Source organism: Hyla sarda, chromosome 3 (assembly GCF_029499605.1).
Source record: "Hyla sarda isolate aHylSar1 chromosome 3, aHylSar1.hap1, whole genome shotgun sequence".
In the NCBI taxonomy this organism is placed as follows: domain Eukaryota; kingdom Metazoa; phylum Chordata; class Amphibia; order Anura; family Hylidae; genus Hyla; species Hyla sarda.
In genome coordinates, this window is record NC_079191.1 from 250459576 (window position 1) to 250531664 (window position 72089).

At 43.6% G+C, this 72089-nt stretch overlaps 1 long non-coding RNA gene across 1 annotated transcript; it reads left to right on the forward strand.

The window, feature by feature from the left end:
- Positions 1-25775: 25775 nt before the first annotated feature.
- On the forward strand, positions 25776-45839 carry LOC130362264 (uncharacterized). Its single transcript, XR_008891334.1, has 4 exons — positions 25776-25856; positions 40490-40681; positions 40767-40871; positions 45807-45839. It is a non-coding gene; the product is annotated as an uncharacterized LOC130362264 (long non-coding RNA).
- Positions 45840-72089: the final 26250 nt, after the last annotated feature.

Here is a 72089-nt window from a genome sequence, read left to right on the forward strand (position 1 = left end):
ACATCAGACCGATAAGGCTCACTGTACCCATTGTTATGTTCCTTGAGGAGTATAGTTTCCAAAATTGTAAGCCATGTGGGTTTTTGTTTGCTGTTCTGGCACCATAGGGGCTTCCTAAATGAGACATTGTAGTGCGCCTGCAGTGCACTTGACATCCACACATGAGGTATTTCCATACTCAGAAGATATGGGGTTACAAATTTTGGGGGGCATTTTCTCCTGTTACCCCTTGTAAAAATTTTAAATTTGGGGGAAAACTAGCATTTTAGTGAAAAAAAAAATCCTTTACACATTCAACTTTAACAAAAAGTCATCAAACACCTGTGGGGTGTTAAGGCTCACTTTACCTCTTGTTAAGTTCCATGAGAGGTGTAGTTTCCAAAATAGTATGCCTTTTTTTTTTTTTTTTTGCTATTCTGGCACCATAGGGTCTTCCTAAATGTGACATGCCCCCCCCCCCCCCCCAATAACCATTTCAGCAAAATTTGCTTTCCAAAAGGCAAATATGACTCCTTCTCTTCTGAGCATTGTAGTGTGCCCGCAGTGCACTTGATGTCCACACATGGGGTATTTCTATACTCAGAAGAGATGGGGGTTACAAATTTCGGGGGTCATTTTCTCCTATTGCCCCTTGTAAAAACAAAAAATTTGGGGAAAACCAGCATTTTTGTGAAAAAAAAAATGTAATTTACACATTCAACTTTAACGAAAAGTCGTCAAACACGTGTGGGGTGTTAAGGCTCACTGTACCCCTTGTTACATTTCTTGAGGGGTGTAGTTTCCAAAAGAGTGTACCATTTATTTTTTTATTTTTGGCGGTTCTGGCACCATAGGGGCTTCCTAAATGTGACATGCCCCATAGAAAAACTCACTCTCCAAAATCCCATTGTCGCTCCCTTCTGAGCCCTCTAGTGCACCCACAGAGCACTTTACGTTCACATATGAGGTGTTTCCTTGCTCGAGAGAAATTGGGTTAAAAATTTTAGGGAGATTTCTCTCCTTTTACCCCTTGTAAAAATTCAAAAACTGTTTCTACAAGAACATGCGAGTGTAAAAAATGAAGATTTTGAATTTTCTCCTTCATTTTGCTGCTATTCCTGTGAAACCGCTAAAGGGATAACACACTTTCTGAATGTCATTTTGAATACTTTGAGGGGTGCAGTGTTTATAATGGGTCATTTATGGGGTATTTCTAATATGAAGGCCCTTCAAATCCACTTCAAACCTGAACTGGTCCCTGAAAAATTCAGATTTTGAAAGTTTTGTGAAAAATTTAAAAATTGCTGCTGAACTTTGAAGCCCTCTGATGTCTTCCAAAAGTAAAAACATGTCAACTTTATGATGAAAATATAAAGAAGACATACTGTATATGTGAATCAATTTATAATTTATTTGGGGAGTCCATTTTCCTTATAAGCAAAGAGTTTCAAAGTAAAAAAAAAACGCAACATTTTAACATTTTTCATCAAATTCTGGAATTTTTCACCAAGAAATGATGCAAGTATCGATGGAAATTAACCATTACCATAAAGTAGAATATGTCACAAAAAAGCTGTCTCTGATTCAGAATGAAAAGTAAAAGGATCCCAGAGTTATTAATGCTTAAAGTGACAGTGGTTAGATGTGCAAAAAATGCCTGGTCCTTAAGGTGAAAATGGGCTGGGTCCTTAACCCCTTAACGACCAAGGACGTACAGGTACGTCCTTGGTCCTGCTCCCGTGATATAACGCGGGGTTACACGGTAACCCCGCATCATATCACGGCGGGCCCGGCATCATAGTGAAGCCGGGACCCGCCGCTAATAGCGCGCAGCGCCGATCGTGGCGCCGCGCGCTATTAACCCTTTAACCGCGCGCTCAGAGCTGAGCCACGCGGCTAAAAGTGAAAGTAAAAAGTGCCAGTTAACTCAGTGGGCTGTTCGGGATAGCCGCGGTGAAATTGCGGCATCCCGAACAGCTTACAGGACAGCGGGAGGGTCCCTACCTGCCTCCTCGCTGTCCGATCGCCGAATGACTGCTCAGTGCCTGAGATCCAGGCATGTCAGTCAAGCGGCAGAATCATCGATCACTGGTTTCCTATGAGAAACCAGTGATCAATGTAAAAGATCAGTGTGTGCAGTGTTATAGGTCCCTATGGGAGCTATAACACTGCAAAAAAAAAGTGAAAAAAAAAAGTGAATGAATATTATTTAACCATTCCCCCATTAAAAGTTTGAATCACCCCCCTTTTCCCATAAAAAAAACACAGTGTAAATAAAAATAAAATAAACATATATGGTATCACCGTGTGCGGAAATGTCCAAATTATAAAAATATATTGTTAATTAAACCGCTTGGTCAATGGCGTACGCGCAAAAACATTCCAGAGTCCAAAATAGTGCATTTTTGGTCACTTTTTATATCATTTAAAATTGAATAAAAAGCGATCAATAAGTCCTATCAATGCAAAAATGGTACCGTTAAAAACTTCAGATCACGGCGCAAAAAATTAGCCCTCATATTGCCCCATACACGGAAAAATAAAAAAGTTATAGGGGTCAGAAGATGACAATTTTAAACGTATTAATTTTCCTGCATGTAGTTATGATTTTTTTCCAGAAGTACAACAAAATCAAACCTATATAAGTAGGGTATCATTTTAATCGTATGGACCTACAGAATAATAATAAGGTATTATTTTTACCGAAAAATGTACTACGTAGAAACGGAAGCCCCCAAAATTTACAAAATTGCATGTTTTCTTTCAATTTTGTCGCACAATGATTTTTTTTTCCGTTTCACCGTAGATTTTTGGGCAAAATGACTGACGTCATTATAACGTAGAATTGGTGGCGCAAAAATAAGCAATCATATGGATTTTTAGGTGCAAAATTGAAAGAGTTATGATTTTTTAAAGGCAAGGAGCAAAAAACGAATATGCAAAAATGGAAAAACCCCCTGTCCTTAAGGGGTTAAATGGTCACTGTCACCAACTTTATTTTTTGATATGTTGTAGTACTTATGTACTACAACATATCTATAATATACTTTCATTATTTTTCTTTTCATTAAAAAGGTTTAATTTACATTTAAAAACCGGCCACTGAAAAAGGACTGATTTTGGAGTGGCAATCAGTCCTTTTTCAGTTAGGCTGCACTCGCTCCCTGCCTGTCAATCAGACAGGCGGGATTGAGCGCATTGGCTCCCCGGCCACTGGCTGGGAGGCCACTCCTCCCGCACATCGCCGCCGCCGCCTCGTTGCCGCCGCTGTCCATGCACACCCGCTGCCGGACTCTGCAGTAACTGCAAGTGTAATGAGGGAACGGGGTATGCGGGGCACGGGGGGGGGGAGAGGGTTGGGGGGAGGATTGAATGGGCTAGCAAAAAAATAAATGGGATGGTGGGAGCTACCCTTTAAGGGGTTAAAGAAGTTACAGGTCTGTAAGAGCCAGATACCTTGCTTGTTTGTAGGTGACCAAATACTTATTTTCCACCATAATTAGCAAATACATTTTTTTTAAATCAGACAATGTGATTTTATGGATTTTTTTTTCTCATTATGTCTCTCATAGTTGAGGTATACTTATGTGAAAAATACAGGCCTCTCTCATCTTTTTAAGTGGGAGAACTTGCACAATTGGTGGCTGACCAAATACTTTTTTGCCCCACTGTAGAAGGTCCAGTAATCCAGTTCCGTTCTTAGTATGCCATTTTAAAGTTTCTAAGTATTGAGCTCACTTTATTCTTATTCATACAATGCTCCACAATCACCATAGGGAAGCTGAAATGTATTCACAGATGAATTCAGGGAGGGTAAAAACAAAGGATAGTTTCTTTCCTCCAAGTCATATACTGTCACTTCAGCATGTACTGTAAAATCCTCCATTCATTATAGTGGCCAATATTCTATTTCCATCACTCTGCTATTTGCAGAAGAAAACTGTGTGCTCATTGTGTATGCTTGTAAAAAGGGAAATATTCTGAATGAAAAATATATCTTCTATTCATACAATTACTTTCAATGAAATGATATAATTGTTACAACTGGTCTTTCTATTCATTTATCCACATTTATCGTATCTGTCTTTTGCTTTATGGATCTATCTCATATCTAATTTTTGTCTATCTATCTATCTCATATCTATCTATCTAGCAACAGAAGAATGCAGCAGCACGCTGCCAGCACAAGGATATAGGTGAAACATGAACATGCAGATAAAACATGGAGATCTATACAGCTATGGTGTAATAGATGCACATGTGAAACTATGAAATAGTGAGGCACTTAGCTCGCAAATTTGTCTCCGCCGGCGGTCAAATAGCTTGGACTGTCCCACCGCGATAAGGTGACCTCATTGGGACGGACCCTACACTGTGAATATGCCTCTGTGTGAACAGTTCAGTAAGCATGGCAGGGTCTGGAACATCCAAGACACCTTACATACACACCTGATAGAGGTGGGTGGGGTGCAAGGCCAACATGGAGGTAGCCACTCCCCCGTATGTGCACTACAGACAAAGAATAAGTCAGCCAGCACTTTAGTTGATACCAAACTATTATATGGACCTGGCCTGCAGGTGCACGCTACTAGGCTAGATATACAGCAACAAAAGTATGCAGCAGCACACTGCCAGCACAAGGATATAGGTGAAACATGAACATGCAGATAAAACATGGAGAGCTATACAGCTATGGTGTAATAGATGTAAATGTGAAACTATGAAATAGTGAGGCACTTAGCTCGCAAATTTGTCTCTGCCGGCGGTCAAATAGCTTGGACCATCCCACTGCGATAAGGTGACCTCATTGGGACGGACCCTACACTGTGAATATGCCTCTGTGTGAACAGTTCAGTAAGCATGGCAGGGTCTGGAACATCCAAGACACCTTATATACACACCTGATAGAGATGGATGGGGTGCAAGGCCAACATGGAGGTAGCCACTCCCCCGTATCTATCTATCTATCTATTTATCTATTTATCCCTTATCTATCTATCCATCTATCTAGCAAAGCAAAACAGCAGCACACCGACTTAGATGAAAGCGTGTCAGGCTTTATTCATCAGATGCCACGACGTTTCAACCGTCTCTCACGGTCTTTGTCAAGCTTGACAAAGACCGTGAGAGACGGTTGAAACGTCGTGGCATCTGATGAATAAAGCCTGACACGCTTTCATCTAAGTCGGTGTGCTGCTGTTTTGCTTTGCTACCAGTTTGTGGGGGCTCTTGACCTGGGCCCGACCAGCTTGCACCTGCGGACATCCCGGGAGTGCGGTCCTTTTTGTTGAACTATCCATCTATCTATCTATCCCATATCTATCTATCTCATATCTATCTATCTATCTATTTCTCATATCTATCTATCTATCTATCTATCTCATATCTATCTATCTATCTCATATCTATCTCTCATATCTATCTCATATCTATCTATCTAGCATCTATCTATCTCATATATATCTATCCCATATTTATCTATCTATCTATCTATCTATCTATTTATCCCATATCTATCATTCTATCTATCTATCTATCTATCTATCTATCTATCTAAAAAGGGACAAAGAAGCAACACTCCAGCCAAAGTAAATGGGATGAAAGATGGGTGCATGCAGGCAAAGGGGTCCTGGTGTAGGCTCCCAGGTAGATACAACAAAGAGAAAAATCACCGCCACACTCACAGGTTGATGTGAAAATTAAAATCTGGCAGTGTTTTGGCTGCGCAATTACAGCCTTTTTCAAGCAACTACCCAGTGGATATGCATAGTTATATATATATATATATATATATATATATATATATATATATATATATATACACACACACACAAGTGGAAATGCAAATACAATTAATTAGTAAACAAATATATCACAGAAATGACAGAACTTGGTGGGTTTATATACATACAGTATAAGTGGACATCATACTCACATAACCAAGTAAAGTGATGAACATATCAGAAATTGTTGGTGACACAAATCATAAAAATGTGCATAATAAGTGGGTGACAAGGGGATTTACAGGAGGCGGAGCTAGGGAGCGAGGGGAGATGCACGAGGACACCGGCCAGCGCCATTAGGGAAAGCCTGTCTCACTGCAGTGCGCACACGCGCATGAGACCTACGGGACACCTTGGGTTTTCACATCAACCTGTGAGTGCAGCTGTGATTTTTCTCTTTGTTGTATATATCTATATATCTATCTATCTACTTATCTATCTATCGTTCTTCATATAATATTTATGTTTCACAAGAGAAAATACACAAGTCTTATAACACAAACACACTTTATAAAGTCAAATAACATCTTTAAAAAAAATTTAACATTTTACATTTTCTTTGCCACTAACCTGCCATGTTACTGATAAAAGAAAATGAATGTCCACATGAAAGGCATGCAGCCTTTTCATTATACAGGCTCTTCGTGATGGGAGGTTATTTTTAAATGGACTTTTCCAGTACTGTGCAGAATTGATTTCACTGAATGGATTACAGAAGTTAAGATGTTGGCAGTACTACATGTTTTTGCCTTTACTGATTTGAAGACACAGCAGGAGGGATGAATACCCTTTGCATTTAATTTTCTCATTTATTGTAAAATGTCTTGGTAAATAAGTTGAACAAGTGTTTGCCTAATGCTTTCCTGAGTGTGCTTTAAATTTACTACAATAAGTCTGTATTTTAATAGTAAAGTGACATTCAGTAAAATGTTTAATTTTCTTTCTTAAAGGGGTACTCCGCCCCTGGCATCTTATACCCTATCCAAAGGATAGGGAATAAGATGTTAGATCGCCGCGGTCCCGCTGCTGGGGACCCCAGGGATCACGGCTGCGGCACCCTGCCATCATTACTGCGCAGAGCGAGTGCGCTCTGTGCATAATGACGGACGATACAGGGGCCGGAGCAGCGTGACATCATGGCTCCGCCCCTCATGACATCATTGCCCGTCCCCTTAATGCAAGTCTATGGCAGGGGGCGTGACGACTGCCACGCCCCCTTCCCATAGACTTGTATTGACGGGGGCGGGCCGTGACATCACGAGGGGCGGGGCCGTGATGTAACGATGCTCTGGCCCCTGTATTGCCCGTCATTACGTGCAGAGCGATCTCGCTCTGCGCAGTAATGATAGCGGGGTGCTGCAGCAGCGATCCCCGGGGTCCCCAGCAGCAGGACCCCGGTGATCTGACATCTTATTCCCTATCCAAAGATTTTATGCTGCAGATTTCAGTGTAAATAAAAATGATAAAACACAGCTTTAAATCTGCAGCTTTAAATACTTTGCATCAAATCTTGTGCATCAAATATTCACAGGTTACTGTACGTGTGAGAACACCCTTATGGTTTGTTTTAAAAAATTAATTAATTAATTAATAAAAACACATCCCAGAAGCACACGCACATTGAAAGAGATTATTCTTTGTAATATACTTTTGGAATTCGGCTCTGGTTTTCCACCACCAGCATCTGTCACTCCCCAGAGCTCTGCTTTTCAATTCTGTTGCAATTATATGTTATTCCTAATGAACAACAAGTAACAGAGACAAGAAATTGGTGTCAATAATGGTAACAATTCATCCATGGTAGCGTAAAATCCTGCAGCAGAGACTGACCGCCACAGTCATGTGACATCATTTTGGATGAGCTGATCATGTTGAATCTATACACTTGAGAGGTTGAAAATAACTAGAAACTAGAAAAATATCATTAAGGTTGTATTACAGATCTTATGTTCCATGAAGAATGTTGTAGGAGATTTCTTATGATGCTTGGATATAGGGTGTCTCTCTGTTCTTGCTCTTAGGTGGGGTCCCAAGTGTAACACCCCATGAGTGTGGACTCACTGTGCCACAACAGCTAGCCATGCAGTCAGAATGGGGCAAACTGGCACTAAAGATAGCGCTATACACAGCAAAACTGATTGTGGTGTCCAAGGGATGAGGTAACATGCAAGTCCAGTGTACAGGCAGGGATCAGCCAACAGGATTAGCAGATAGACAGGCTAGGCAGACAGACTTCAGGTCAGGCAACAGAGACCTATCAATGTAGGATACACAACCTTGCTGAGGAATCAGGCAACAGATGACATTTATCTAGGGAGTGCTAGGCAGGGATAGGAGGAGAATCTATTAGGGAGTGCGGGCTGGCTCTATTAAACACAGCTTGCAGCAGTGCTTGCATGTGGCCCCTAGTGGACAGAATCAGCAGCAACAGACACTCAAGAGCAGAAAGACCAGGAAATACAGCAGACACATGGCACAGAGAATGTCGCCCAATGCTGGTAAGAACCAGGACACATGGTACGCTGGTAGTTGCCAAGCAGCAGCATTGGAAACCCTACTTTGATGTTCATATTCTGAAATTGGGTGTATGGGTAGTGGTTGTCATAAAATAACCCTTTACTTCTACATTACAGCTAGAATATTATGAATACTATGTGTATGCCATCAGTAAAGCTTATTAAACAATAAACAAAAACAAATACATACTATAGATTAATGGGGTCTTGGTCCTTGGATTAATTAAATCCTAAAAATAGTTGTATTGTGCTTACATGTACAACCCATGTTTGTGTTATCAAGTACAGCTGCTTTTAAAAAACCAAACCCTTTGTAGGTTTTTTGAGGTTCTATGAAATTTGCCTTTTTATTAGTTTGTGTCAGTGAAAGGCAAGTGATATTGTAAGCGCTAGTGGCTTGCAGAGATAAATATAAATGCATTTTCTGGACTTCACTGTGCATTAGAACTACATAAATAACCAGTTATAAATAAACACATTGTGCTATACTGTTTGCCTAATATTAAGGACAATTAAGGTTAATCAACTACAATTGGTCCAAATAAAATGTTATTTTTTTATAGCCTATGAAAGCAATAAAATATACCCAGAAAATGCAGTTTAGCTACAATTGTGATATTACAATAATAAATGCAATAAAATTGTCTAAACACAAAGGCAAACAGACATAAGCTTAACCAAAATATATCACTAGCCCTTAAAGACGTCTATAAAATGATACCAAAAATAATAATAATAAACACCAACCACTCATATAAAGGTAATACACCATGAAAAGAGCTGTGACATATCATTTTACAACTAAAGTTATATATTTTTTACGATGGTAGTCGTAATTATGGCAAACTTTGCTTAATCTTGGCAACATATTGTATATTCTTTGTTGGGCACTTGCCAAGAAATGTTGGCATAGCTGGTTTATTAAGAACACCACTCTGTCCCCAGATAGATCAATCAGCATTCTGGGTAGGTACATGTGTTCTGTATATAATAATTGTAAAAATAAGTATCCTTTACAATATGAGTGGCTTGTTTTTTGTTTGACTTCCATGGAAAATTGATAATAAGTCGAGGATAAACAGAACCGTAGCAATCTGTGTCAGGCTGTTGTTGCCAAGACAAATAAGATCATGGGATGCATCAAAAGTCACATGAATGCCTCTACATAGTTTGACCACTTTACAAATCACTAGTTAAACTGCAAAGCAATAAATTGTGCAATGCTGGCTGCCAGTGTACAGTGCAGAGCTGGAATCGGTCCAACAGCCAGAGGATGCTGTCACATGGTTACAATGATAGTACGGTTGAGAATGTCCATTAGAGATGTTGTGAATTGTTCGCAGGCGAACAGTTCCCGGCGAACTTAGCATGTTCGCGTTCGCATCGCCGGGCGAACATATGTGAAGTTCGATTCGCCCCCTATAATTTAACATTGCGGTAAACTTTGACCCTGTGAGTCAGAGTCAGCAGACACATTACAGCCAATCAGCATCAGTCCCTCCCTTTCAGACCCTCCTACCTCTTGCACGGACGCCATTTTAACCTCATTTGGCATGCTGCACGCTTAGAAAGTGGAGGGACAGAGAAGCTGCTCATGCTGTATAGGGAAAGCGATAGCTAGGTTGCTGCTAGGTGGTGTATTCAGGGTCCAGTTTACTTCTAAAGCACTAGTGTAACATCTGCTTTAAGGACAGCACCCAAAAAAGCCCTTTTTAGGGCTCAAATATCAGTCCGTGTGTCTTGCAACAGCAGGAGGCACCCTGGTTGGGAGGGAACCGCTCGTTAAAAGGGGTACTCCAGTGTAAAACTTAATTTCCTTCAAGCAACTAACTACAGTATTAAAAGGGCTATAAGTTCAGTCCGTGTGTCTTGCAACAGCTGGAGGCACCCTGGTTAGGAGGGAACCGCTGGTTAAAAGGGTTACTCCGGTGTAAAACTTCATTTCCTTCAAGCAACTAACTACAGTATAAAAAGGGCTATAAGTTCAGTCCGTGTGTCTTGCAACTGCTGGAGGCACCCTGGTTGGGGACCTCTGCTTAAAAGGGGAACTCCGCTGGCAACCTTTTTTGCTCATTGTCACACTAGTGCAAATCACATTTGGTGTGACAGTTGTTATAAAAATAAAAAAAAATACCTTTTTTGGCTGTGAAATAAAACCAGTGCTGCCTAAAGGGGGGCTTTAACTATGTGCTGCCTAATATGGGGGGGGGGGAATCTATGTGCTGCCTAAAGGGGGGATCTAAATATGTGCTGCCTAAAGGGGGCTCTATGTGCTGCCTAAAGGGAGGCTCTAACTATGTGCTGCCTAATATGGGGGAATCTATGTGCTGCCTAAAGGGGGGCTCTATGTGCTGCCTAAAGGGGGGCTCTAACTATGTGCTGCCTAATATGGGGGAATCTATGTGCTGCCTAAAGGGGGGCTCTATGTGCTGCCTAATATGGGGGAATCTATGTGCTGCCTAAAGGGGGGATCTAAATATGTGCTGCCTAAAGGGGGCTCTATGTGCTGAGTAAAGGGAGGCTCTAACTATATGCTGCCTAATGTGGGGGAATCTATGTGCTGCCTAAAGGGGGCTCTAACTATGTGCTGCCTAAAGGGGGGCTCTAACTATGTGCTGCCTAACATGGGGGAATCTATGTGCTGCTTAAAGGGAGGCTCTACCTATATGCTGCCTAAAGGGGGGCTCTAACTATGTGCTGCCTAATATGGGGGAATCTATGTGCTGCCTAAACGGGGGCTCTATGTGCTGCCTAAAGGGGGGCTCTAACTATGTGCTGCCTAACATGGGGGAAGCCATGTGCTGCCTAAAGGGGGGCTCTATGTGCTGCCTAACGAGGGGGCTCTAACTATGTGCTGCCTAATATGGGGGAATCTATGTGCTGCCTAAAGGAGGGATCTAAATATGTGCTGCCTAAAGGGGGCTCTATGTGCTGCCTAATATGGGGGAATCTATGTGCTGCCTAAACGGGGGCTCTATGTGCTGCCTAAAGGGGGGCTCTAACTATGTGCTGCCTAACATGGGGGAAACCATGTGCTGCCTAAAGGGGGGCTCTATGTGCTGCCTAAAGGGGGGCTCTAACTATGTGCTGCCTAACATGGGGGAAGCCATGTGCTGCCTAAAGGGGGGCTCTATGTGCTGCCTAACGAGGGGGCTCTAACTATGTGCTGCCTAATATGGGGGAATCTATGTGCTGCCTAAAGGAGGGATCTAAATATGTGCTGCCTAAAGGGGGCTCTATGTGCTGCCTAATATGGGGGAATCTATGTGCTGCCTAAACGGGGGCTCTATATGCTGCCTAAAGGGGGGCTCTAACTATGTGCTGCCTAACATGGGGGAAACCATGTGCTGCCTAAAGGGGGGCTCTATGTGCTGCCTAAAGGGGGGCTCTAACTATGTGCTGCCTAACATGGGGGAAGCCATGTGCTGCCTAAAGGGGGGCTCTATGTGCTGCCTAACGAGGGGGCTCTAACTATGTGCTGCCTAATATGGGGGAATCTATGTGCTGCCTAAAGGAGGGATCTAAATATATGCTGCCTAAAGGGGGCTCTATGTGCTGCCTAAAGGGAGGCTCTAACTATGTGCTGCCTCATATGGGGGAATCTATGTGCTGCCTAAAGGGGGCTCTATGTGCTGCCTAAAGGGGGGGCTCTAACTATGTGCTGCCTAACATGGGGGAATCTATGTGCTGCCTAAAGGGGGGGCTCTATGTGCTGCCTAAAGGGGGGCTCTATGTGCTGCCTAACAAGGGGGCTCTAACTATGTGCTGCCTAATATGGGGGAATCTATGTGCTGCCTAATATGGGGGGCTCTATGTGCTGCCTAATGGGGGGCTCTAACTATGTGCTGCCTAATATGGGGGAATCTATGTGCTGCCTAAAGGGGGGCTCTATGTGCTGCTTAAAAGGGGGCTCTAACTATGTGCTGCCTAACATGGGGGAATCTATGTGCTTCCTAAAGGGGGGCTCTATGTGCTGCCTAAAGGGGCCTCTAACTATGTGCTGCCTAATATGGGGGAATCTATGTGCTGCCTAAAGGGGGGCTCTAACTATGTGCTGCCTAACATGGGGGAATCTATGTGCTGCCTAAAGGGGGATCTAACTATGTGATGCCTAAAGGGGGGATCTAACTATGTGCGCCCAAAGGGGGCTCTATGTGCTGCCTAAAGGGAGGCTCTACCTATGGGCTGCCTAAAGGGGGCTCTAACTATGTGCTGCCTAATATGGGGGAATCTATGTGCTGCCTAAAGGGGGGATCTAACTATGTGATGCCTAAAGGGGGGATCTATGTGCTGCTTAAAGGGGGCTAAAGCATGTTATTCCAAAGAATTTAGGAATAATAGGGGATTTATGCCCTTTATGGATTAAAACCAGACTCTGCATCAACTATGTAATTTTCCATGGGAGTTTTGCCATGGATCCCCCTCCAGCACGCCACAGTCCAGGTATTAGTCCCCTTGAAAAAAAATTTAAATCACTATTGTGGCCAGAAAGAGTCCCTGTGGCTTTGAAAATTTGCCTGCCCATTGAAGTCAATGGCGGTTCGCAGGTTCGCTAACATTTGCGGAAGTTCGCCGTTTGCGAACCGAAAATTTTATGTTCGCGACATCACTAATATCCATCATGTTCAACCAAGGGAAGACATAAAATGTGGAGAAAGGGAAAGGGTATTTGTAACCTTAGGAAATAATTCTATACTTCCACTACAGGGACACTCCAGTAAATTAACCCTTTGCTAAATCTGCTCGGAGGAGAGGGGAACAGAAATAAAAAAAAAAAACTCTTAAAGGGGTACTCCGGTGAAAAACATTTTTCTTTTAAATCAACTGGTGGCAGAAAGTTAAACATATTTGTAAATTACTTCTATAAAAAAATCTTAATCCTTCCAGTACTTATTAGCTGCTGAATGCTACAGAGGAAATTCCTTTATTTTTGGAACACTGATGACATCATGAGCCCAATGCTCTCTGCTGACATCTCTATCCATTTTAGAAACCATGCATAGCAGATGTATGCTAAGGGCAGCATGGTGGCTCAGTGGTTAGCACTGCTGCCTTGCAGTGCTGGGGACTTGGTTCAAATCCCACTAAGGACAACAATAAATAAAGTGTTACTATTATTATAATAATGTCAGCAGAGAGAACTGTGCTCGTGATGTCATCAGAGAGCATTCCAAAAAGAAAAGAATTTCCTTTTTAGTTTTCAGCAGCTAATAAATACAGGAAGGATTAAGATTTTTTTATAGAAGTAATTTACAAATATGTTTAACTTTCTGCCACCAGTTGATTTAAAAGAAAAAAAGGTTTTCACCGGAGTACCCCTTTAACTCCTTCACTCCCCCATTGCCTCTGAAATCACAGAACTTGGTTACTGGTGTCTGGCACTTCCGGGTTTGAGTTATGTGATGTCACACAGCTGGTCATCCAATCAGCTGAGGCGGGACATGCTGATGGAATAATTGGCCATGGGATGTCACATTACCCAAACCCGGAAGAGCCGAACACCTTTATCTGAGTACCCCTTTAATGTAATTGTCACGATTCGGCTTACAGGTAGTGGATCCTCTGTGTCAGCGAGGGATTGGCGTGGACCGTGCTGGTGGACCGGTTCTAAGAGGCTACTGGTGTTCACCAGAGCCCGCCGCAAAGCGGGATGGTCTTGCTGCGGCAGTAGCAACCAGGTCGTATCCACTAGCAACGGCTCAACCTCGCTGACTGCTGAGAAGGCATGGGACAGAAGGACTAGGCAGAGGCAAGGTCAGACGTAGCAGAAGGTCGGGGCAGGCGGCAAGGTTCGTAGTCAAGATGGATAGCAGGAGTTCAGGTAACACAGGCTTTGGACAACACTAAACGCTTTCACTGGCACAAGGCAACAAGATCCGGCAAGGGAGTGCAGGGGCAGTGAGCAGATATAGTCTGGGAGCAGGTGGAAGCCAATTAAGCTAATTGGACCAGGCACCAATCATTGGTGCACTGGCCCTTTAAGTCTCAGAGAGCTGGCGCGCGCGCGCCCTATAGAGCGGAGCCGCGCGCGCCAGCACATGACAGCAGGGGACCGGGACGGGTAAGTGACCTGGGATGCGATTCGCGAGCGGGCGCGTCCCGCTGTGCGAATCGCATCCCCGACGGCCATGACAGTGCAGCGCTCCCGGTCAGCGGGACTGACCGGGGCGCTGCAGGGAGAGAGACGCCGTGAGCGCTCCGGGGAGGAGCGGGGACCCGGAGCGCTAGGCGTAACAGTACCCACCCCCCTTAGGTCTCCCCCTTTTTTTGTCCGACAACTGCTTTACCTGGGACGAGGACACCGGGAGTGAATGGAGGGTTTCCTCAAAGGCAGGCAGTACAGCAGGAGTGGGAATGGGGAGGGAGGGCAGAGGGTGAAGCTTGGCACGGGGCAGGGTGACACAAGGACGGGGGCCATGAGGAGGCACTGAGGCTTGCCTGACGGGACTGGGAGGGGGGGAGAGGCATCTCTTGTGGAAGGCAGAGTCCCAGTTCTTGATCTCCCCGGTGGTCCAGTCAAGGGTGGGAGAATGAAGCTGGAGCCATGGCAGACCGAGGAGGACCTCAGAGGTGCAGTTGGGGAGGAAGAAAAATTCAATCCTTTCGTGGTGGGGTCCAATGCACATCAAGAGGGGTTCTGTGCGGTAACGCACGGTGCAATCCAATCTGACTCCGTTGACCGCGGAAATGTAGAGCGGCTTGACGAGACGGGTCACCGGGATGCGGAATTTATTCACAAAAGAATCCAGAATAAAATTCCCAGAGGCACCAGAGTCCAAGCAGGCCACGGCTGAGAGGGAGGAGTTGGCTGAAGAAGAAATCCGCACGGGCACCGTGAGACGTGAAGAAGCAGACTTTGAACCAAGAGACGCCACACCCACGTGAGCTGGGTGCGTGCGTGCGTTTCCCAGACGTGGAGGACGAATAGGGCAATCCACCAAGAAATGCTCGGTACTGGCACAGTACAGACAAAGATTTTCTTCCCTACGTCGATTCCTCTCTTCCTGGGTCAGGCGAGACCGATCCACTTGCATGGCCTCCTCGGCGGGAGGCCCAGGCGTAGATTGCAGCGGATACTGTGGGAGAGGTGCCCAGAGATCTAAGTCTTTTTCCTGGCGGAGCTCTTGATGTCTCTCAGAAAAACGCATGTCAATGCGGGTGGCCAAATGGATAAGTTCTTGCAGGTTGGCAGGAATCTCTCGTGCGGCCAGCACATCCTTGATGCGACTGGATAGGCCTTTTTTAAAGGTCGCGCAGAGAGCCTCGTTATTCCATGATAATTCGGAAGCAAGAGTACGAAATTGGATGGCGTACTCGCCCACTGAAGAATTACCCTGGACCAGGTTCAGCAGGGCAGTCTCGGCAGAAGAAGCTCGGGCTGGCTCCTCGAAGACACTACGGACCTCAGCGAAGAAGGACTGGACTGTGGCTGTGGCAGGATCATTGCGGTCCCAGAGCGGTGTGGCCCAAGACAAGGCCTTTCCTGAAAGAAGGCTCACTACGAACGCCACCTTAGACCGTTCTGTAGGAAACAAGTCCGACAACATCTCCATATGCAGGGAACACTGAGACAAAAATCCACGGCAGAGTCTAGAGTCCCCATCAAATTTGTCCGGCAGGGACAAGCGGAGGCTAGGAGCGGCCATTCGCTGCGGAGGAGGTGCAGGAGCTGGCGGAGGAGATGGTTGTTGCTGTAGCAGAGGCAGAAGTTGCTGTAACGTGGCGGTCAACTGCGACAGCTGCTGTCCTTGTTGGGCAATTTGCTGCGATTGCTGAGCGACCACCGTGGTAAGGTCAGCGAGACTTGGCAGCGGCACCTCAGTGGGATCCATGGCCGGATCTACTGTCACGATTCGGCTTACAGGTAGTGGATCCTCTGTGTCAGCGAGGGATTGGCGTGGACCGTGCTGGTGGACCAGTTCCAAGAGGCTACTGGTGTTCACCAGAGCCCGCCGCAAAGCGGGATGGTCTTGCTGCGGCAGTAGCAACCAGGTCGTATCCACTAGCAACGGTTCAACCTCGCTGACTGCTGAGAAGGCGTGGGACAGAAGGACTAGGCAGAGGCAAGGTCAGACGTAGCAGAAGGTCGGGGCAGGCGGCAAGGTTCGTAGTCAAGATGGATAGCAGGAGTTCAGGTAACACAGGCTTTGGACAACACTAAACGCTTTCACTGGCACAAGGCAACAAGATCCGGCAAGGGAGTGCAGGGGCAGTGAGCAGATATAGTCTGGGAGCAGGTGGAAGCCAATTAAGCTAATTGGACCAGGCACCAATCATTGGTGCACTGGCCCTTTAAGTCTCAGAGAGCTGGCGCGCGCGCGCCCTAGAGAGCGGAGCCGCGCGCGCCAGCACATGACAGCAGGGGACCGGGACGGGTAAGTGACCTGGGATGCGATTCGCGAGCGGGCGCGTCCCGCTGTGCGAATCGCATCCCCGACGGCCATGACAGTGCAGCGCTCCCGGTCAGCGGGACTGACCGGGGCGCTGCAGGGAGAGAGACGCCGTGAGCGCTCCGGGGAGGAGCGGGGACCCGGAGCGCTAGGCGTAACAGTAATGTGTCCTAAAAGAGTGTCTATCATAAAACCAGTGAACTTCCCTCTACTATTTCAAAGGGGATAGCTACAGTTTACTGGATTTATGGAAATCATACATTAGGAATCAAGAAACAATCTAAAATTTAATGAGGACTTTGCTTGGTCATTTATTTATTGCTTGGGCATTTATTCAAAGCTACCCTTTTCACCCACTCCATCCCTTTTGATAACTTGACCTTCCCTTCTTCTGTCTGATTTTTTTTTTTTTTTTTGTTAAATGTTGGTGGCGTATTCTTTTACTCTGTATAGACATTCTTTCTGTTACTTGGACATTTTCTACAGGTTACACAGAAACATTCAGTAACGTCCTTTGTAAGATGCTCTGTTATAATGAATTCCTAATAAAGATAGATTTAAAAAGGGGTCAATGGACTTGTGAAATTATGTCGTAGTCATCTCATCTATCCAGTGTCTCTTTACAATGAAAAGGTTCATTTTTGAGTGCTGTACTGTTTCTGTCCTGTTTGAGCTTTTTGTTTTGAACATTTTGCTTAGGTTGGGCAAATATTTCTGTAAAATGGAATACAGTGTAATTAATATTTTTGTTACCATAATAAAAAGACATGCAAGCTATAAAAACGGTAGTGTTGCTCCCGAATATTCGCAATACGAATTTTATTCACGAATATCGCATATTCGCGAATTTGCGAATATTCGTGAATATAGCGCTATATATTTGTAATTACGAATATTCGTTTTTTTTTTTTTTTTTCACAGTACACATCACAGTGATCATCCCTCTCTGCTTCCAGCTTGTGTGGTGTAAAGAAGGCTCTAATACTACTGTGTGAGACTGGCGTACGAATTTTCGCATATGCAAATTTTCGTATATGCTTATTTTCGCATATGCAAATTTTCGTTGGTGCAAATTTTTGCATATGCAAATTTTCGCATATGCAAAAATAAAACGCAAATATTACGAATATGCAAATTTAGCAAATATATGACGAATATTCGTCCATATATTTGCGAAATATCGCAAATTCGAATATGGCCTATGCCGCTCAACACTAAATAACGGTGGAAATATCTATTCTTGTTATGAGTCCAATTAAGGGTATGTTCCCACTGGAGAAATTCTGCGAGGAATTTGCTATTGAAATAAAGCTTTATGTGACTTTGCTAACAGATTCAGCTGAAAGAATAACCACGTTTATACTTTTAGGGTAGGGTCACATGTAACATCCAAAGCATTCTTTATGCTGTGGATCGGCCGGTGACCTGACCCATATTGTGCCTCCTGCTGCTGCCAAAAACAAACCTGCCCCCCCCCCCCCCTCGCCCCGCTCCCTGGCCTGCTCGCAGCGGCAATCCACCGCTCCGAGCAGCCACACTGGGGGCCTTATGAGCAGTGTAATCAGACATTGTGGCTATATCGCGATGTCTGAGTGCATTCGGTGACTTGCAGGCCCCCAGTGTGGCTGCTTGGACTGGCAGATTGCCGCGGTGAGCAGACCAGGGGGCTGGGGCGTCGGGGGGCCGGGTTTGTTTTCGACAGCAGCAGGAGGCACAGTATGGGTCGGGTCACCGGCTGATCCATAGAGTAAAATATGCTGTGGATCCGTAACAACCCTTACTGGGCTCGTTTTCACTGGAGAAATTCTGTTAGCAGAAATTCTGCAGCGGGAACTTAGAAGCAACCTCCCATTGAAAGCAATGAAAGTCTGCTGCATGCAGAATCCACAAGGGAATTCAGTAGTGTTAATGTACCCTAACTGACAACAAAAGTGTATCAGACACAACAAGGCTGTTTTGGTATACAAGGGCCCTCAGAGGTGACGGAACCTAGGTGAACACCTACAGTTACAGTACATAGCCATTCACTTGAAGAGCTAATATATAATACCACATTTCTCTAGATTGATCACTGCAAGGAAAATGGAAGACCAGCCACCATTTGGATAACAAGGTATTGCTGAGGATTTCTTACTTTAGGCCACTGTGATCAGCAGTCACAAGACCAGTTGCTTAAGATGGGTTGTCTTATGGGACACTCCTTATCAACTCATTTGAGTTAGCCATGGTCATAGTTGTGTGAGGACTGTTTATTTTGCCATGTGGCCACATGATTACTTGGCACTGAGTTAGGGTATTATACATAATGGGATTGCAAATACAGTTTATAATAAATTTGCAGATTATATAATATGTATTCTATATTTTCTAAGACAACAAGGGAAAGAAACAGTTGAATCTTTCTTTAAAGAAGCTGGGAGGCTGAGAATGGCAATGGTGCTGGAAATTTAGGACATGGTCAGGATTCCAGATTTATTTACATACACATTAATTTGCAATTTTCTCTGGCAGAGTTGAAGTGCAGACTTTTTGACCATCAGCCAATGAGCACATGTTTAGTTCCTCTGGCATTCTTAAGGCATATGGCATAAAAAATGCCCACCATCTGCTTCCATGAATTATGCCTTAGAACGTATTCACTATACAGATGCAGCAAGTATAATTTTCTTTTTCCTCACTTAGGGTTGTTAGAATTTTTGCATGGGTCATACATGATAATAATTTTTCATTGCAATACCATGCCTAGCCACAAGGTTTGCTGTCAAACAAGCCTATGATAATGATCAATACAAAACATAAAGCACTTTTGTTCTGGCACACATAATTTAGCACTCGGAAGCAGTGGCTCTCTTTTTTTGTTCTATTTTTTAGTTTCCTTATTTCACTGTAACCTGGCAGTGTTGACATATTTGAATTGTTACAAGGATATCCCCCAAAACTGAGTGTATTGCTGAACCAAAAAAGTCGTATTTGATAAATGGAAATTCTCTTTTTTATTTTACATTATTTCTGTGTTGTAATGTTATTTGTTTGCAAAATCCAATAAAAACTAATAAAAAAAATGTAATACCTCACTTACAACAATATTCATAATAATGGCCCTGTAAACCCAACCTTTCTGTCAGGTTTTTGCCAGAATCTGGCACATTGTGCCAAAAATTCTGTCTGTGTTTTAACAAAAACCTGAACAACTGTCCATTTTACTAAGAAAACTTGAAAAAGGGGGCGTGTCCCCGACATTTTCAAAAAATCCCAATATATTTACTAAGGTTTCCACAGAAAATGTGGTGGATTTGAGCAGAGGAAAACCTTACAGATCAGAGCATGTGTAAAAAAAAAAAAAGCTAATCGTAGGGAAAAGTGCAGAATGTAGGGAAACATTAGTAAATACCATGGAAAAATATCTACTGGAAAAAAAAAACCTGACAAAGAAAACTACATTCCACTCTTAGTAAATCAAGACCAATGTATACAAACATACTTAACCCCTTAAGGACTCAGCCCATTTGGGCCTTAAGGACTCAGACAATTTTATTTTTCTGTTTTAGTTTTTTACTCCTTGCCTTCAAAAAATCATAACTCTTTTATATTTTCATCCACAGACTAGTATGAGGGCTTGTTTTTTGCATGACCATGTATCCGTTGTAATGCCATCACTCACTTTGCCATAAAATCTATGGCACAACAAAAAAAATACTATTTGTGTGGGGAAATGAAAAAGAAAACCCCAATTTTGGAAATGTTGTAAGGTTTTGTTTTCACGCCGTACAATTTACGGTAAAATTGACATGTGTTTTTTATTCTTTGGGTCAATACGATTAAAATGATACCCATGATAACATACTTATCTATTACTATTGCACTTAAAAAAATCGCAAACTTTTTAACCAAATTAGTATGTTTAAAATCCCCCTATTTTGAAGACCCATAAATTTTTCATTTTTCCGTAAGCGGTATGAGGGCTAATTTTTTGAGCCATGTCTGTACTTTTTATTGATACCATATTTGCTTATATAAAACTTTTCATACATTTTTATACATTTTTTTTAAATAAAATGTTTAACAAAAGCAGCTATTTTGGATTTTTTTTTCTTTACGTTCACACCATTCACCGTACATTATCATTAACATTTTATTTTAATAGTTCAGATATTTACGCAACTGGCGATACCAAATATGTATATAAAATATTTTTTTACACTTTTTGGGGGTGAAATAGGGAAAATGGGACAATTTACTTTTTATTGGGAGAGAGGGTTTTTCAACTTTTTTTCAACTTTTTTTTTACTTTTTCACTTTTATTTTTACACTTTAATAGTCCCCATAGGGGACTATTTATAGCAATCATTCGATTTCTAATACTGTTCAGTGCTATGCATTGGACATAGCACTGGACATCTCACCTAAACCTGAGACTATTAGGTGCAGTTTATTCTAGGGAAAGATGTTGTGTACGTTAACAGATATCTTTTAGGGGGGAATTGATAAGGATGACAATCATGTTTCTGAGGACTGATCAATATATTAATACTGATATGCCATTGCTGATGCTGGAAAAAATATATTTTTTACCTACCCCTTAGCCCATATACCCAGCTTGCTATCTGCTCGTGACTAAGATGGAGGCCTTGGGATGAGGCCAGCAGGACTGAGATAAGGAGTAAAAAGACAAAATATCTGACAGACAGAGAACTCTGGAATTTCCCTGTAGAGGAACTTCTGCCAAGAAATTAATGGATGCTAGAAATGCTAATATATACGGACACAATAATCAAACAACCAATCAAAATGTTACATGATGATTTTGACGTAATAACTAAACCTCCTCTTTTATCCAAATGTTAAAACTAAATGTACTTCCTGGATTAAACATAACTCACTCTAGAAACTCTCATGAGAGCTCCTCGGGAACAGTTCTGAGTTTTCTTACTGAAAAAAAGTTTATACCAACTTCTTATCTGGTGTATATTTCTTGTGTCGACAATCAGCAGTATACAGCAGTGGTCGATCACATTTGAAAGCCTTGAAATCCTTGAAAGTAGTGGACCCGCTGGACCTATGTGGCAGATGACACGGACCGTACCAGGGAGTGGAGTCTAAGGTGCTGCTTGTTTTCACCACAGCCGGCCGCAAAGCGAGATGGACTTGCTGTGGTTGGCGGCACCCAGGTCACTACCCCTGGCACAGCTCGACCATACAGGAGGCTGAGGAAATTTGAGGCACAGGTCGGAAACGGCAACTCGTGGTCAGGATAGCAGAAGGTCAGGGCAGGCAGCACAGTAGCGTAGTCAGGAACGTAGCTGGTGTTTAGTAGGCAGGCAGCAAAGAAGCAAGGTCAGGTCACAGAACAAAGGGTACGATACATGTCAATGCAATACTCAGAAACACTTTCTCTAAGGCACTAGGGCAACAAAGATCCGGCAGGGAAGTGTGGGAAGTGGAGGAACGTATAACTGAGCCACAGGTGTTCACTTAATTATCGGGCATACTGGCACTTTAAATTGTCAAGCTTCGGGGTGCGCATGCCCTAGGGGACACGCGTGCCGGAGCAGAGAGGCAAAGGAGGAGGCAGGAGAAGCACTAGGTAAGTGAAGGGCTGGGACTCGTATGCGGGCACGTGCCACAATGCGAATCCCAGCCCTGTTGGCATCAGAAGGTGACAGGGCAATGCGTTCACGGCCAACGTGTGCGGCCGGAGTGCTGAGCATAACAATATTTATCAATCAGCCTGAAACCCTAATTGTCTGGTTTTTCCCATAGAAACCAATTACCGCTCAACTTTCACTTTATAAAAGCTGAACTGAGATTGGTTGTTATGAGAAAAAACAGACAATCTGGGCATTTATATGCAACTGGTCATTGATCAATGTAGATTTGGAATAGTACTTGCTTCCTTGTTAGCTTGTGAGGAGGTTTTGCTTGTTGTTGAATCAGTGTGGAAACATGTTCCCAAAATTGTTATGGAGTTAGGCAAGCTCCAAATATGTGTTTCTCTCTTCACATCCCCTACAAGATCATGATGATGAGTTTGGGTATATACAGTATTAAGTAATTTTACTGAAGTGTAACACCACTGTTATTTTTATTTATTTATTTTTGTGGTGAGCTTCTTAGTAGTTTGACTAGAAAGCTGTTTCAAGAGCTGACCACTTCTTGTGATCTGAGATGGATTTTTCAAGATTCAACCCCCTTCTCAGTTTTTTTTTAAATCTACATAAAGCACTAAAAAAATGTGTCATACAAAATGGCGACTTTGGTTATTTTTTTCACTCCATGTTTTTCTCCATGTTGGTTGTACGTAATTAAATCCTTTAGCATTAAAAATAAAACTATAAGTGCAAAGAGCGCACAATGATGATAGATCTTTCTAGTAATAAAATGTAAAATGGCACTTTGGAAAAATATTAATAATTAGAATGGTAAACAACATTTATTCAAGGGGTTGTCCAACCATTGTTGTACTATCCACTACCCGCTGTACTCCGCTATCTTGCATAGCTGCCATATAGAATGAATGAAGTCATGTCTTAGAACCCCTTTGAGCAGATAGTAATCCCCCTTCCCTGTAGATAGGTAATACTTTGGAATAACAATCTCTTGAATGTGATTGTTGTTACCGAGCAGTGGTGTGTTTTGCAGTAGGTATTATAACAGACAAAATATAAATCCATTACCAGTCTTTTGGTGAGGGTACATTTAAACCAGAAAAGTGAATAAGAGTTTTATTGCATGTTCAAAATAAGGGCCCAGTTTTGCTTAGGGCTAGCCCTTTTTAATATGTTTACTAGCCCTACATGTTAGTTATCATGAAACGTATGGATCAGTTATGTACCACTGAAACAGAGTTAGTCTAAAGTGAAGATGGAAACAAGCAAGTTAAAATCTCACCAAACTCCAGCTCAATAGTAATGTGCTTTAATTCCACTCCACAATATTAAAGGAATCCCATTTTATATTGACCACTTAGTTCCATTCTTGGCAAAGGAGTGCCAGCTCTTCAGGTATTGTAGCTACAGGCTTTGTCACACTCTTAGTAATAACGAGCTTTACCAAGAAACCCCACTAGTATTGAATGTTCTTTTTTTGCAAATTGTTTTACTGGCACTAAATTCTCTTCTTCAGATAAGTGTAGCAACAAATAAATCCCAGAGGTCTGTTTTTAAATCGGTCTAGTAATGATCGATGGTTGCATCCCACCTCCATAACCTTGTATGTAATATTTTAAAAAAATGGAAGTACTTTTCTGGAAATTGAAAAGGGCAAAACTTTATTCAATGGAAGTCATTGGAAGAGGCTTGTAGTAGAGCCCTGTTTAGAGACCATTTCATCATGCCCTTGTGCCATTTCATAATTTCCTTGTGCCACTTCATCAGCCCCCTGTGGCATTTCAGAGTTTTTTTGGGACTGTCTAGGGTTTTGCAGAACCTGCTGTGACCATTTGCTCCCACCCGCAACAACCTTATTATCGTCCGAGCCTGCAATTTTTTTTATTGGATACCGCGGGACCTGTGGGATTCCAATCCCCATGCAGGGTTTTAGCGTATAGTATTATGCAGATTGGATACAACAAACATTATTGCATCTGAAGTCATCTTCTGTATCCACAATTTTCCTTTAAATGTAGCAATTTCTTGTTACACAGCGTTAGCCACAGGCTCCGTGTGTGCGCGATAGTAATTTGATAAAAGGTTTGGTAAAAGTTGGAGGTCTTTCCCTTGACTTAAAGGATAGGGGATAAGATGCCTGATCGCGGGAGTCCCGCCGCTGGGGAGCCCCGTGATCTTGCACGCCGCACTCTCGATCATGGGGCCAGAGCGTTGTGACGTCAAGGCTCCGCCCCGTGTGGCATCACGCTCTGCCCCCTCAATGCAAGCCTATAGGCTTGCATTGAGGGGGCGGAGCATGAAGTCACACGGTGCGGAGCCTTGACGTCACAATGCTCTGGCCCCGTGATCGACAGTAATCAGACCCGGAGCGAACACACTCCGGGGACTGATTATAAATGGGGTGCGGCGTGCAAGATCTCGGGGCTCCCCAGCGGCGGAGCCTTGACATCACAACGCTCCGGCCCCATGATCGACAGTAATCAGACCCGGAGCGAACACGCTTTGGGGACTGATTATAAATGCGGTGCGGCGTGAAAGAAGATGGGGGTCCCCAGTGGCGGGACCCCTACGATCAGGCATCTTATCCCCTATCCTATGGATAGGGGATAAGATGTCTAAGCGCCGGAGTACCCCTTTAAAGACTTTCTGCACTTCATCCCAATCCACTTCCTGTGACTGTACAGTGCCATGTATAATTGAATCTTTGCTTGTGGTCTGTGAAATAGGATGTGTTATTGATAACCAAATGCAGAACCGTAACATGAAATGGGCACTGTCAGATATAAAAATGTTTTATATGTTTTACATTTTGGCAAAACAATAATGTTTTATAATACACTTCTTTAAAAATAATTCACATATTATTAAAGAAAACTGCGATTGAAAATCACTCCAATAGGGGTCCCACAGCAGCATCAGTTTGTCCAACGGTCATGGACAAGAGATGGCTGATTAATGGACAAGGTTGCAGGAGGAACACAGCTTGCAGCTAGAGATGAGCGAAATTCGTTTCGGGTCAAATTTAATCGTGGTGAACCTACATACAGCCTCTATAGGGGTATAGAACATTTTGCTCTGTTCTATCACACATATAGAGTGTTCTGGGGTAGTGAAATAATACTGTTATTCAGTATGACATGCAGATTACAGGCATCGCTATTAGAATCACTGCTGCAGAGCGGCACAATGACAGGGCCAGGAGGTGGTATCAGTATGAGGAGACCATACTGTGCAGGGGTCGGCAACCCCTGGAAAGTATGCCACTCATGGCACGCAGGGTGCATTTGAGTGGCATGCGAGCGAGTGGCGACCTGCAGGTAGTCCCGAGACACTGTCACTTTAAGCGGCTGCTAAAATATCTGGCCAGGGACAAAAGATGTATCCCTCCCTCTCCCATCACGGTTATTGCTGTGCTGCGTTAGGAACAACTTAAGAGAGAGAGTCTTCTCTCTTTTCCTCCCTTGTCACATTTCAGCTGCGGTGCTCCGCTGTCTGTCAGCAGCATGGAGGGGGAAGGAGGATCGCTCTGTACCAGCCGCAGTGAGGTGTCTGAAGGAGGTCAGGAGTCACTGCTTCAGACCAGTAAGTCATCTATATGATTCTGTGGAATACACTTAGCTCAGCTCCTTGCTCTGACAGCAGCTTTCATTCACAGTGCTTCATTCACAGTGTCTTATCTAAGGAACACCCATAACAGTGTGTGATTTGCATATCCCACAAAGGTGTTTAATCTTAAAATCCCCCATAAATGCGTCATCCAGAGTTCCCCCCATAAGTGTCATCCACAGATTCCCCTATAAACAGTGAATCATCTACAGATCCCAACAACAGTCATTTACAGATTATGCATGGCAGTAATTCTGGGGTCTGATTCTGGGGTTTATATTATGCAGAATGGTGATACTGGGGTCAGAATTATGCAGGGTGGTGATACTGGAGTCTGTATTAAGCAGGATGGTGATACTGGGGTCTGATTCTGAGGTCTGTATTATGGTGGGGTCTGATTCTGGGGTCTGTATTATGTAGAGCAGTGATATTGGGGTGTGATTCTGGGGTTTGTTTTATGGTTGGGTCTGATTCTGGGGTCTGAATTAAAATGCTTAATTTTTTTTAATTTTTTTGGGCATAGCACTACCAAAATCTGATATAGTGGCTAAATGACCAAGCATGGAGGTGTTGGCAGCATGAGGAGACCATATAGTTGCTGAATGGCACAGCCTGGAGCTCGCAGCAGCATGAGTAGACACTAGGCCTTCATAATCCCTAAGATTAAAAGATGAATTTTGAAATTTAAATTGATAAAATAAATTGATAAAATAAAGATTTATGGAAGCTAGTGTTACCATAAAAATTTTTAGGCCCAGGCCCAGCAGCACCAGTAAACCATATATTGGTTGAATGACACAGCCTGGGGGTGGCTGAATCATGAGGAGACCCTATAGTGGCTGAACGTCACATCTTAGAGGTGGCTGAAGCATGAGGAGACTATATAGTGGAAGAATGGCACAGCCTGGAGTTGGCTGAAGCAGGAGGAGACCATCGAAATGTAAGATTTTTAAATTGAAATGGAGGATTTTGAAATTTTAATTTTAACTCCCGAGTTTTAGTGTCCCGGGCCCCGGCGTTTGGGTACAAAGGACCAAATCTAACATGGAGTCACAGGTCACATGGCAGCACAATGACAGAGCCTAGAGGTGGCATCAGTATGAGGAGACCATATAGGGGCTGAATGACTGCCTGGAGATTATGGCAGCATGGGTAAACCATATAGTGTCTGAATGGCACAGCTTGGATATGGCTGAAGCATGAGGAGACCATATAGTGGCTGAATGGCACAGCCTGGAGTTTGTGGCAGCATGAACAGACCATATAGTGGCTGAATTGTACAGCCTGGAGTTGGCTGATGCATGATGATACCATATAGTGGCTGAATGAGACATCCTAGAGGTGGCAGCAGCAGAATCAGGAGTCCTGAAAGTGACCCTAATGCAGAGGAATTTCTGAAACTGGGGACCAGCACCTTAATTATGTTTTGCAGTATCCAAGGCAGCACAATGAGAGATCCTGGAGGTGGTAGCATCAGCATGAGGAGACCATAGAGCAGCACAATTAGAGAGCCTGGAGGTGGCAGCATCAACATGAGGAAACCATATGGCGGCACAATGACAGTGCCTGGAGGTGGTAGTGCCAGCATGAGGAGACCATATGGTGGCACAATGACAGAACATGGGGGGCGGAGCCTGGCCGCAGACTCGGATGGACATGTGAGACTGCTGCTCCCGTCCTAACGCGCTCTTAGCACCCGTCATTCCCACTTTATCAGCTTGAATATGGGCAAAATTGGTAGGGGAACCTATCAGGAGCCGGGAGAACCCCCGGGTCCGGGGAAAAGTCAAGTGGACATGGCGAAATATCTTAAAAAGAAGGGAGCTGCATCTCCCGCCAGGCATCCCAAGATGGCGCCGGCTGCCTCCCTTCAGTTGCTGTATGGAGACGCGGAGGGCTCGGAGGGGGAAGACGACTGCGAAGACCCGGCTGTGATATCACCTCAGTTCTTCAAGTCTTTCCTAAAGAAGGCTTTAGCAGACGCCTTGAAGCCAGTACTTACCGACCTCACGGAAATAAAAACAGAAGTTCACTCCATCGGACACAGGACGGAGGTCTTGGAGACGGTGTGTGCAGGCATAGCAGCCCACTCTGAAGTCATGGTGCAACGGCAGCACAGGTTAGTGGAGCATGTTAATACTGCGCTGACCCTTATAGAAGATCAGGAGAATAGAAGCCGCAGAAAAAATATCAGATTTAAGTGGATCCCTGAAGCCTGGGGACCTGACTCCCTGCGAGACGCGGCTGCAGAAATCTTCTCCTCCTTGCTTTGGCCTGAGAGAGCTGCGAAAATCACCGTCGAGCGCATACATAGGGCGCTGCGCCCTAAACCCTGTCCGATGGAACCACCTAGAGACGTTGTCTGTGGACTATTGTCATATATAGATACCGCTGCGGTGCTACAGGCAGCTAGAGATCACAGACCGCTTAAACTAGGTGAAGACAAAATCCTACTGTATCAAGATATCTCCCCCACAACATTGGCAAAAAGGAGACTGTTGAGGCCATTGCTGGAAAAGCTGAGGGAGCATAAATTATGCTTGGTTATTCCCCTTTGGACTCTCCATCAATCTGCACGGCAAGAGACTTACCGCCGCACACCGGAGGACCTTGATGCGATTTGGTCGACCTAAGACATGGAACCAATAGAGATCGTCAGCTGGCTTCCAGTTGCGGATCTCCCACTGCTACCGAATCTTCCCAGGCAGGAGGAATGGAAGCAAGTGGTTCGTCGCAAGCCCAATAAAGACAAGAAGACACCGGTGAAAGGACAGCCACCTCAAAGATAACTTCTTGCCTGAAGCTGTAATCACGGGACTCTCTTGGACTCGTTGTGATGACGAGGGTACCTGTAATCTCCTTGAGGATAGGATGGCCTTTTCTTCTGTTGCAGTGGAGGGGCTGTGAGAAAGATGAAACCACACTTGATGGAAGCGAGGCGGTCGGCTGACCGCAGAGACTTGGCTGCTGGCCTGGGGAGATCTGATGTCTGATCGGGACTTTGCTGAGGGGAAACGCATCATGATAATGTTTTGGGACATGGAGGTTGACAGCTCTGGGGGAGGGATAATCTCAACCCAGCATACTTTCTGGATCGGTCTTATGTTGTGGTAGTTACATCACTGGAATGCTTTAGTCCTTAATGGGCTTGTCTTTTGCTACAAGACTGTCATGATACCATTTCACTGTAATGCATAATTGTTTTTCTCCCCTTCAATTCACGGCCCCTATGCATGTTGTTTTATCTCATTTTTTTTACAGGCTTGGCTGACTTAGCCCACTCCTTCTCTCCTTCTTCTCTCCACTCTCCCCCTCCCCTCCCCACCCCACTCTACTCCCACCAACTTCACTCTCCCCCTCCTAGGCTCCCTCTATACCGACTTTATTTTCTATACCAATTCTGCTCCCTTTTCTTTTTTTTTTTCTCTACCTTCCTGCCCTTATATCTCTTGCTCTATAGTATGTCTGGCCTCTCCTATGTGATCTCTCTCCCTGCCCTTGCCTCTCATAGTATCCCCTTCTCCTACTCATCCCCCCCTCCTTTTCGACCCCTACACCTACTTCCCTCCTCCCCCCTCCCCCTTCTCCACTATAGCCACCTAAACCCTATTGGTGGGCCTGTCCATTCCCTCACTACGTCCCGAGTCTCGGATGCCCCATTGGCGGCCTTAGTCTCCTGCTTCCATCTCCACGAAGGCCATACTCCTGATTAGGGCCAGTTCTGTCCTAGTGTGCCTCGTCTCAATGATTGTTCTTTACTGTTTAATGCTAGTTAAATTTACCGATGTATTTGCTTATCCCCACCAGTCCTATTAAGAGGGTGTATAGAGTGTGTTCCGTGGGCTGGGATATCAGTTGTTTGCTGACTGAATCTCCTCCCTCGAAATCCTCGCTGTTTTCAACTTATCTTTTACCCCTATTTGAGGACACACAAGATTACTGGTTTGTAACCCCAGTTGTAATCTTCTCCCTTCCCCTAGTGTTCCCCTTCCTACACTTGCTCTCCTTCCTACCTTTTCCACAACCCACCTTCCCTACCCTTCCCACACAAAACCTCCCTACTAGTCTGAATTGTGGGTTAATAATATGTCAGATGTCAACATTGTTTCTTTCAATGTAAGAGGTTTCAACTCACCGAATAAGAGGCGACTAGTTCTTGACGTTCTTAGACCATACAAGGCGTCCATACTTCTCTTGCAGGAGACACACTTTAGAGAAGATAAATTACCCAGACTCCCCAGTAACCAGTATGATAGATGGTTTCATTCATGTAGTAGCGACTCAGCTTCCAAAGGGGTTTCTATTGCACTCCACCGTTCCCTTAACCTGCAGGTTTTGCATGTACTTAGGGAAGTTGAGGGTCGATACATTTTCATGAAAGTCAGATCCCAATCACATACCTTCACTTTAGCTAACTTGTATGCACCAAACCGACAGCAAGTCTCCTGGATGCTGTCCACACTAGACAGGTTGTCTTTATATGCAGAGGGTCCCATCATCTTAGGTGGGGACTTCAATGTCACACTGAATCCTCTGGTGGACTCATTCACGGGCAGGACTCACATCTCTCAGCGGGCAATTACGAAACTGTACTCTAAACTACATGATTTGTCTCTCCTAGACGCGTGGAGATATCTCCATCCCACGGTGAAGGACTATACGTACTATTCCACCGTTCACAAATCGTACCAAAGGTTAGATTATCTTTTTGTACAGGCTCCTCTACTTACTAACCTCACTGCTGCTGGCATTACTTCTATAACAGTCTCTGATCATGCCCCTATCCACCTCTCCCTTTCTCTTGCTCCTCCCTCACCCTCCCCCCTCAGATGGCGATGAAAGGAAACCTTACTGGAGGACCAAAGGGTTAAATCTGATATAGAATCTAACCTAAAATTGTATTTTGACATTAATTCCACCTCAGGGCTGCCCACGCCTATGGTATGGGAGGCTCACAAATCCTATATCAGAGGTATATTCATAGCATGGGGGTCGAAGTTGAAAAAAGAACGTCAGCTTTAAGTAAACAATTTACTATCAGAGATAGCTAGATTGGAGAAGATCCATAAACGTACGCTAGCAATTGGTGCTCAGGCGGAGCTCCTTGCTTGCAGAGAGAAGCTTCTGTCCTATCTGCAGGAGAGGTCCTCTAGAGCGTACATGCACTACAGGCACAAGGCGTATGCCCAAGGGGACAAGGGTGGAAAGCTTATGTCTACTTTATTAAAGAAAGCGAGAGCGAGGTCTCACATTCATGCAATAAAGGATTCACAGGGAGAGACACATAGACTATCCAATAACATTGCCCGCTCCTTTCATAAGTTCTATCATGACCTATATAATTTGAGAGAGGGCGATACGGAGGTGCACTCCAGAGAGAGGAAGAAACTTACTGAGTCCTTCCTGAGTTACCTCGATCTCCCAACGCTCACGGATGAGATGAAGGGTGATCTTTTAAGACCTATCTCTGAGGAGGAGGTTGGCAAGGTGATATCTTCATTTCCTCCCGGGAGGAGCCCGGTCCAGACGGTCTTCCTCTCTCTTATTATAAGTCATTTAAGAACATTCTATTGTCTAGACTCACCGAATTTTGTACTGCAGTGTTTGGGGGAGACTCACTACCGAAACAGACTCAGGAAGCACATATAACTGTTCTGCCAAAGGAGGGGAATGACCCTTTATCTTGCAGTAGTTATCGTCCGATCTCTCTTCTAAATTTGGATCTGAAGATCTGGGCGAAGCTGCTATCCACACGGTTAAAGACCCTTCTTCCCCACCTTATTGGGCATGAACAAGCAGACTTCATTCCAGGGAGGGAGGGACGGATGAATACGTGGAGGCTGCTCACCGGGATACATGCGGCATCCTCACGGGGCTCCCCTCTGGCTCTTCTCGGCATAGATGCCAAGAAGGCCTTTGACAGAGTTATCTGGGAGTACATGAGAGCAGTACTGATGAAGTTCAGCATCCCGGATAGTTTTGTCAATGCGATCTTCTCCCTATACTCTCAACCCACTGCCTCCATTCTAGTCAATGAAGTGATATCCCCCTCTTTCACCATTAGTAATGGGACCAGGCAAGGATGTCCATTATCCCCTACCCTGTTTGTCATGGTGATGGACTGCAGAGGGTGCGTCAGATGAAGGAAGTGAGAGGTCTTGCAGTTTCTGGAAGGAAGCTCAAATTCTTGGCCTTTGCAGATGATCTGCTATTCCTCCTGGGTGACCCTCTCGGCAGCCTCCCACACCTGTCAAACCTCTTCCACCAATTTGGGGAGCTCTCCAACTTCAAGGTTAATGTGCTGAAATCGGAACTACTTAATATTTCGCTTTCTAAGTCCGTAGAGTCCGAGGTATCCTTGGTGGCGCCGTTCCCGTGGGCCACTCGCTTCCTGAAATATTTAGGGGTATGCATACCTAACTCAATTGCTGATATTTACGATCTCAACTATAAACCCCTACTGAAAATGATCTCTGACCTGCTGAAGGAATATGTCATGCCAGTGATTTCTTGGTTAGGAAGGAAAAATGTCCTTACTTGCTACATTCTACCTAAGCTCATGTACACCCTGCGCATGTTACCTATCTCACTCCCCCAAGCCTTTTTCAAGCATATCAGAGTTCTCTTCTCCAGATATGTCTGGAGGGGAAAGAGGCCAAGGATAGCCCATCACATTCTCACGAGACCCTCAAAAGAGGGGGGGATAGGATTGCCTGACATAAAAAAGCTCTATAAAGCGATTCAGCTTCAGAGGTGGCTAGACCTGGTATCCCCATCAAGCGAATTAAAGACACTTCTACATAGGGATGATGGCACTTTAGACCTGGAGCTTCTAAACGCACTTTGGTTCCCCAGTAAAGCTGAGTGTGCGTCCCCAGATACGGTGTGCATCCCCTGCGTCGTTGCTATGCGCTGCACGGCGCTGCGCATGACGTCAGTGCGCCGGGCCGTGCATAGCAACAACGCAGGGGACGCACGCCGGAGGCCTGAAGCAGCACGGACCCAACCCCGGCAAAAGGTAATTATGCCACCGGGGATGGGGGGAGGCAACGGGGCAGCGGCATCGGCAATGGGTGCCGCTGCCCCTTCTCTCCCCCCTGCTGTCGGCACCGCTTTTCTCCCCCTGGCTATCGGAGCCGGCAATGGGGCGCCGGCACCGATAGTCAGGGGGACAGAACGGGAAGCGGCGCCGATAGCCAGGGGGAGAGAAGGGCTGGCAGCAGGGCTCTAGACCCCAGGAAAGGCAGGGGGAGAGAACGGGCAGCGGCACCGATAGCCAGCGGGAGAGAAACGGCGGCAGCAGGGCTCTAGACCCCAGGAAAGGCAGGGGGTGTGAAGCGGGCAGCGACGGCCTCTCTCCCCCTGCCTTTCCTGGGGGTGTATCGGGGTATACACGCGCACACACGCACCCTCATTTTACCATGGATATTTGGGTAAAAAACTTTTTTTACCCAAATTTCCTTGGTAAAATGAGAGTGCGTGTTATAGGCCGGTGCGTGGTATACCCTGATAAATACGGCATTTTAAAATAATAGTGATTACTTTTGCCTGGACTTTCACAGTATCTAGGCCCTTGAAAGATTAACAGGTACAAAATAGTACACTACTTAGATGTAGGTATGTGGTATGCACTTATGAGGGCAGAAAGATGCGCTACAGTACGCAAAAAAAAATTGCCCACAACACCAGCAGTGCAGTCACTGTGTACTAAACCCAATATTGCAAAAAACTCTCTCTCAAATACTATTAGGAATGAACTGCTGGGTATGGATTATACCGTCTACAGACTAGTATAACCAGCAAACCTGTTGTTGTGGAACAAAAACACAGATTTGCCCTAAAAATATTTCTCCTCCTCTGAAAACATTTCTGCAGCTGAGGCAACACACAGCTCTCTGCCCCTCTCTGTAATACAATGCTGTTCACAGTGACTGAGGGGTTAATCGCTGCAGTAAGAATTAATTTCTGTGCAAAAATGCTGTGCTCTGTGTCCAACAGAAGGCTGAGGTGACAAGGAGGTGACACGTTTCTGCAAAAAAGCTTTTCTGTGTCATACACACACAGCAATGTCCGTCCTATCTCTCTGCAGTGTAATGAATGAAATGACGAGACGGAAAATGGCTGCCGAATATATAGGGCTGTGACATCACTGGGGTGACTGGCTGCTCATAGGCTGCATCCTGCATGTGATTCAGGGTCATCCCGCCTACCTGCCTTCCCGCCTTCCCAGCATTCCCTGCCCCATGTACTGATATGTGGATCCGCCATTTTAGATGCCCTGGAGCCTGGACTGCAGTAAAGGGAGTCTAATGAAGCGATTTGCCCGATAGAATCGCAGCGATATTCACATTGGTTGCAAATCAAATTTCGTAACAAATTCATAACAAATTCGGGTTCCTCAGCTTCGATTCACTCATCTCTACTTGCAGCAACACTGCCATAACAGAGTTTTACCAAACATGTGCCTCTAGCTGTTGCAAAATTACACATCCAAGCATGCTTGGACAGCAAAAGGATGTCTGGGCATATGCTGGGAGTTGTAGTTTTCAAAAAGCTGTATGCTGAAAGGTAAAGGCAACACCGCTGTAAAAATGAGTCATCCAAACACTGTACCAATTCACCTATTCCAAAACTACAAGTCCCAGCATTAGAGGACTGCCAAAAAATGACACACATGAAAATGTATGCATAAAAATATACTGTACTTTTAGTACTAAACCTTTGCACTAATTTAGGAAGATCTAAGTTATACACTCACCATATTGTCTTTGGTGGTAGAGTACAGGCAATCTCCAATAAACCTCCCTCCTCTCTGTTTAACAAGTACAGCATAAAACCAGAGAGGAAAGAGTTACACAGCAGGGCTTCCAGCAGTGGGTCAGCAAAATGAGGGAGAAAGAGGAGTCATGCACAGTGCAGGCAAGAGAGGGACACACCCCCTCCACAAGAAAGTATGGAAAAAAACAGTGAGCTGGCTTAATATGCAATTTTTTTGTTAAATATGAAGTCAGAGTGTTAGGTACTGAGTAACAAATGTAACAGTAACAGGTTTTTTTGTTTTTTTTTTGTGGAATCTGACAGATACGCTTTAAGCTTCTAAAACTAGGGCCCCACCTACCAAATACTGTTAGGTTAGATGGTCAGTATTATAATAGAAACATTTGCTACTTCTTCTGTATATTGGATCCACTTGTTTTTGTACTATTGACCAGAACACAAAAATAAGTTTCAATTACTGACCAAAATACTGCATGTGAACCTAGTTTTTGAATAATAGTGCCTAATGCAGCAAAAAGACTAATACATATTCTCAAGCACCAGGGCTGGATGGGAAAGGTATCTCTGTAACCATTAGACTTATTTCCTCTACTGAATGTATCAGTCAAACCACAACCTTTTAGTTAATGCAATAATTTCTTTGTGTACATAAATATTTATATTTTTATTTAAAATGTTGAAATGCAAGCAATGCTGAAAAGTAATTTGTAAGAGTTGTGTAGGAGAGAAAAGGTACCATAGGAAAGTATCTTGTTTCTTTTATTTTAGCTTACAAAGTACTTAAGTCACCAAATAATTTTTCTAAACTACCTCCGGCTATGTTCCCTAACTACTCCTAACACTCTTCCCACCCTTAAAAAAAATTCAGAGATTTAAAAAGCTCTGTATCATACTTTTATTCTTGTTCACATAGTGCAATCTATAGCAGAAGTAAGTGGGCATTTCCAAGCAAGCATGACATGTCACTGAAGCCTGCTGGGGGACCACTTCCGCCCTCACATGGTTGCAGTGCTGAGATGAATAGAAGACCTTAGGCTCTGTGCATCTTTCAGTGAGGCTCTATGCATGTTTCAATGAGGCTCTTTGCAGCTTTTAGTGAAGCGCTGTGTAGCTGTCAATCAAGCTCAGTCAAGATAAGTACTTCCTGAGTTTGGTCTCCTGCCAGGCCGGCAGGAAACCAAACTCACTGTATTAATTGTGACAGGGAAGAGAACAGAGCCACTTAGTGGCCATTTTTTCTATTACATTTTAAACATATTTATGTTGATAATTTTAAAAGCAAGTGAATAAGAAAGTGTCTGCTAATTACACAAAGAATACTATATTAAAAGTTTTATCTTGTCACAGGTACTCTTTAACAAAAAGCAATATAGATGGCTCCCTGGCACATCAGTTAATGAAAAGAAAGGTACAAAAGGTATTTTAAGCAAGCAACTATAGTAGTCTTATTTCAGTCTGTAAAACAGATACTTTCACATTGTCACAGACAGCGCTGCAGTCAGACTTACCGCTGCGGTTCACCTCCCATGATGCGAATGCATGCGACCACCGGGTCTCCCCTCACCTCCTGCCTGTTCTTTAAACTGTAAAGGGCCAGCGCACCGTTGATTGGTGCTAGTCTCACTTGACCCTATTTAACCCTGCACTTCCTATAATCCTTGCCAGATATTTGTGCCTTGTTTGCATTTACCTGTGTCTTGCCTCGCCGTGTATCTGACCCCTTGTTATGTATTCTGACCTTGCTCCTGTGCTGCCTGACTTCTGACCTTCTTGCCACGTGACCTGACCTTGCTTCATTGCTGCCAACCCTGACCTTGTGCTTGTCCTTACTACGTCTGTGCCTCTACCTTCCTGTGCCACGTTATACCTCGGCTGCCTGAGGGAACGAGTCGTACCAGGGGTTGCTAAAAATATAAAAGAGAGCACTCCATAACGTAAAACGGACTGGGTAAGTATTGGTAGAAGGATTCTTTTTAAAACCTCTTACCCCAGATGGTTGTGTGAGCTCACACACAACAATGGACAGCGCGTAAGGATTGTTAGAGCCCAGTCTGCAGCCTCCCAACCAAGTAGATAGCGACAAATGGACTTCAAAGGTGCGGTGGGTCTTTTGCGGTGCTGACTCGGAATAGGCACATCAGGTGAGTATAAAAGGTTTATTAAAATGCAACGTGTTTCACCGCACATGGGCGGCTTCATCAGGCCGTAGCGACCTGGGTGCTGCCTGCCGCAGCAAGTCCTTCCCGCTTTGTGGCTGGCTCTGGTGAAAACCAGTGGCACCTTAGAGTCCACTCCCTGGTACGGCCCACACCATCATCCTCACAGGTCAGTGGATCCACTTTACCACAGCCATGACACACATATTGCTCAGCTCTCTAGACATATGCTGTAATCAACTGTACGGTCCTGAAATATAAAATACTCTGAAAAATCTCTGTTGTCTCCATGGTTACATTACTAAAATGCTTGATATTAAGGTGTCTTAAAATACCTGTAAAAAGTACAGTGTGTCACAGAGAGAAATTAACTACAATTGTTTCAGAATGCATTCACATTCACATTTCCATCATTAAAATGTCTTCTTCAATGGTAGAAAATCACACATTGAGGCCTACATGACATATACTTAATTTTACTATATAAATCAAAAGCTACTAAGTGATTACAATGCATTTGGAAAGTCTTCAGACCTTTCTTTCTTTTTCATGTTATTTTGCTAATTATTTTGCAAATTTATTAAAAAGAAAAGAAAACATTTTTCATGCATATACATTGGAGCAAAAAAGTATTTAGTCAGCCACCAATTGTGCAAGTTCTCCCACTTAAATAGATGAGAGAGGCCTGTAATTGTCATCATAGGTATACCTCAACTATGAGAGACATAATGAGAAAAAAAATCCATAAAATCACATTGTCTGATTTTTAAAGAATTTATTTGCAAATTATGGTGAAAAATAAGTATTTGGTCAATAACAAAAGTTCATCTCAATACTTTGTTATATACCAGTTGTTGGCAATAACATTGGTCAAATGTGAGGTCAAATGTTTTCTCTAAGTCTTCACCAGGGTTTCACACACTGTTGGGGGTATTTTGTCCCATTCCTCCATGCAGATCTCCTCTAGAGCTGTGATGTTTTGGGGCTGTCGCTGGGCAACAGAGACTTTCAACTCCCTCTAAAGGTTTTCTATGCAGTTGAGATCTGGAGACTGGCTAGGCTACTCCAGGACCCTGAAATGCTTCTTATGAAGCTACTTCTTCGTTGCCCTGGCGGTGTGATTGGGATCATTGACCCAGCCACGTTTCATATTCAGTGCCCTTGTTGATGGAAGGAGTTTTTCACTCAAAATCTCACGATACAAGGCCCCATTCATTCATTCTTTCCTTTACATGGATCAATCGTTCTGGTCCCTTTGCTGAAAAAAATGTCCCAAAGCATGATGTTTCCACCCTCATGCTTCACATTAGTTATGGTGTTCTTTGGATGCATTATTTTTCCTCCAAACATGACAATTTGAGTTTTTACCAAAAAGTTCTACTTTGGTTTCATCCGACCATATGACATTCTCCCAATACTCTTCTGGATCATCCAAATGCTCTCTAGCAAACTTGTGCCAGGACATGTACTGGCCTAAGCAGGGGGGACACGCCTGGTACTGCATGATTTGAGTCCCTGGCAGCTGTTACTGATGGTAGCCTTTGTTACTTTGGTCCCAGCTCTCTGCAGGTCATACACTAGGTCCCCCAGTGTGGTTCTGGGATTTTTGCTCACCGTTCTTGTGATCATTTTGACACCACGGGGTGAGATCTTGTGTGGAGCCCCAGATCGAGTGAGATTATCAGTGGTCTTGTATGTCTTCCATTTTCTAATAATTGCTCCCACAGTTGATTTGTTCACAACAAGCTGCTTGCCTATTGCAGATTCAGTCTTCCCAACCTGGTGCAGGTCTACAGTTTTGTTTCTGGTGTCCTTCGACAGCTCTTTGGTCTTGGCAATAGTGGAGTTTGGAGTGTGACTGTTTGAGGCTGTGGACAGGTGTCTTTTATATTGATAACAAGTTCAAACATGTGCCATTAATACAGGTAACAAGTGGAGGACAGAGGAGACTCTTAACCTCTTACGGACCCGGGGTTTTTCCGTTTTTGCATTTTCATTTTTTCCTCCTTATCTTTAAAAAAATCATAACTCTTTCAATCTTGCACCTAAAAATCCATATGATGGCTTATTTTTTGTGCCACCAATTGTACTTTGTAATGATGTCAGTTATTTTACCCAAAAATCTACGGCAAAACAGAAAACAAAATCATCATGAGACAAAATTGAAAGAAAAAAACGCCATTTTGTAACTTTTGGGGGCTTCCGTTTCTACACAGTAAATTTTTCAGTAAAATAACACCTTCTCTATATTCTGTAGGTCCATACGATTAAAATGATACCCTACTTGTGTAGGTTTGATTTTGTCTTACTTCTGGAAAAAATCATAACTACATGCAGGAAAATTTATACATTTAAAATTGTCATCTTCTGACCCCTATAACTTTTTTATTTTTCCGCGTATGGGGGGGTATGGGGGCTAATTTTTTTGCACCGTGATCTGAAGTTTTTTAGGGGTACCATTTCTGTATTGATAGGATTGGGGGCACGTCCCGCAATGCGAATCCCAGCGCTGTCGGATGGTGACATGAAGGAGGAGATGTGCTCACGGCCAGCGCGTCCAGCCGGAGCGCACTGTATAACAACATTTTATTCATTTTTTCATGATATCAAAAGTGACCAAAAATACACTATTTTGAACTTTGGATTTTTTTTGCGTGTACGCCATTGACCGTGCAGTTTAATTAACAATATATTTTTATAATTCTGACATTTCTGCATGCGGCGATACCACATATGTTTATTTAAATTTTTATTTTATTTACACAGTTTTTTTTTTTTTTATGGGAAAAGGGGGTGAATCAAACTTTTATTAGGGAAGGGGTTAAATGCTCTTTATTCACTTTTTTTCCCTTTTTTTTTTACAGTGTTATAGCTCCCATAGGGGGCTATAACACTGCACACACTTTTACATTGATCAATGGTTTCTCATAGGAAACCATTGATCAATGATTCTGCCGCTTGACTGCTCATGCCTGGATCTTAGGCACTGAGCAGTCATTTGATGATCAGACACCAGGAGGGAAGATAAGGAACCCTCCTGCTGTGTCTCAGATGTTCGGGATGCCGCAATTTCGCCAAGGGCATCCGTAACAGCCCCCTGAGCTAACCGGAAATCATTTACTTTCACTTTAGACACGGCGTTCAACTTTGAACGCCACGTCTAAAGGGTTAATAGCGCCATGGCGCTGTGTACATCATGGTTCCTTAAGTGGTTAAAGAGGAAGTTACAGGACTGTGAAAGCCAGAAATCTTGCTTGATTGTAGGTGACCAAACACTTATTTCCCACCATAATTTGCAAATAAATTCTTTAAGAATCAGACAATGTGATTTTATGGATTTTTTTTCTCATTATGTCTCTCATAGTTGAGGTATACCTATGATGAAAATTACAGGCCTCTATCATCTTAAGTGAGAGAACTTGCACAATTGGTGGCTGACCAAATATTTTTTTGCCCAACTGTACGTATTTAAACCCTTTGTTTAAAAGTAGTTCAGTTAATAATTTTTATCTATTATTAGTTTCCTCCTTCATAGTTTTTTTTATTTTTGCAATAACCATCCATCAACAATTTATGCTCCTTCCACCACTATTCCTATGGTGAAATGTCATCAAATCCCTCTTCTGCCTCCCTATTAAGGCATCTCCGTCTCAGCTGCTGTCCCTTCTCCTACAGCTTCCACCTTCTGAGATGGAGATCAAATGACTCAACTGCTGAGACAACCACCTGACTTTCCACCTGCGAGGGAGAGCAGGAGACTTCTGCCTAGCAACACCCGTGAGGCAGCGCGTCTGGACCCTTATGCTTCTGGCACTGATGACTGCCCTGGAGAGCAGAGGAGGGAGATGAGTGGCTGCAAAAACTCGGGTGAGCCACAGCAGTCACACTGACCAGAGCAGTAATAGTGGTGGTGAGTATAACTTTTTGTTTTTCTCTTTTTTTTTCTTTGCAGCTCCCGCTCCCCTGCTACAGCTCCCGCTCCCCTGTTATAGTTCAGAGTCCCCTGCTAGAGCCCCCGGTCCCCTGCCACAGCTCCCGGTCCCCTGCTACAGGCCAGGTGAGTGTGTGTGTGTGTGTGTGTCTCTGTGTGTGTATGTCTCTGTGTGTGTCTTTCTGTCTTTGTGTGTGTGTGTGTGTGTTTTTGTCTGTCTGTGTGTGTGTGTGGGGGGGGTAAAACTATGCTCCTAATGTGGGGAAACTATGCTCCTAATGTGGGGAAATTATGCTACCTAATGTGGGAAAACTATGCTACCTAATGTAGGGAAAATATGCTACCTAATGTGGGGAAACTATACTCCTAATGTGGGGAAACTATGCTCCTAATGTGGGAAATCTATGCTACATAATGTGGGGAAACTATGCTTCTTATGTGGGGAATTTATGCTACCTAATGTGGGGAAACTATGCTCCAAATATGGGCAAACTATGCTACTTAATGTGGGGAAACTATGCTCCCAATGTGGGGAACCTATGCTACCTAATGTGGGGAAACTATGCTACCTAATGTGGGGAAACTATGCTCCTAATGTGGGGAAACTATGCTCCTAATGTGGAAAAACTACGCTCCTAATGTGGGGAAACTATGCTACCTAATGTGGGGAAACTATGCTCCTAATGTGGGGAAACTATGCTACCTAATATGGGGAAACTATGCTACCTAATGTGGGGAAACTATGCTCCTAATGGGGAGAATGTATGCTACCTAACGTGGGGAAACTGCTCCTAATGTGGGGAATCTATGCTACCTATTGTGGGGAAACTATGCTCCAAGAGTAGGGAATGTATGCTACCTAATGTAGGGAAACTATGCCCCTAATGTGGGTAAAGTATGTTCCTAATGTGGGGAAACTATGCTCCTAATGTGGGGAAACTATGCTACCTAATGTGGGGAAACTATGCTACCTAATGTGGGGAAACTATGCTCCTAATGTGGGGAAACTATACTCCTAATGTGGGGAAACTATGCTCCTAATGTGGAAAAACTATGCTCCTAATGTGGGGAAACTATGCTCCTAATGTGGGGAAACTATGCTACCTAATGTGGGGAAACTATGCTCCTAATGGGGAGAATTTATGCTACCTAACGTGGGGAAACTATGCTCCTAATGTGGGGAATCTATGCTACCTATTGTGGGGAAACTATGCTCCAAGAGTAGGGAATGTATGCTACCTAATGTAGGGAAACTATGCCCCTAATGTGGGTAAACTATGCTCCTAATGTGGGGAAACTATGCTCCTAATGTGGGGAAACTATGCTACCTAATGTGGGGAAACTATGCTACCTAATGTGGGGAAACTATGCTCCTAATGTGGAGAATTTATGCTACCTAATGTGGGGAAACTATGCCCCTAATGTGGGGGAACTGCTGCCTACCTAATGTTTTTTTTTTTTTTTAACTACAACTCCTAGCATGCACTGACAGCCAAAGGGCCTGCTGAGAGTTGTATTTATGCAACAGATGGAAGGGCTCATTTTGTAAACCACACTCTAGTGGTCTTCAAACTGTGCCCCTTCAGATCTTGCAAAACTAGAATTTCCAGCATTCCCAGACTGTCCAGGCAACATGTGAAGGGCTAGATGTTGCCGAACTACAACTCCCAGTATACCTGGACTGTCTGAGCATGCTGGTAATTGCAGTTTTTCAACATCTGGAAGAGTGCATTTTGTAGACCACTGCACAGTGGTCTCCAAACTGTTGTCCTCCAGATGTTGCAAAACTAAAACTCCGAGCATGCAGTGACAGCTGAAGTGTATGCTGAGAGTTTTATTTATGCAACAGATGGAAGTGCACGGTTGTGAGACCACTGTGTAGTGGTCATCAAACTTTTGCCTTCCAGACATTGCAATACAACAACTCCCAGCATGTCCACACTGTACGGGCATGCTGGGAGTTTAGTTTGGTAACATGTGAAGAGCCAAATGTTGCAGAACTACAGCTTCAAACACGCATGGACTGTCTTGGCATGCTGGGAGTTGTAGTTGTGCAACATCTGCAGGGGCATAATTTGTAGACCATTGCACAATGGTTTCCAAACTGTGGCCCTTCAGATGTTGCAAAACTACATCTCCCAGCATTCCCGGACAGTCTCTGGTTGCCTAGGCATGCTGTGAGTTTTAGTTTTGCAAAAACTGGAGGAACCTGGTTGGGAAACACTGATTATGTATAATATGTAAAAATATGTCCAAATGGTATAGGTCACAGCAAAAAGTATGCAGACTCCCAATTTCAAAAAGGCTGTGGTCTTTATTTAGGTCATCAACAGTGATGACCTAAATAAAGACCACAGCCTTTTTGAAATTGGGAGTCTGCATACTTTTTGCTGTGACCTATACCATTTGGATGTTCTGTCAGTATTTTCCTCAGGAAGAGGGCACCACTTATGGTGCAAAAATGGAGATTCAAGTAGGCCATTTAGCACTCCGCAGGCTTCTGGGTACAAAAATATGCAAATTAGCTCACCACACCACCTTCACAAGTAGTGCTCCGCTCAGCCAAGCCAGATAACCCTGCTCTGTACTGACGAGGGGCAAGCTTCCCGAAACAGCTGTCTGCAGATGGGTCCTCTTTCCTTCTGGAGAGAGAGTTCTGGCTTGGCATAAATCCCAATCAGTTCTGAGACTTAAGTGGCCTGAGCTGTTTTGCAGGACGCACTACTCGTGAAGGTGGTGTGGTGAGCTAAATTGCATATATATATATATTTATGGCCAGGGCCTTTCACCCAGAGACTCGAATACCCCTACCTTAACCTAACACGGCTAGAGGTGTGCCTGAGCCACCGCCGTGGGTACACCTATAAAGAGGGCATACCCTGTTAGAAATATATACTCAACGGGCGGGAGGGTGGGTCAATACCCTAACGCACGTACCCTTGGCCGTACCAGGGGACGATAAGTACGCTCCAGGCCCCGCCCATAAATGCAGTCTGTTCCAGCCTTATACTTATGGCCAGGGCCTTTCACCCAGAGACTCGAATACCCCTGCATTAACCTAACACGGCTAGAGGTGTGCCTGAGCCACCGCCGTGGGTACACCTATAAAGAGGGCAAAAACCAACAGATAAGAAAATAAAACTTTATTCATGCCATATACTGCCGCGTAGGAGTACGCCTGGAAAAAAGAGGGCAAAACCCATAATGAGAACAAAGCACTATTAACACGCGCAACAACCCCGTGACCGATGACTGAAAAGCAAACGTGCATTATTGACTATGGAATAGGGATATGGTGCATGCAGTACTTACTTCCCGATACCCCTATTTCCTAACCACGTATGCTGGCACACCATAATGTGACGTTGGTGCAGCACCCCCATGCTGAGGGAATGACTGGATATAGTGGACGGATCGCTATGAAGAATTTAACAAGAATACGTACGAGTTTGACAAACAACTTAGCAGTGAGTGCTGCCCCCTAAAACAACGGCAGTGGCTGATGCCGTTGGATCCTAGACATGTGGAAGCAAAGCTTGCAATACTCGAGCTGAGCATCACTCGTGGGACTTGGGAAATGGTGTATGATGATAACCTGACAGTAACATTCATCTGCTATACCATATTAATACTTAATTATTTGCACCCCTGCAACATTATTGTAACTACAGCCATGCATCTGCATGTAATACCCTAAACCTTAGGAAACCATGACAACTGAAAGACAACGCGGCCTATAATGTTAAGCTGTCCTGACGTCGCCATGGGGAATTACCTAAAGCGTCAACCAACCAACCAACTTAACTAAGCCAGCTGTCAGGGCTGATGGCTAGAGGGCTTGCAACCTCCCTCTTGTGCTCTCACCAGGGCAGATTTGATGGCATGAAATGCAAACGATGACGCCCCGTCGGAGCAAGACCACGTGATATTATGCTGGATACCTGACAGATACACTTTGATAGTATTATGCTGGATGCAAAGAAGAGTGGCAAAACCCAATAAAGGCAAATAGGAATAAAATGGCACATGACATCCTCTAAGTATCAAATGTAAAATATTGCGTAAGTATTCCAGGCTACATGTCGGAAGCTCTCAGTGAGCTATGGACGTGAAAAGACCACACAGAGAGCAACCCTATGCCCGTATACACAACTCCAAGTGCTAACAACGTGTATACACAAAAGACTATGTAACCACCAACCTAAACCTGTGTCAGGTTACCACTGTAACCAACCTGTGGACGTGAACTGCAATGCAACCACTTATACAGCAACATGATGATGAGACTCAACCAGCATGTGATTACTATCATCGTCAATCTAAGCCAAGACAAACCCCAACAGCTGAATAAACACAACGTATACAAAGACGATTGTCGCCAACCTGAAGTCATGTCAGGTTGCATCCGGACTGACCTGTAGACGTGACAGGTCTAACCGAATTAAAAGCTTCAACCAACACGTATGACTACTAGTATCGACATAAACCAAAAGTCGAGACAGGTTGTAACCATGATTGACCTATAGACGTGTCAATTCACAATGGAAAAGTAAAGCTATGTCCCTGTGCATAACCCAACAGCTGAATAACACAATGTATGATGACATTGTCGCCAACCTGAAGTCGTGTCAGATTGTTTCCGGGCTGTCCTGTAAGCGTGACTGGTCTAGCCGAATTTTAAAGCTGAAACATGTCGTAACCATACTAGACCTGTCGACTAGGCAAATAATAAACCGAACCTCAGCTATTCTCATATGCATAACCGAATTATCTGTGCACAGATTCGCCCAATGCCATAAAACCTGCCTGGTGTCAAAGACATGGGTGTAAGGTCTAAGCGAATTTTCCTATTTATTTATTTTTACGTGACAGGTACAATGGGTATATACTGCCTATGTGTCGTGTTATTGATGTTCTGAAGAAGTGTCAGTAGCAACAATTATGCAATGTACCCCCCTGCAGACGTGGCAGGTATAATGGGTGTACACCGCCTATGTGTTGTGTTATTGTTGTTCTGAAGATGTGTCAGGAACAACAACTATGCCATGTATCTCCCTGCAGGCGTGGCAGGTATGAAGGGTATAAACCACCTACGGGTCGGGATGCTGTAACTCTGAATGCGTGTCAGTAATTAACTACTGAGTACCACCCCCTGCAGACATGGTAGGTATGATGCCGCGACCGTAACAGCTGTATAAATACTAAAGTGAGGAACGCATGTGCCCCAATGCTATGCAACTATATGCACTGCGGACACTACAAATAATCTACAAAAGTGCACTGTAAATGCTATAACGTGTGAAAACTAAATGAACTGACATTAGCATAAAACTCTGAGCGTATAGACCAAATGAACTATGTGTGCGTATACCCGAACAAACTATATCAACGAATGCCCACTGTTAATGCTACCATGGCGATAAACACTTATCCACAGTATTAAAGTAACAAGCAGATGTAACGTATGACATAAGCAAAAGAACAGTATAATTAATACCAGCATGTATAAATTACAAGCATACGTACAACATGAATCTATGAGCGTATATATGTGAGTGTGTTATGTACAGTATAACTCCTGTGTATGTCAGACATGAAACCTACAAGCATGTGTACAGTATGAATACTACCAGCGAGTGTACAGTATAAACCCTCTGATCGTATTTACAGCATAAACCTACTAGCGTGTATACCACATGAACCCTAAGAGCAAGTATACTGTATAAATCCTACGAGCGTATGTACAGTATAAACTCTCCAATCGTATTACAGTATAAACCTACGAGCGTGTACAGTATAAAACCGATGAGCGCGTATACTGTATAAATCCTACGAGTGTATGTACAGTATAACCCTACAAGCGTATACTGTAAAATCCTGTACAAATGTACAGTATGAATCCTGCAAGCGCGAGTACAGTATAAATCCTACCAGCGTATGTACAGTATAAATCCCATGAGCGTGAATACTGTATAAATCCTACGAACGTATGCACAATATAAATTCTACGAGCGTGTACACTGTATAAATCCTATGAGCGTATGTACAGTATAAATGCTATGAGCGTATGTACAGTATAAATCCTACCAGCGTATGTACTGTATATGTCCTAAGAGCGTATACTGTAAAATCCTACAAGCGTATGTACAGTATAAATCCTGCGAGCGTGAGTACAGTATAAATCATACGAACCAGTATAAAAGCTATGGGCGTATGTACAGTATACAAGCTACGGGCATATGTACGGTAACTACTATGGGCAGATGTACAGTATAAATGTACATCGAACCTGGACGTATGCATAGAAAAAATAGTAGGAGCGTGAGCGCAGAACAATTATATAACCATATGGCACCTATCGTGGGGGCATGTGCGCAGAACTACTAAATGACAGTATGTGTGGGACAAACTATGAGAACATGTGTATAGAGACTATCTTACCGTATGCATAGCACAAATTATGGGAGCGTGTGCACGGAACAAGTAACCTATGCACCGAATAAGTGATCAGACCGTATGCACAGAAAAACCTGAGAGCTGACCGCATGCAGTGATAAGAGAATTTTTATCTTTTTTTTTCTTTCAGGCCACAGAGGGAAACCACCTATGACACATGTACAAGCATGCCATGCAATAAAAATTCTCTATAGTGAGCCATGGAAACATATGCAATACTGATACCAAGGCGTGGGTGTGGGGGACCTAAGGATAGAGCAGGGGGGGAGGGAGGGGCGCCAGTGGTGGGGTCGGAGCATGTGGACTCCTGCCGAGGCCCCTCCCCCAACAACCCCCCTGGAGTTCATAGACCGTGGGGGAGCGAGGCCTGACGACAGACATCCCCACATACCTGCTGCCGTACCCCTGTCACTGCCAAATGAGAGCGCAAAAGCAGTGTAAAAAGGGGGGGTTTGGCGATGCTAGCGCCAAGGACCGAGCGTGTATGCACAGGAAATGCCCGTGAGACACCGCCCCCCCATATAAATCGTGGGGGAGCGAGGTCCCACAAGAGACATCCCCAAAACCCCAGCGTGATCCCCCTATTAGGACCGCTGGGGGAGTGGGCCCGGACAACCCGACAGTAGGCCCGGAACTCCACCAGTGCTCCCCACGCTTACCCCACATATGCTGCACATGACAACAAGGATGCGTCCTGAACAACCGCAAGGTACGTGGGTCCCCGAATGCTGAAACCGGGGGCCGGGCTGGCCGGGGGTACCCTCCGATCTCTGGCTTACCTCCGGAGATCGGGCTGCGAAATAACACGCTCCCCCCGGCCAGCTCAGTCACTTACCCGAACGCCGCCCTGCAGATTAATCCGGTCAGGTGACTGTGCGTCAGCTGTGCATCAGCTGATCGACATCACGTGACGAACCCGCGGCGTCAATACCCTAACGCACGTACCCCTAGGCCCTACCAGGGGACGTTAAGTATGTATAATGCTTTAGTAGAGCTTTATTGGGAAGATATATCTCTGTCTGTCTATCTATATATATATATATATATATATGGTAGAAGGGGCAAGGTAGAAGTGACACTCCAAATTGTAGTGAAAAAGTGGAAAACTTGGATATTTATTCACACATCTGTACAAAGCTTTGTACAGATGTGTGAATAAATATCCACATTTTTCACTACAATTTGGAGTGCTGCTTCTATCTTGCTTCTGTACTACCTTGGAAGTTGGTCTGATCCCAGAGCTGATCACCCACACAGATCTGGAATCCTGGCTTATAGCTGTGTCATAGTGTTGCTCTATTCCTTTTTGGACTATATATATATATATATATATATATATATATATATATGTACACATATAGATATATATATATATATATATATATATATAGATATATCTATCTATCTATCTATCTATCTATATATATATATATATATATATATATGTATATATATATATATATATATATATATATATATATATATATATATATATATTATGTTATGTAGCAGTGTTCCCCAAAAAGTATGCCATCAGTTGTTTAAAAACTTTAAAACTTCAACTCCACGCATGCACAGATGTACTTTGACTTTTTTGGGAATGCTGGGAGTTGTAGTTTTGCAACAGATTGAAGCACCCATTTTGTGAATCATTGCTATATAGTACAGCAGTTGAAAGCAGGATGGGAATGGTTGCTTAGTAACATTCCGAGTGCTGGGGCTGGTCAGGTGACTGGGGCAGAAAACGGCAGTTGGGAGGAAGTGAGCACAGAGTGGCAGCAAAGAATGCTGGGACCTGTAGTTTAAATACAGCGTGCAGGGAAGGGAACAAGCAGGAGGCCAAAAAGGTGTATTAGAGCCACGTACAGGAGATACAAAGGTCAAAGTAGAATAGTAGATGCAAGGTTAATGTCCTATGCTGATCTGAGTTTTTTTTTTACATTCGTTGGATAACCCCTCCTGTTTCTCTTGTTCCACTTTGAAATGTTTCCACACCTTAGAAATACAGTTCATTAGACATGATTTGGAAGGACCCTGTATAGATCTCACAGCTGACAATGCATATCAGAGAAAAACATAAGCCATGAGGTGGAAAGAACTTTCTGGAGAGTTTTGGGTTGTGTCAAGGCACAGATCTGGAGAAAGCTATGAAAATTTTTACTATGCCAAAGTTCCCAAGAGCAAAGTGGCCTCCATAATTCTTAAATGCAAGAAGTTTAAAACAATCAGGATTCTTCCTAGAGCTGGCAGCCCAACCAAACTAAGTAATAGGGGAAGAAGTGCTTTAGTAAGAGAAGTGCCGGGGAACCCATGGGCGTAGAGACCAGAGGGAATGCTTCCCCCCCCAGAAAATCATGCAGTGAGTAGGGAGCAATAATAGAATCCTAGCAGTTGTGCCTCTAGTCCCAACTTAAAAAGTAAGATTATGGGCAGCACAGTGAGGTGTCAGGCACCAGAGGCAGACTGTCTCTCTAGTGCCTGGCACCTTGCCACGCTGACTTCTCCTCCCCCTGTAAGTTTACGTTGTGTGCTTGGGTGTAGAAACTGGCACCAGCATTGCGACTCACCTTAACCCCTTAAGAACGGCGGGCGTGTGCATACGCCCCCGTTTTAAAGTCCTTAAGGACTGAGGGAGTATGGATACGCCCGTGGGAATTCCGGTACCCGCCGCTCGCCGGGGTGACTGCTGTTCAGACCCCCCCCATGTCGGCGATCGCCGTAAATCATCGGTCAATTCAGACCAACGATTTGCGGCTTTTCCGGGTCAATCAGGTCTCTGGTGACCCGGAAAAAATAGGGTGAATGGGGCTGTCCCAGCGGAATGGTGGCAGTCCCAGCGGAAGGAGGCCTGATCACTTCCTGCTGTTGCTTAGCAACAAATCGCAGCATGCACAGGCAAAAAGCATGCTGGGTGTTGTAGTTTTGCAGCAGCTGGAGATACTTTTTTTCTATGAAAAAGTGTGCAGCCAGCTGTTGCAAAACTACAACTCCCAGCATGCAGAGACTACCAAAGGGCATGCTGGGAGTTGTATTCGGAACTCCAACTCCCAGCATGCCCTTCGGCTGTCAATGCATGCTGATTGTTGCAGTTTTGCAACAGCTGGACACACATTGGTTGTGAAACTGAGTTTGTTAGCTATCTCAGTGTTTTGCAACCAGTGTGCCTCCAGTTGTTGCAAAAATACTCCAAGCATGCACTGAGAGACTGTACATGCTAGGAGTCCTAGTTTTGCAACAGCTGGAGGCACACTGTTACTTAACTCAGTGTTTCGCAACCAAACTCTGTATTTTGCAACCAAAGTGCCTCCATCTGTTGCATAACTACAAATCGCAGTATGTATGGTCTGTCAGTGCATGCTGGGAGTTGTAGTTTTGCAACAGCTGGAGGTTTGCCCCCCCCCCCCCCATGTGAATGTACAGGGTACATTCACATGGGCGGGTTTACAGCGAGTTCTGCTGCAAGTTTGAGATGCGGCAAATTTTCCGCCACAGCTCAAACTCCCAGCGAGAAACTCATTGTAAACCTGCGCCCATGTGAATGTATCCTAAAAACACTAACACATAATATAGGGTAAAACACTACATATTCACATACCCCAGCTGTTGAAAAACAATTCACAGTATTGCCGACAGCCACTGACTGTCAAGGCATGCTGGGAGTTTTGCAACAGCTGGAGACACCCTGTTTGGGAAACACTGCTGTAGGGTATTTTGTGGCGAATTCAAATACCCTATTTAGTCCTCACATGCGCATGGCGCTCTCTCACTTCGGAGCCCTGTCGTATTTCAAGGAAAGAGTTTAAGGCCACATATGGGGTATCTCCGTACTTGGGAGAAATTGCGTTACAAATTTTGGGGGGGGGCTTTTTCTCCTTTTACGCCTTATGAAAAGGAAAGTTGGGGTCTACACCAGCATGTTAGTGTAAATTTTTTTTTTTACACTAACATGCTCGTGTTGCCCCATACTTTCAATTTTCACAAGCGGTAAAAGGTAAAAAAAAGACCCCCAAAATTTGTAACACAATTTCTCCTGAGTACAGAACTACCCCATATGTGGGCGTTAAGTGCTCTGCGAGCGCACAACATGGCTCAGAAGTGAGAGCGTGCCATGTACATTTGAGGTCTAAATTGGTGATTTGCACTGGGGTGGCTGATTTTACAGCGGTTCTGACATAAATGCAAAACAATAAATACCCAGATGTGACCACATTTTGGAAACTACACCCCTCACGGAATGTAACAAGGGGAATAGTGAGCCCTAACACCACACAGGTGTTTGACAAATTTCTGTTAAAGTTGGAGGTGAAAATGAAAAAAAAAATTCACTAAAATGCTGCTGTTACCCTACATTTTTCATTTTTGCAAGGGAGAATAGGAAAAAGCCCCCCAAAATGTGTAGCCCCATCACTTCTGAGTAAGAACATACCCCATATGTGGATGTAAAGTGCTCTGCGGGCGAACTACAATGCTCAGAAGAGAAGGAGCACCATTGGGCTTCTGGAGAGAATGTGTCCAAAATTGAAGGCCATGTATGTTTACAAAGCCCCCATAGTGCCAGAAAAGTGGACCCCCCCACCACATGTGTCTGACAGATTTTTGGAACAGTGGTCCGTGAAAATGAAAAATTAAATTTTTCATTTGCACAGCCCACTGTTCCAAAAATCTGTCAAATGCCAGTGGGGTGTAAATGTTAACTGCATCCCTTATTAAATTCTGTGAGGGGTGTAGTTTCCACAATAGGGTCACATGTGGGGGGGGGGGTCCACTGTTCTGACACCACGGGGAGCTTTGTAAACGCACATGGCCTCAGACTTCCATTCCAAGCAAATTCTCTCGCCATAAGCTTAATGGCGCTCCTTCTCTTCTGAGCATTGTAGTTCGCCCGCAGAACACTTTACATCCATATATGGGGTATTTCCATACTCAGAAGAAATGGGGTTACAAATTTTGGGAGGCTTTTTCTCCAATTACCCCTTGTGAAAATGAAAAATTTGGGGTAAAACCAGCATTTCAATGAAAAAAAGCTAATTTTTCATTTTCATGTCCAACTTTAGCGGCAATTTGTCAAGCACCTGTGAGGTGTTAAGGCTCACTGTACCCCTTGTTACGTTCCTTGAGGGGTGTAGTTTCCAAAATAGTATGCCATGTGTTTTTTTTTTGCTGTTCTGGCACCATAGGGGCTTTCTTAATGCGGCATGCCCCCCAAAAATCATTTCAGCAAAATTTGCTTTCCAAAAGCCAAATGTGACTTCTTCTCTTCTGAGCATTGTAGTGAGCCCGCAGTGCACTTGACGTCCACAAATGGGGTATTTCCATACTCAGAAGAGATGGGGTTACAAATTTTGGGGGGCATTTTCTGCTATAACCCCTTGTAAAAATTTAAAAGTTGGGGGAAAACCAGCATTTTAGTGAAAAAAAATAAAAATTAATTTACACATCCAACTTTAACGAAAAGTTGTCAAACACCTGTGGGGTGTTCAGGCTCACTGGACCCCTTGTTTTGTGCCTTGAGGGGTGTAGTTTCCAAAATGGTATGCCATGTGGGGTTTTCTGCTGTTCTGGAACCATTTCAGCAAAATTCACTCTCCGAAATCCCATTGTTGCTCCTTCCCTTCTGAGCCCTCTCCTGTACCAGCCGAACACTTGACATACACAATTTTGGGGGGCTTTTTTTCCTTTTACCCCTTGTAAAATTTGAAAAACTGGGTCTACAAGAACATGCGAGTGTAAAAAAATGAAGATTTTGAATTTTCTCCTTTACTTTGTTGCTATTCCTGTGAAACACCTAAAGGGTTAACACACTTTCTGAATGTCATTTTGAATACTTGGAGGGGTGCAGTTTTTATAATGGGGTCATTTGTGGGGTATTTCCAATATGAAGACGCCTCAAATCCACTTCGAAACTGAACTGGTCCCTGAAAATTTCAGATTTAGAAAATTTTGTAAAAAATTGGAAAATTGCTGCTGAACTTTGAAGCCCTGTGATGTCTTGCAAAAGTAAAAACATGTCAACTTTATGATGCCAACATAAAGTAGACATATTGTATTTGTGAATAAATATATCATTTATTTGGAATATTTGTTTTCTTTACAAGCAGAGAGTTTCAAAGTTAGAAAAATGCAACATTTTCAAAATTTTCATGACATTTGGGGATTTTTCACCAAGAAAGGATGCAAGTAACAACGAAGTTTACCCCTGTGTTAAAGTAGAATATGTCACGAAAAAATAATCTCTGAATCAAAACAATCGGTAAAAGCATCCCAGAGTTATTAATGCTTAAAGTGACAGTGGTCAGAATTGCAAAAAAGGGCTAATTCCTTAAGGTGAAAAAGGGCTCAGTCCTTAAGGGGTTAAGCTGGTGTTTTAACTTGTGGACAGGGTCTGTGGACAGGGATCTGCAGGAGAGGAGTTTGTGGACAGGGGTCTGGAGGAGAGGAGTCTGGAGGACAGAGGCCTGTGGACAGGGGTCTGGAGGAAAAGGGTCTTTGGACAAAGGTCTGGAGGAGGGGACTTTGGGTTTGGAGGACAGTGGTTTGGACAACAGAATGGTTTGGGAGACTTTGGATCCACCTCTGATCCAATGGCAAGACAGGAACTGCAAAGCCAGGCTGTCTGAGTAGAGTGTCGATCTCCTTGTACAATGGCTATGTAACAGCATTGTATTGTACAGTAAATGCAATATGATGATTGCATATAATAGTCTCCTTTGGGGACTTATAAACTGAAACATAAATAATAAAAAGCTATTTTTTTAAATTATGTTAATGCCTAATACAAATACGGCAAATAAAACGTAAAAAAATATATAAAGTTATAATGTGTTCGAATATGGCAAATGTAGGCATACTATTTTGTTATACGACATGGGCATAGCTGATAGCTGCCTCAACCCGTCTCTTATGCCAGATATCACTAATCTGTTGGTTGTGGAGTTTAAAAAAAAAAAAAAAAAACAGTCCCAACAGCACAACGAAGCTTATCAAGACCACAGCGGTAAAACTGCAGTGTCACGATCAGCTGAGAGGATGGCGCGAGAGCCCTTTCCTGCCTCCTCGCCATCTGATCGGTGCTCAGATTCTCCATTCAGCCATGGAAGATTGGAGCAATTGAGCTACGATAAAACTGATCAAAGCTATGCTACAGCATAGCATTGAACAGTAGAGTCCACGTAGAAACACCAGCTCTCCAATCCCCTATAATGTGCCCGGATCGGTGTCCAGCCAACACCAGCAACGAAAATGAAAGGCAGATGTTCCAGCACTATTTCTATGCAGCTTTATTGGAAACACAGCACACAGGTAAAATCAGCCTGAACTCAGACGCGTTTCGAGCGCATGCGCTCTTTGTCGGTGACAAAGAGCGCATGCGCTCGAAACGCGTCTGAGTTCAGGCTGATTTTACCTGTGTGCTGTGTTTCCAATAAAGCTGCATAGAAATAGTGCTGGATCATCTGCCTTTCATTAGCATTGAACAGTGTATGCAACCCAAGGATTACATGTAATAGTCACCTATAGGGACTAAAAATAGTATGAAAAAAAAGTTAATAAATGTGAATAAGCCCCTTCCCTAATAAAAGTTTGAATCCCCCCCCTAACATATGTGGTATGTCCGAACTATAAAAATATTATGTTAATTAAACTACACGGTTAATGGCGTATTTGTAAAAAAATACCAGAGTCCAGAATTGCATATTTTTTTGTCACTTTTAGAGATGAGCAAATCGATTTTGACAAATACGAATTTGTTACGAATTTCATAAAAAAAATAGATTTTGGAACGAATCCGAATATCGCTGCGATTCATTCTAACCAATGCTGCAGCAAGACATTTCAGCGTTTTTTGCAAAGAGAGAGCAGACAGTGTGTGTGTTCCAGATAAAAAAAGAGCTTTACAGCAGCAATTCCCCACCAGCCCAAATTACAGCAGACAAGCAGGGACAGGGGAGAGATGTGGTTTTGGCGGAGGATGTTAACATGGCCACATGCAAGATGTGTTGGCAGAAGGTGAAGCATGGCCAGGGTCCAAATGTTGGCACCACGGCCCTGTATCAACATAAGTAACATCACCATAAAGCAGCCTGGGAAAACCGTGGCTCCGATGCAGTGGTCCAGCCTGCTGCATTACCCAGTGGCACGCCACTCCCTGTTTCAGCCAGCCAAGGCTCCACCACCTCAGCAGAAGGGAGCTGTCTGTCATACCCATCTTCTGTCGGTCCAGATGCTCCTGCTCCTCCTACTACGAGTCAGTCATTCCGGCAGCAATCCATCAGCAAAGCCATGTCCAAGAGACAGCAGTATGCGCCCACTCATCCAACGGCACAGAAGCTGAATGTGCTCCTGTCTAAGTTGCTGGTGCTGCAGTCCCTCCCTTTTCAAGTGGAAACTCAGTCATGAGCATGGGGGTGTACTGAGAGGCAGGGGCTGGGATAGGTGATAGCTGGCCTCGCAGTGGACTGCCAGCTTTATATTAAGATACAAGAGCAAGTTTTTTTCACTGCAGCAACTTATACACTGCAGCAATTATACACTATTGGAGATGGAATTACCGCGGCTGCTGGCACCAGACTTGCCCTCCAATGGGTCCTCAAAAGAGTATTTAAAATTTGCTCATTCCAATTACCAAGCTCTGTCATTGTGCCGCTGTGTGGCAGTGATTCTAATAGCAATGCCTCTAATCTGCATGTCATACTGAATAACAGTATTTTTTCACTAACACAGCATGCTCCCTATGTGTGTTACGACAAGGCAAAGTGTTCTAAACCCCTATTAAGGCTCTCTGTAGCCCAGCAATAGCCGTTTTTAATAGTGATCCACCGCAAATAAATTCGTATCAAACCAAATTTTTTTAAGAAAATTCGGCGAATCGCCCGAATCCAATTTTTTTAAAATTCACTCATCTCTGGTCACTTTGTATACCCTAAAAATGTTTATAAAAAGTGACCAAAAAGTCCCATCAAAACAAAAATGGTACCGATAAAAACTACAGATTACAGTGCAAAAAACTAGCCTCACATATCCCAGTATACAAAAAAATTTTAAAAATTAAAGCGGTCAGAAGAGGACAATTTTAAGCATACAAATTTTCATGCAAAAAGTTATAAATTTTTAACAGAAATAAAACTAAATCAAACATATAAGTTGGGTATCATTTTAATTGTGTGGACCTCGCACAGGAGACTGCAGGGGGGTCCCAGTATTTAACCCCCTCCCCCCCATGCTCAGACACTTATCCCCTATTTGTTTGATAGGAGATAGGTTTACATAAAGAGCATAGCCCCTCTAACCTAAATTTAACAAAGTTATTATGAAAGATAGGCTCACGTAAAACTTTTTGGTATTCCCTTACAAAGACTAAGCTAATATAAAAAAAATATATATATATATATATATATATATATATATATATATATATATTTATTTTTTTTGCAAACATTTTTATTGAGTTTTTAATAAAGACAACACAAACACAGGCAAATTGTGCTTGTATTAGTTTGTCACGTAGGACGCATAAGTAGTAGAGGCCAATGAACAGTTGTAAGGGTTCAAAACATTCAGCACACCATATTTCAGTAGAGAACAGCATACAGTGGGGATCAAAAGTTTGGGCACCCCAGGTAAAAATTAGTATTAATGTGCATAAAGAAGCCAAGGAAAGATGGAAAAAAAATCTCCAAAAGGCATCAAATTACGGATTAGACATTCTTAAAATATGTCAACAAATGTTAGATTTCATTTTCATCATTTACACTTTCAAAATAACAGAAAACAAAAAATTGGTGTCTGCAAAAGTTTGGGCACCCTGCAGAGTCAATATCTTGTACATCTTGTATATCTTTACAGCTTGTAAATGCTTTTTGTAGCCAGCCAAGAGTCTTTCAATTCTTGTTTGAGGTATCTATGCCCATTCTTCCTTACAAAAGTCTTCCAGTTCTTTGATATTTCTGGGCTGTCTGTCATGCACTGCTCTTTTAAGGTCTTTCCATAGATTTTCAATTATGTTGAGGTCAGGAGATTGTGAAGGCATTGGCAAAACCTTCAGTTTACGCCTCCTGATGTAATCCCCTGTGGATTTTGAGGTGTGTTTAGGATCATTATCCATTTGTAGAAGCCGCCCTCTCTTTAACTTCAGCTTTTTCACAGATGGCATCAAGTTAGCATCCAAAATTTGCTGAAATTTTATTGAATCCATTTTTCTTCTACTCGTGAGATGTTCCATGTGCCACTGGCTGCAATACAACCCCAAAGCATGATTGATCCACCCCCATGCTTAGCAGTTGGACAGAGGTTCTTTTCATTAAATTCTGTTCCCCTTCTCAAAACGTACCTTTGCTCATTCTGGCCAAAAAGTTCAATTTAACCTCATCGGTCCACAGAACTTGTTTCCAAAATGCATCAGGCTTGTCTATATGTTAATTTGCAAAGTTCAAATGCTGATTTTTGTGGTGAGGACGTAGAAAAGGTTTTCTTCTGATGACTCTTCCATGAAGACAATATTTGTACAAGTATCTCTTTATAGTGGAATAGTGTACCACAACTCTAGTGTCTGCCAGATCTTTCTGAAGGGATTGTGCAGTTAAACGTGGGGTTTGAATTGTTTTTCTCGCAATCCTACGAGCTGTTCTGTCTGATATTTTTTGGGGTCTTCCAGATCTTGCTTTAACTTCCACTGTTCCTAATGACTGCCATTTCTTAATTACATTCCAAACAGAGGATATTGACATCTGAAAACGTTTTACTATCTTCTTATAGCCTTCTCCAGCTTTGTGAGTGTCAACTATTTTCAGTTTCAGATTTCTAGACAACTGCTTAGAAGAACCTATGGTGCTGATTGTTGGGGTAAGGTCAGATGAGTCTGGGCATTTAAAACCTTTGAGATTGACATCTCCTCGTCTTCCCAGATGATGATTGAGAACAATCCATGACACTGGCAGGTCTCAGCTTTGCAAAAGGGGCATGCTATAAATTCTGCAGGGTGCCCAAACTTTAGCAGACACCATTTTTTGTTTTCTGTTATTTTTAAAGTGTAAATGATAGAAATAAAATCTAACTTTTGTTGACATATTAAAAGAATGTCTAATCTGTAATTGATGCCTTTTGGAGATTTTTCCATCTTTCCTTGGCTTCTTTATGGACAATAATAATTTTTTTTTTACCTGGGGTGCCCAAACTTTTGATCCCCACTGTACTCAGTGCAGTCTAGCTCCAAACAGGTAAATTGTAAATGACTAAACTTAGCAACAGATAAAGATATAGAAATAACTTAACATTTTAAAGTGGTGTTAGCAATTATGTCCAGTATAGCATTAATTGGCATGCACTGGAACCTATAGTGGTCTTTAATTGTACTTAAAATAAACAGAACCACTTGGTACATTTCAACAGGATACCAGTTTCAGTCTCAAGATAGTTAAAAAGGTTATTAGGTAAAATATATTTAATTGATTCAGCTTGCAAAGTGACAACATGTGAAAATGTCTGGAACACGCTGTTATTTCAAGAGTTACAATATAACCACATGGAAATAATCCCATTTTAGCCTTGGCATTTTCTAGATCAAGGAGCATAAAACATTGGCATACCAAAGATGCTTGTTCTGAAAAGGGGCATCAGAAGTATTTTTAAAATGTATTTAAGAATTGTAATTTTTCATGATACATTGTTGTTTGTAGCCACAACAAGTCAACAAATTTTACCCTAATGTAACCTGTCACGTTTACAGAAGAATAATGTCATAGTAACTTTGACAAAAGTGTTTCATCATTGAGTTGTGTTTTTGTTATTATTTTTTTATGCTGTCATTTAGCTTGTCCAGTATTTGAACTGGAAACATCATTACTGCCACATTCGGGCAGAAAATCAATGAAGACAGTCTAAGTTTAAAAATAGGCTTTTGTTTAAAAAGTTACTTTGCTATAACTATTTTACACTTACAACATTTTGATGTTGGCAAAATCAATATATTTTAGTGTAAATACATGGCTTGCTTGTCTTTAATCTTTGCACAAAAATCTAACTTTATACATATTATAGAGACTTAGGAGCTCTGACGCATTCTGTGCTTTAAAAAACTATCACGGTTTGACATCTTCTTTGCTTAAAGGGGTACTCCACCCCTAGACATCTTATCCACTATCCAAAGCCCATCTCGCCTCCGGCACCACAGACATCCATTACATGGAGCGAACTTCGCTCCGTGCTGGATGACTGGTGATGAAGAGCAGAGGCTCGTGACATCACGGTCATGCCCCGCTCATGACACCACGGCCATGCCCCCTCAATGCAAGTTTATGGGAGAGGGCGTGAAGGCCATCACGCCCCCTCCTATAGACTTGCATTGAGGGGGCGTGGCCATGACATCCCAAGTGGTGCGTGGCCCTAACATCACGAGCTTCCAGCGCTGCACCCAACACTCTAAACGAAGGCCAGGTGCAGCAGGGAGATCGCGATCAGACATCTTATGCCCTATCCTTTGGATAGGGGATAAGTTGTCTAGGGGCAGAGTACCCCTTTAAGTGGCCATAACAATTCAATAGTGGCTAAACTGACACAGAACTTCAAAGTCCCTTAGTTCCAAAATAGTGTTGGGGTTTCAGCTTTACTTCCCTAAACAAACTCAAATGTCTTTCTGAATATGTCTAGTTGAAGGGTTATGGTATCTGCTCTATACGGGTGGGATACAGAGACACTGTCTTATAGGACACTTGCCTTTTGGAACTAAGGGTCTGCACTATATGAAAATCCATCCACAAAGGTCTAGTTTTGCCATGACCTACTCAAGAGTCTATGGAGTTTGGGACTATGGCTAATTTTACATATGCCTCCTGACATACTTGCATGGAGAGACTAAACAGGGGGATTCTCTTTTTGTGGCATTCTGTCCAGAATGACTCTTGACTTATATATGATGGTCTCCTTTACACCGCATCTTGCATTGCTTTTTAGTCCTCAATTCTCCCACGGGTCCTATATGCCCTATATTGTCCGGACACCCAAGTTCATTCTTTCATTCAGAAGTTGACTGGGTGTTGTAACGGACCACGGCAGGTGGTGGATTCTCTGGGCCTGTGTGGATGATGACGTGAACCGTAGCAGGTAGCAGTAGGTATGGGCAGGTGGCACAGGTGCATGGTCAGGTAACGGGGCTAGGATCAGGAACACAGGAACACAGAAGCTTTCTCTAGGCCACAAAGGCAACAAAGATCCATCAGGGAAGAAAGGGAGGAGCTGATACTTATAACAAGAGCACAGGTGAATGCACTTAATTAAATAAGTACTGGCCTTTTATATGTAAGATCTCCGGCGCTTGCGTGCCCTAGGAGGCAGGGGCACACGCGCCAGGGCTGCTGGAACCGAAAGACCAAGGAGGTGAGTGACGGGCTGGGATTCGCATGCGGGCACCGTCCTGCGATGTGAATCCCAGTCCCACCGACAGCGGGGACATGACAAGAGAGCGCTCATGGCCAGCGGGTCTGGCTGGAGCGCAACTGTTACAGGTATCATATATTTCATGCCATTATAGTTTCACAGCAAGTTTGGAAGATTACAGCTCCACTCCTAGCTCACCAGCACACCTGCGTCTCGGACCCGCCGGCACCGCCCCGACTTCCAAACAAACAGCAATAGAACAAAGGCAAATGTCCAGCGCTGGATAGTGGTGAACGTTCTTGGCTCTTTATTCAAGGATCAATAACATGCAAAATACAAGGTACAAATTCTGACGCGTTTCACACAGGGATGTGCTTAGTTTTGTGGCATCCAGTCCAGAATGACTCTTGACTTATATGATGGTCTCCTTTACACCGCATGTTGCATTGATTTTTAGTTCTCAATTCTCCCACGGGTCCTATACGCCCTATATTGTCCGTACACACAAGTTAATTCTTTCATTCAAAAGTTGACTGGGTGTTGTAACGGATCATGGCAGGGGGTGGACTCCATGACCAGACTCCATGACAAGAGAGCGCTCATGGCCAGCGGGTCTGGCTGGAGCGCAGCTGTTACAGGTATCATATATTTCATACCATTATAGTTTCACAAGTCACACTTTGTTAGTCAAATATTGCTATATGTAGTTCTGCCACTTGTCCCATGTTGTAAGATCTGTAACTACTGCCTGCTCAGCTCCTTCAGGATGATCTGTCACTCTATTTTCACTATATCCCTACTCTTGTGACTAACGTAAATTCCAAAACATAATTCTCCATTCTCATTAGAGTACTATCATGTGAGTAGGATTGGTTGACTTAGGAAATGGGCTATGATTTTTTGCACAGATTCTCAGGTTGGACCATCTTATTTTATGTCTCCAGGAAAGACATTTCACCCAAGACATGAGTAAATGGTTAAGTTTCCCTTTCCCATCTCCTACTCTACAAGGCCCAGATTTATGCAACTGTTTGAGAGAAAAATGTGAGTGATTTTCCTCCAGCAACCAATCACAGCTCAGTTAACTAGCTGAGTTAAAGTGAAACCTGAGCTGTGATTTGTTCATGTGGGAAAATCTCACACCGTTTGATAAATATGGGCCCAAGTGTTTCTTTCTTTATCAATAAATCCCAGAAGGGAGGTGCAGGATTCCACGGTAGACCTTAGTTTCCTTGGTTTTCTCAGTGGCATATGAGGGGTCTCTAGAAGGGTTTCAGACCACTCCCTTGTTATTAGTATTCATGGTACCAGGTCCACCTAATATTTGTAGTTGGAAATTGAAACCTTTATGGCTAACTCATTAAGGTCTGCACGACCAGACTCCTGACCATCATGCAGCAGTCCACCATACAGAGTCCTCTGCATTTGGCTATCTAAAAATGTTTGTACATTTTGGGTGCTGAAAAAGTTCTAATAGTCTGTGTTCCCACATTACCTTTTTATGCTTTAAAAAAAAATACAAAGGCTGGCAGGGTGCAAACTGAAACCTGTATTCCTCCATGCCCAACCATGTCACATCTTATCCAGGTTAGAGGTGGCCCAAAATGGTTCTAGAGCCTCCCATGAATCTTACAGTTTCCTTAATGTACTTGACCTTTTGTTGTAATATTATAATCCCTTACATACACTTGTAGACCTTGCTAGTACTGGCTTTGCCCTTCCGAACTACCTTCATTCTGTATGGCATATGTTCTACAAGGTACTGGAATTATTATTCAGAGATTGTGAAATGGAAATGAAAGCATCATGCAGTTGCTGCAGATCTGTTGGCTGCACATTCATAAAGTGAATTTCCCATTCCACCAGATCCAAAAGGTGCTCGATTGGATTAAGATCTGGTCAGCGTGAAGGCCATTGAAATACAGTGCCAACAATTAAAAACTATGCCTCAAGGTTGAGAAGGGTGCTACAAGATACAAACCACAATTTGTGCCCAAAGGGCAGTACATTATGAACCCCACACCTCATGAAATTTTACTTTTATTTAATAGTCCCATAAAAACTAGTAAAAAAAAAAGTACAGTGGAAGTACATTGGAGTACAGTGAACTTATTGTCATATTCAAGAAACCAGTTTGATATGATGTGTGATTAGGGTCCTGGTGCATTAAAAAAATAAATAAATAAACAATACTCAGGTAGGCTGTCATATTTAAATGATGCTCAATTGGTACTAAGGGGATGTAAGTGTGCCAAGAAAATGTCCCCAGCACCATTATACCACTACCATCCTGGTCTGTTGATACAAGGTAATATGGATATATGCTTTCATTTTGTTTATACACCAAATTGTGACTCTGTATGTTGCAGCCGGAATAGAGAATCATCAGACTTGGTAACATTATTCCAATATTCCATTGTCCAATTTTAGTAAACCTATGCAAATTGTAGCCTGTATTTTCTCTTTATAGCTGAGCTGACAGGAGTGGCACCAGATGTGGTCTTTGGCTGCTGTTGCCCATCTGCTACAAGGTGTATTCAGAGATGGTATTCTGCACACTGTGGTTGCAATGACTAGTTATTTGAGCATCTGTTGTCTTTATGTCATCTCAAACCAATTTGCCACCTCATCTCTTACCTCTAACATCAACAAGGAAGTTGTTTTTTTTCCACACAACTAGGCATTTGTGGGGAATTTACCAAGGGTGGTATAGATGAACAATGTTTCTACACCTATAATTTGTGTGGTGGTATTCTGTACATGTGGCAAATTTATTAAATGGTTTTATGGCATGTGATAAATATGGTGCAAATACACACAATTTGAAGAAATTACACTTCAGTAGCTACTCCCATAGCACAAAACTTGTGCAACTTTTATTTATTTATTTATTTATTTTAAATGCTGTCCCCAGCCATTTTGTAAGCTAGGTCTTGGCTGGTGTATGTTTGCAGTGTAAATTAATGCATTGCTCCACACTTGGAACTTCATTTTTTTTAAACTTGCACTTTACAAATCAGCAACCGCTGAAAAGGGAAAAACCCAAAAAGTGTTTACCAAAGAAATGTTAGTCAAAATCATGGTGGAACAACAAAAAGAGAAATTCAGGGAAATTTCTATGACTTTTCTACAACAAAAAAGGCTCTTAACCTGTTTTTCCTCATTCTGATGCTCGGATTGGACTTCAGAAAATTGCCTTGACCACATGAACCTGTCTAAATGCATTGATTTGCTGCCATGTGATTGGCTGTTTGGCAATTTGTGTTAACAAGCAATGAACAGGTGTATCTAAAAAAGTGTCCAGTGAGGCAAGCGTGAGTGTAGTAGTAATCTATTCTTATCTGACCAAAGTAAGGTATTGTGTTCTAGAATTACATTAAGGGTACGTTTCCACCTACCACTTACGCAACATATTTCATGCTGCGCAAAATCATCTGCCCTGATCTTATACAGATTATTTCATGCTGTGCAAAATACGGGAAAAGCGGGAAATACGCTGCGTATTCTCCAATGATCATATACACAGAGCTAGCAGGCAGCAGTCCTGTGTTTTCAGTGAAGATTGGAGGCGGAGACAAGTGCCGGCACGACTGTGACGCACAGCTCTGCTTCCAAACATCACTGAACACACAGGGTTGTCCCCGGCTAGCTCTGTGTATATGATCATCAGAGAATATGCAGCGTATTTCCCGCTGCGCAGATGATTTTGCGCAGCATGAAATAAGCTGCGTAAACAGTAGGTGGGAACATACCCTAAAGGTGTATGGAAACCTAGGACTTTAATTGTAGCTTACTACTGTAATATGCTTATACACATTGTTTAAAAGGATTTTGTTGGTAGCATATTTATTTTAAGTGATTTCTTTTTCCAATGCACAGAAATCAATTCCTTCTGAAAGTTGTGGAGTATGCTTTTATGACACAATATCCTGAAACCATGTGTTTCAAACCGAATAAAGCAGCTTTAAAATATGTTGTCTGATAGAAATGACTAAATATAGGTAGAACCCTGCAAAATATGACTAATGAGATCCAGGAGAGCCTGTTACATGAAATATTATAGCTCAAACTGCAAAGCTACATGTCATGTATTGTTGTCATATGAACAAATGAGAAAAACAGTAACCATTAATCAAGCAATCAAGGAACTGCTTCCATACACCCTAAGGAGACACTGTTTTGTTGCTTCCTTTTGTCACGGTATAAGAATGTATTAAACCCACAGCTACTATATAAAATATACATGTGCCTTTTTTTTTTATAATAGACAAGATATATTACTATAGCACAGTCACTGCCCAAGCGATTATCTCTTTATTGAAGTACAAACATAGAAACATAGAATGTGTCAGCAGATAAGAACCATTTGGCCCATCTAGTCTGCCCAATAATCTGAATCCTATCAATAGTCCCTGGCCCTATCTTATATGAAGGATAGCCTTATGCCTATCTCTATCTTATATGAAGATAGCCTTATGCCTATCTCTATCTTATATGAAGGATAGCTTTATGCCTATCTCTATCTTATATGAAGGATAGCCTTATGCTTATCCCCATCTTATATGAAGGATAGCCTTATGCCTATCTCTATCTTATATGAAGGATAGCCTTATGCCTATCCCTATCTTATATGAAGGATAGCCTTATGCTTATCCCTATCTTATATGAAGGATAGCCTTATGCCTATCTCATGCATTTTTAAACTCCTTCACTGTATTTGCAGCAACCATCTCTGCAGGAAGACTATTCCATGCATCCACCACTCTCTCAGTTAAGTTATACTTTCTGATATTACTTTTAAACCTTTGCCCCTCTAATTTAAAACGATGTCCTCTTGTGGTAGTTTCTTCTTTAAACCCCTTAAGCACTCATGACGTTCTCATACGTCTTCATTTCAGAGTCCTTAAGGACTCATGACGTATGAGAACGTCATGAGCTTTCCCGGCCCCCCGCAGCCAGGTGGAGCGGAGTCGGTGCCCGATGCCTGCTGAAATCGTTCAGCAGGCAGCACGGCATATTGGACATGATGACCCCCATGTCGGCGATGGCCGCAGATCGCTGGACAATTCAGCCCAGCGATCTGCGGCGCATTCCGGGTCAATCGGGTCTCCAGTTACCCGTTGACCCGGAATTACTGGCTGATCGGGGCCATAGCCAGCAGGGGTGAGGTGGCACTGGTGCCACCTCACGATCGCCCTTATTCGCACCTGCTGCGGGTGTCACTCCCGCAACCCGCTCCGCCCCTCTTCCGGAGGACGTGAGCAAGTGCGGGAAGTTTACCCCGGCAGCTGGGGACCCCGATCCTCGGTGTCAATGTTGGGATCGGGGCCCCAGGAGCGGCGGCGGCGGCAGCGACGACGAGGGACTGACCTGTGTGCCGACAGCAGTTGGAGGTGAGTGACAGCCTCCTGCTGTTGCTTAGCAACAGCTCCCAGCATGCAAAATGGGCATGCTGGGAGCTGTAGTTATGCAACAGCAGGAGGCAGACCACCACAACTCCCAGCATTCCCTTATGGGCATGCTGGGACTTATAGTTTTGCAACAGCTGGAGGCACATTTTTTCTATGGAAAAGTGTACCTTCAGCTGTTGTATAATTACAACTCCCATCTTGCACAATCAGCTAAAGTGCATGCTGGGAGTTGTAGTTGTGCATCTGCTGGTTGCATAACTACAACTCCCAGCATGCCCGTTGGCTGTCGGTGACTGCTGAGAGTTGTAGTTTTGCAACAGCTGAAGGCACACTGGTTGTGAAACACTGAGTTAAGTAGCAAACCAGTGTGTCTCCAGCTGTTGCATAACTACAATCCCCAGCATCCCCAGCCAAAGAAGTATGCCTCCAGCTGTTGCATAACTACAACTCCCAGCATGTACGGTCTATCAGTGCATGCTGGGAGTTGTAGTTTTGCAACAGCTGGATGTTCCTCCCCCCCCCCCCCTTTGTGAACATACAGGGTACACTCACATGGGCGGAGGTTTACAATAAGTATCCGGCTGCAAGTTTGAGCTGCGGCAAATTTTCTGCCGCAGCTCAAACTGCCAGCGAGAAACTTCTGTGAACCCCCGCCCGTGTGACTGTACCCTAAAAACACTACACTGCACTACCACAAAATAAAATAAAATTCAAAAAAACACTACATATACACATACCCCTACACAGCCCGCCTCCGCTCCCCAATAAAAATGAAAAACATCTGGTACGCCACTGTTTCCAAAACGGAGCCTCCCGCTGTTGCAAAACAACTACTCGCAGTATTGCCAGACAGCCACTGACTGTCCAAGCTTGCTGGGAGTTTTACAACAGCTGAAGGCACCCTGTTTGGGAATCACTGGCGTAGAATACCCCTATGTCCACCCCTATGCAAGTCCCTAATTCAGGCCTCAAATGCGCATGGCGCTCTCACTTCGGAGCCCTTTCGTATTTCAAGGCAACAGTTTAGGGTCACATATGGGGTATCGCCGTACTCGGGAGAAATTGTGTTACAAATTTTGGGGGGTATTTTCTGCTATTACCCTTTTTAAAAATGTAAAATTTTGGGGAAACCAAGTATTTTAGGTAAAACATTTTTTTTTTTTCATATGAAAAAGTCGTGAAACACTTGTGGGGTATTAAGGTTCACATTACCCCTTGTTACGTTCCCCGAGGGGTCTAGTTTCCAAAATGGTATGCCATGTGATTTTTTTTTTTGCTGTTCTGGAACCATAGGGGCTTCCTAAATGCGGCATGCCCCCGGAGCAAAATTTGCTTTCAAAAAGCCAAATGTGACTCCTTCTCTTCTGAGACCTGTAGTGCGCCAGCAGAGCACTTTTCGCCCCCATATGGGGTGTTTTCTGAATCGGGAGAAATTGGGCTTCAAATTTTGGGAGTGATTTTCTCCTATTACCCTTTTTAAAAATGTAAATGTGAATCACCTGTGGGGTATTAAGGTTCACATTACCCCTTGTAACGTTCCCCGAGGGGTCTAGTTTCCAAAATGGTATTCCATGTGTTTTTTTGTTTTTTGCTGTTCTGGCACCATAGGGGCTTCCTAAAGGTGACATGCCCCCCCAAAAACCATTTGTCGCTCCTTCCCTTCTGAGCTCTCTACTGCGCCCGCCGAACAATTAACATAGACATATGAGGTATGTGCTTACTCGAGAGAATTTGGGCTACAAATACAAGTAAAAATTTTCTCCTTTTTAGCCCTTGCAAAAATTCAAAAATTGGGTCTACAAGAAGATGCAAGTGTAAAAAATGAAGATTTTGAATTTTCTCCTTCACTTTGCTGCTATTCCTCTGAAACACCTAAAGGGTTAAAACACTTACTGAATGTCATGTTGAATACTTTGGGGGGTGCAGTTTTTATAATGGGGTCATTTGTGGGGTATTTCTAATATGAAGACCCTTCAAATCCACTACAAAACTGAACTGGTCCCTGAAAAATAGGGAGTTTGAAAATGTTGTGAAAAATTGGAAAATTGCTGCTGAACTTTGAAGCCCTCTGGTGTCTTCCAAAAGTAAAAAATCATAAATTTTATGATGCAAACCTAAAGTGGACATATTGTAAATGTGAACCCCCCAAAATTTTATTTTGTATATCCATTTTCCTTACAAGCAGAGAGCTTCAAAGTTAGAAAAATGCAAAATTTTTATTTTTTTCATCAAATTTGGGGATTTTCACCAAGAAAGGATGCAATTTCCCACAAAAATTTACCACTGTGTTAAAGTAGAATATGTCCCCAAAAAACAATCTCGGAATCAGAATGATAAGTAAAGGCATTCCATAGTTTTTAATGTTTAAATTGACAGTGGTCAGAATTGCAAAAAACGGTCGAGTCTTTAAGGTGAAAAAGGGCTAAGTCCTTAAGGGGTTAAATATGCATAAATATTATGACTGTCATTCTTAAAGTAAACTCTTCAAGTAATTTAAGACTAAGTACATTGCGATAAGGCTATGTTAAAAAAAAAATTAGAGTGTATTTTTAGACATAAGGGAAAGATTTACTAAGACCAGCATTTTTTATGCTGATCTGATATATTCCTTAGAGGATTCAGCAATTTTGTTTTAATTTTTGCACTTTCGTTTTTTCCTTTTTGCTTTTTAATAGCTATGATGTACCTCCTTTCTCTTTATTGCCAGTTTTTGTTCTTTGTCTGTTCACATTATACATTGTGGCTTTGTTTAGATTAGCTGTCAGCATGCATTGCATGTAATACTACTCTCCATTACAGGTCATGATAAATCGAGATTTTCCTAGCTAACGTGACGGAAAATATAAGTTATATGAAGACAGGAGGCGAGTATCTTGCATTAAACCTTTCTTTTTAATGCCCATAGCAGAAAATTACAGAGAATTTACTTCATAACATTAGAAAATTTATTAAAACTACAACTCCCAGCAGCCCTTGGAATCCCCTCCCTTGGGGTGGAGACCCTATATAAGGGGCTGGCTGGGTCTCCTCTTCCTCTTTCTTTCGTGCGAACTTCGGAACAGCGCACGACATCTTGATACCCCGGATACACTCCGACGGCAAACGAATTCCCTCTCCGGAACTAGACGACAGGGCCAACTGGGCCCCCAGCAACTGTGTTTCAACTGGAACCTGGTCGTCAGGGCCAACTGGGCCTCCGTGAACTGTGTTCGAACTGGAACAGAAAAGCATAACCACTGTAACTCAGGGTCTCCTCAGATTCTTCTGTGTAGAAGGAAGTCCCGCTCTTCAATATCCTGAAACGAGAAAGGAACACCATGACAGGGTGGGGTCGGGAGGGAAGATACTCGCCTCCTGTCTTCATATAACTTATATTATCCGTCACGTTAGCTAGGAAAATCTCGATTTATATATCAGACAGGAGGCTCATATCTTGCAATTTTAAAGCTAAAGACAGAAGAACAGACATGTCAAAGTACAGATACAGAAACGTGTTCTTGTGGCCTAAAATAAAACTGCCGAAAAGTCGTCTCGGACGACCAATCGGCGGCCAACAAAAGGTCTGAAAGCGAACCTCCTGAAGTAATCACTTTGGTGGCCATAGCTCCTCTAGAAGAGTGGGCACCAAAGAGAGAAATGTCAATCCCAGCCATTTCCATGACTGATCTGACCCACCTGGCCAAGGTAGCCGAGGATACCGGAAGATGAGGCTTGACATACGATAACAATAATTGATTGTGAGACTCGGATCGCAGAGGCGTGGTCCACACCTCATATGTTTGTAGACAGCGTACTACGCACAGGCGCGGGTGATCCGGAAAAAAGGGATAGAAGACGGAGTGAAGTCCTGTCTTGGTTCTGCGAACCACAGAAAAGCGTACTCCTTCCGGCGAAAACTGTCGCCTGGAGATATCCAATGCTTTAACATCCGACACCCGTTTAATAGACACTAAACATAAAAGGGTAGTAATTTTTAGGGATAAAAATTTTAAGGAGAGAGCATCATTATCCGCCCAGGAGGAAAAGAGTTCTAACACCCGGGAGACATCCCAAATAGACTGGTATCTAGGACGGGGAGGACGCTTATATTTTACTCCCCTTAAGAGCCTACATACCAAAGGATGTTTGCCAACTGGCAATGCGTCCACCGGGCAATGGTATGCCGATATGGCGGATCTGTACACGTTGAGTGAACTATACGATTTCCCAGACTCAAAAGAGTCCGCAAGGTAGTTCACTATCACTGAAACAGGTGCTTGAACGGCATCAACTTGCCGTTGATCACACCAACGAACCCACTAAGCCCAGGCTGATCGATATGCCGATCTAGTCCCTGGGGCCCAGGCCAAGGCAAGGAGGTCTCTAGCCGACTGTGAAAGGTCACCACCGTTGTCCGGGATCCCGAAACCAACCACGCAAGGAGTGGAAGGTTGCCCTCCAAAATCAACGGATGAGGACCCATGATAGGGTTCATGAGAAGGTGAGGTGATTGGGGAATCAGTCGAGGAAAGTCGATTGTCATCCCTAGGAGAAGGGGAAACCACGGTTGTGTCGGCCACCAAGGGGTGATCAACACCACCGTCGCCTTCTGATTCAGTACTTGGAGAAGGAATCTGGAGATCATATTGAATGGGGGGAACGCATAGTGTGTACCCCGTGACCAGATCTGGCGGAATGCGTCCACTGCGGATGCTTCCGGGTCCGGCCTCCAGCTGTAAAAGCGAGGCAGTTGTCGATTGAGGCGAGATGCGAAGAGGTCCGTGTGTAAGGGACCCCAAAGATTCCACAAAGCCCGAAAAATAGAACGGTCTAATGTCCAATCGCTGGAATCCCTCAAATAACGAGAATTCCAGTCTGCCACTGTGTTGGACACACCAGGAAGATATTCCGCAATAGGAATGATGTCCCGGGACAAGCAGAAGTGCCAGAATTCGGATGCGATGTCTGCCAGTACCCTGGACCTCGTCCCTCCAAGGCGGTTGACATATTGAACCGCAGCCACATTGTCCATGCGTAAAAGAACGCAACAATTGGTATTGTGAGGGAGAAAACTCTTGATAGCAAAGAACGCTGCCAAAAGTTCCAGGGCATTGATGTGGAGGAGAGACTCCTCTACGGACCATCTCCCTCCTGTGGTATTGTGCCCGCAACGAGCCCCGCAGCCTTGGCGGCTCGCATCGGACTCTATTATGATGTCCGGGCAGGAATTGAATATAGTCTTACCGTTCCATTTGACGGCATGGCGCAGCCACCAGTGTAATTCCTCCACTGCCTCCGGGCAAAGGGCAACTGCGTCTGCATAGCGGAGACCCTGGCGTATGTGAAGGTTCTTGAGTCATTGAAGGGCCCGATAATGAAGTGGGGCCGGGAAGATGGCTTGAATCGAGGCTGATAATAGGCCGACTATGCGTGCAATCATCCTCAGGGACACTCGACCCCTGCGCAAAGTCGTTCTGATTTCCTTCCGAATCAGAGCTAATTTGGAGGTTGGTAGCATCAGAACGGCACGATTGGTATCCACTAGGAAACCTAGGAATTCTAGTTCTTGTGAGGGAGTCAGCACAGATTTCTTGTGGTTGATGAGGAACCCTAAGTCCTCCATCAGAGAAACCGTCCATTGTTTGTGTAACAGGGCCTGCGTTCTGGAACGTGCCATGATCAGCAGATCGTCCAGGTAGATGATAAGCCGTACCCCCCTGCTCCGGAGCGCGGCTACCACCGGTTTCAGTAAATTGGTGAAACACCAAGGGGCTGATGATAATCCAAATGGCAGGCAGGTGAATTGCCACATTCGGTCCCTCCATAGAAACCGAAGAAACGGTTGGGACGAGTGGTGAATAGGAACTGTAAGATATGCGTCCTTTAAGTCGATCTTCACCAACCAGTCTCCTAGCCAGAGAAGGTCGCGTAATAGATGGATACCCTCCATCTTGAAGTGCCGATATATCACGTGTTGGTTTAAATCTCTTAGATTTATCACCGGGCGATAACTGCCATCCTTCTTCTTTACCAAGAAGAGGTTGCTTACAAAACCGGGGGACAAGGGGTTTACCTCTATCACTGCCTGTTTGGACAGGAGCTCTCGGAGCTCGTTGTCTATGAGTACTATGTT